This window comes from Arvicanthis niloticus, chromosome X (genome assembly GCF_011762505.2).
Source record: "Arvicanthis niloticus isolate mArvNil1 chromosome X, mArvNil1.pat.X, whole genome shotgun sequence".
Taxonomy (NCBI): domain Eukaryota; kingdom Metazoa; phylum Chordata; class Mammalia; order Rodentia; family Muridae; genus Arvicanthis; species Arvicanthis niloticus.
The window spans coordinates 2662307-2734395 of record NC_047679.1 but is presented as its reverse complement, the minus strand read 5'-3'; the positions used below and the strand labels follow the sequence as shown (position 1 = coordinate 2734395).

The 72089-nt window shown below is 39.5% G+C and overlaps 2 pseudogenes; both read left to right on the top strand.

The window, feature by feature from the left end:
* The first annotated feature begins 24922 nt into the window (after positions 1 to 24922).
* Positions 24923 to 25589, top strand: LOC117694242 (PRELI domain-containing protein 1, mitochondrial-like; annotated as a pseudogene).
* Positions 25590 to 27461: 1872 nt separating this feature from the next.
* On the top strand, positions 27462 to 28082 carry LOC117694728 (large ribosomal subunit protein uL16-like; annotated as a pseudogene).
* The last annotated feature ends 44007 nt before the right edge of the window (positions 28083 to 72089 follow it).

Below are 72089 nucleotides of genomic sequence, written 5' to 3'. Positions count from 1 at the left end.
GTCGCCGCGTCAGTCACTCTGGCAGCCAAAATGGATTGTCTTCCCCCTGTGGAAACACACAGACCGCTCCCCGGGATCTTATTAAAATAGGATCCGGGCCTTTCCATTGACCAGTCAAAACATCTTTCCATTTTATCATTTCTTTTGGCCTAGTTGGTTCCAGGCAATGGCGATCAGCCACTGTATTCCCCTGACTGTCCAAATTCAAAAAGTTGAGGGTAAAAAGTGCCAGAGAAACAGTAGCTCGTGGCACCGTGGGCAGAGCTTCCTCAACTTCTCCTTTTTGTTTTATCAAATAAGTTTTAAGGGTACGATGAGCATGCTCAATGATGCCCTGTCCCTGAGGGTTGTAAGGAAGACCTGTCAGGTGTGTCACCTCCATATGGCAACAAAATTGTTGAAATTTTTGAGAAGTGTAGGCTGGTCCATTGTCAGTTTTAAGGATTTTAGGCTTTCCCCAGGCACTCCAAGCCTTGAGGCAATGTTGAATAACATGGGCCACCTTTTCTCCGGTCAATGGAGAGGCGAACATAACTCCAGAACAGGTATCAATAGAGACATGCAAATATTGTAATTTACCAAAGGATGGGATGTGAGTAACATTCCATTTGCCAGATTTGTAATGGCCTAATTCCCCGAGGGTTAATTCTGGTATGGGGAACAGGTAGGAATTGACAGCAGTTTTGGCATTGAGTCACAATATCTCTGGCCTCCCTTCTAGAGATGTTAAATCGACATCGTAATGTCTCAGCTGTCACATGAAACCTTTTGTGAAAGGCTTTAGCCAAATCCAATTTTGGCGAAAGGGCAATTGCAATCAACCTTGTGGCTCGATCTGCCAGGTCATTTCCACGGGACATAGGTCCCGGTAAGCCTGAGTGAGCCCTAATATGAGTTATAAAGACAGGGAATCTTCGCTTAGCCAGGGTAAGCTGAATCTTTTGAAAAACTTCTACAAGTCTGCTAGATGTCTTAATTAACCCAGCAACTTCTAATGCTTTTACTGCATTAACCACATAGAAGGAATCTGAAACAATATTTAAGGGACCTGGAAAGATTTCCAGAACCTCTGACACCACTAAGCATTCCACAATTTGAGGTGAGGTTTCATGATATTGTTTGGATGTAACCTTATCATTAACCACATAGGCACCTACTCCTGTTTTTGACCCATCCGTATAAACTACCATTCCATCTGGGAGTGGCTCCTGAGACACAATATGTGGAAATATGATAGCTTGAGTTAAGGCAAATTGTAAGATGGGATGCTTAGGATAATGATTATCTATTTGACCATTGAAGGAAGTAACCAGCACTGCCCAAACATCAGAGGTCGCCGTTAATATTTGGACTTGATGGGCAGTATAAGGCACTATCAAAACCTTAGGCTCCCTTCCAAAATGAGTAATGGCTGCTTTTAGTCCAAGAAGGGCAAGTTGGGCAACTGCATCTGGATACCTTTCAATGATCTTTGCGGGAGAAGCATTGGGATGAACCCATAACAAGGGCCCCTCCTGCCATAATACAGCAGTTGGTAAGTGTCTAGTTTTAAAAACACATAAGTCAAAGGTTTTGGTTTCATCTATGCGTTTCAACTGGGCATCTTGTAAAGCGTTTTCTACTACTTGCAGAGCACGGCTCACAGCTGGTGTTAAGGCCCTCGGTGAGGAAATATGAGCATCCCCTTCCAAAATATCAAATAAAGGTTTCACCTCGGCAGAGGGAATTTTTAAAAATGGTCTTAACCAATTTATATCACCTAATAATTTCTGAAAATCATTTAAAGTATGTAAATGGTCTCTACGAATCTCCAATTTCTGAGGAATTATCTTTTCTGGATAGATAACTGTCCCTAAAAAGGAACCAATTTCTGAAAATTGAACTTTCTCAGTAGCAACATGTAGACCCCACTGTTCCAAGGTGTTTAATAATAAGGGGTATGAGGTCTGTAAAGTACTTAAATCCTTATGACACATAATAATATCATCTGTGTAATGCGCCAGCAGCAGCGAAGGAAATTATTTCTTAATTGGCTCAAGGGCCATTTGCACATACAGCTGACATATAGTGGTGCTGTTGGCCATGCCCTGAGGCAGAACTTTCCACTGATATCTCTTATCAGGTTCAAAATGATTAATAGTAGGTAGTGTAAATGCAAATCTTGGTCTATCTTGTGGACACAAAGGAATAGAGAAAAAACAATCTTTAATATCTATAATTATAATTCTCCACTGCTTAGGCAAGGCAGAGAGTAAAGGCAAGCCTCGTTGCACAGAGCCAAATAGTCTCATCTGTGCATTGATGGCTCTTAAATCATGTAAAAGCCTCCACTTTCCAGATTTCTTTTTAATGACAAATATGGGTGTATTCCAGGGAGAGGTAGAAGGTTCTAAATGACCGAGCTGCACTTGTTCTTTAATTAGTTTTGTAGCAGCTTTCAATTTTTCAGAGGATAGGGGCCACTGAGGAACCCACACGGCTTCGTCTGTGAGCCAGGGTATGGGCATAGAACCCTCAGTGGCAACTAGGAAAAACCCAGGCCTTGTCTTCCTGTGTTTGATTCTTGTGAGACAGGATCTAACCTTCCTTGTTCGTTCCTGCCAAGACCCTTCCCTTCTTTAAATCCCATGCTCTTCATAATGTTTATAGCTTGTGGGGAGTATTCACTAGTCAGAACTAGCCCTAGGCCTTGTAAAATATCTCTTCCCCAGAGATTGACAGGGAGAGGAAGCACATAAGGTGTAAAACTTCCTGTTTGACCCTCTGGTGCCTGCCAAGTCAACGAGCGAGAGTTGACTGCGGGACTGGCCTCGTATCCCAATCCTTGTAGGGAGTGGGACGCTCTCTTTACAGGCCATGCCTTAGGCCACCAATTAGAAGAAATAATACTTTTATCCGCTCCTGAGTCCAGAATTCCAGTAAAGTTCTTCCCCTCTATTGCTAACTGTAAGGTGGGTCTAGTTTTAAAATCAACCACCAGATGAGCGAAGTCAGTTCCTGAGGAACCAAGCCCTTGAGTACCTCTAAGCTTCTCGGTGGATGGAAAACAATCAGGTAAGCTTGGAAGAACAACCAATTGAGCAATCCTGTCTCCAGGGGAGATGGAGAATACACCTTGTGGGCTAGAACAGAGAACTTGAAGTTCTCCGGTATAATCCTGATCTATTACACCGGGGTGTACCACAAGCCCTTTTAAGGTAAGAGAGGAGCGGCCTAAAATAAGGCGGACACTTCTCTCTGGCAGGGGGCCTCTATAATCAACCGGGATCGGCTGCATCCCCATGTGTGGCATTAGTAAGACTCGGGAGGTGGAGCGGAGGTCCACTCCTGTGAAACCCCTTGTGGCTCTGCAGCGAAAAGAGTCCCCTGAGTGTTCAGCAGTGTTCCATATCTTTTGGGGCCCTGGGATCTTGGGCCCGCATATCCGTTTTTTGAAAAATTTTCTTCCTTAATGGCTGAGGGATTTGGAGGGAGGATCTGACCTCTTATATCTCTAACAGAGCGGCAATCCTGAGCCAGATGATAGCCCTTTCCACACCTAGTGCACAGCTTTGATGGTATTTGATTATTTGGGCACTCTTTCTTCATATGTCCTGCCTTCCCACAGGCATAGCATCGGGCCATATGTTTTGAAGGGAATTTTCTACGATTCTGACCCTTAAGCAGGACTGCCGCCATTTCTAAATTAGCCGCTGCGAGTCCAGCATTAGTAAGGGGACCTCCCAAGCCACGGCAGATTCTTAACCAATCTTGTAGCCCCTTGGCTCTCCGAGGAGCAATGGCTGCACGACATTCAGCTGTGGCATTTTCAAAGATCATCTGTTCTATCAATGGCATCGCCTGCTCTGGTTCCCCAAAGATTCTACCAGCTGCCTCGGTCATTTGAGCCACAAAGTCAGAGAAAGACTCATTAGATGTCTGAATTATCTTGGACAAATAAAGGTTACTGCCTTCCTTCCTAGGGAGGGACTTCCATGCCTTTACTGCAGCTGATGCTATCTGTGCGTAGACCTGCCAAGGATGAGCGGTCTGGTCATTCGCGTGTACTCCAACTCCCGCCAGCATAAAGTCCATAATTGTTGTCCCTCAGTATTTGCATTAATCCTGGCTTGTGCTTGCAATGCCTCATGCCACAAGGCCTTCCACTCTAGGTATTGGCCCATATTGTTAAGTACCGCCTTCACTGTGTCCTGCCAGTCTCCTGGCTTCATAGCAGCTGTACTTAACCTCTCCACTTGGGCTATAATAAAATTAGCTCCAATTCCATATGCACGCATTGCCTCAGCTAATTCTTTGACCTGTCTATAGTCTACGGGGGCATGAACGTGGGCGCCTTCTGCCGCTTCAAAGACCGGAAATGCAAGCTGTAGCTGTCTCCGATCTCCTGGGCTGAGAAATGAATTAGGGGCACTGCCTGAGGCATAGGCTGGAGGCAAGGGCGGAGCCGAGGAATTCAAGGTCTTTCTTAGTCTTATCTCAGAACCGCTACCCTTTGTATAGGCAGCTGCTTCCTGCCCCAGGCTCTCTTCCTCTCCTTGCATTAGGTCTTCCTCGGAGCTGCTAAGGTTTATAGAAGCAGGCTCCTTAATGGGGTGCAGGGGGCTCCCCCCGACCTCCTGTCTCTCTTCACCAGCCAGTGAAGGTTCCTTAGCTTTAATAGGCCCTGCAGTGGCCCCTATTCCTCTTGAATACTCTTTCCTATAACCAGGCTCCTTGGCCTGCCTCTGTTGTCCAGACTTTCTTGCCTGTTTCTCCTTTCCAAGCTCTTTGGCTTGATGCCGGCTAACACATTCTGGTTCTGATAGCCTGGAGCAGACCTGTTTTGAAACCTCTTGACTTGCCCTACTAGCTGTGCTTCGGGCTGGATCCTCACAACACAAGTAGGCTAAAAGCGAAAACCACACGAGCAAGAGGCCAGCTACTGCAGCAGCGGCAGTGAATGAAAATTCGCTCACAACGAAGGTTTTCACCCCAAGCATACCTTCCAGAGATGTACCTCAACTCCTTCAGTCTTTTAACCCGCCCCAAAACTTGGGTGGTCTTCCGCGGCACCTTGAAATTCCCGGGTTCTCGGCACCATATGTTCCGAGCACCTCCCAAGTCCCTTTTTGCCCGTGAAGAAGAACACGGAGGCAATAATCGGGTATCACTACAGACGAGGCTTTACTTCTTGAAACAGCAAAAGTGGAAAGACGGAAAAAGCCGGAAGAGGCACTGCTTAAATACGCCCTAGAGTGACGTGTTCACTTCTGATTGACTGTTCACTCATCACCCAATATTACGCCTCGGGATTGGCCAGTGACTTTGGCGGGCTTTCTGCCTTTGCAGCTGCGCAGTTAATTGTTTACTAGTGGGAAGACACAAGGCCAGTGCCATCTTGGAATGGCGAACGTATAACCATTGACCATGGCTTCCTACACTATGGACTTGGCCAATTGGTAAAAGCCTTGCTGTTTCTTCTGAATCGACCTGCCATTGCTGATTCTTGAATGGTGTTAGCAAGTGGATCAAGCTATAATTGCTGATTCATGTGAACTGAACTGATGATATCCTGACAATAAAGACTGGCTTTGCCCCACAGAACTATTTCTAAATAGGTCCACATCTCCCTTTGCCCTATTAACCTTTCTTTTCTACTACTTCGGATGTATGGTGAGCTAGAAGTGAGGTTAAAATATTTAAGAACCCCAATTAAAGTAGGTTTTGAAAAATACAAGCCTAAAAGCTTGCCAGCATTCATTCTGTTTATATACAATTTGAATAGTTAAAGAAAAAAGTTTAAAGACACTTTCAGGGTATTTGATATAATTCTAACACATCTCTGGATGTTTTAACTTTGGGTAGTGAGATTATGAACTTAAAGAATGCTGCTATACTGAGTGTTAATGTGACAGATACTGCTGATAAGATTACCCATGATCTGAGGTTGAGAATATCATCCTGAGTGAGGTAACCCAATCATAAAAGAACATACATGGCATGCACTCACTGATAAGTGGATATTAGCCCAAAAGCTCACAATACCTAAGACACAATGCATAGACACATGTGGGTGCTTTGGTTTTATTTTAGAAGGAGTAGCAAAATACTCAACCAGAGCTCTCAGGGGCTAAATCTTCAGCTTGAGAACAGAAAGGGAGGGACTCATGGCTCCACTTGTATAGGTAACTGAGGGTGGCCTTGTTAGGCAACAGTGGAAGTGGAGGGCCATGATCCCCAAAAGTTTGGATCCCTAGTGTTGGGGAATGTGAGAGCAGGGAGGCAGGATTGGGAGAATGATGGGAGCACACCCTCATAAAAATTGGAAGAGGGGGTATGAGATAAAGGGTTTTGGGGTGGGGGAGAAAAGAAGAGGAGATAACAGTGAAAGGTAAATACATAAAATATCCGATTTAAAAAAAAAAACAGATAATGGGTCTGGCAAAAAAAAAAAAAGATAGTTTACTTACTTCAAACGATTTTCAAAAGTTTCCAGGAGATGCTTATTGGCTAAGATCTTATTTTAAGCTCTTCACAAAAGAATTTATGTCTCTGTTTTATATTCTTAAGAGAGATGCAAATCTTAATTTCCCTCAACAATTAATTGACAAAAGAGGAGTAATTTTACAAAAGTAGAAGAAGCTCTCACTAATTGATATATTATATAGATTGATTAATTTTTGGCTGTTTTATAATAGTCCTTTGATAAAAGAGATTATTAATAAAGAACTATATTTCTTTAAATAGTGTCTTTATGACTCTCTGAGGGTGGAAGGAGCATGCCTTGTTTACTCTTAACTTTCTAAAACTGAAAGCTCATGGCAAATCTGCCTCTGATTGCCTCTGGCATTGCTGAGACCAATAAAAACTATGCCACAACTATGTGGAAGGACCCTCTTACCCTTAAATGGAATGGCCAGGATATATGGGGCCAAGGATTGATATGACTGTTTGATACCACAGAAAGCACAACTAAATGGCTGCCAAAAAGGCTAATGAATTAAATAGATACCTCCACAAACCAGGCCCAATTATAAGTAAGATGAATAACAACTGACATCCAGGGAAGAGAAATTTCCCTGAGAATTCCTTTCTTCTTTTTCTTTCAGGTAAAAATTAATCACCCGTGATGTCTGCTATTAGGAGTTCTAATCCTGATGCTGGCCTCTGAACTTATACTACTCAGACATCCGATGGGCCTTTGACAAGGACATCAAACAGCTGTAGATTGACATCACTAATCTGAAGAAATCCCTCGTTTCTCTGTCTGATGTGATCCCCCAAAATTGCAAAGGACTTTATTGGACCTGTTTTTCTCTTTTACAATAGAAAAGACTGTGTACAGCTCTAGACTCTGTACAGCCCTTAAAGAAGAATGTTGCTTTTACATAGACAAAACAGAGATGGTTAAAGAGGGCATGAAAAGGTCAGAGAAGGTCTTGAGAAAAGACAGAGACAGAAAGAGAAAAATGAGAGCTTGTACAAGAATTGGTCTTCAACTTCTCCATGATTGTTAACCCTACTTTCTTCCATCTTGGGATCATTAATTGGGTTATTTTTGCTTATTTCCTTTGGTCCCTGGGCCTTAAGTAGGCTAACTTTGTGAAACAAGAGATAGATAATCTGATAGCAAAATCTATTCAGATACATTATCATATGTTAACTATGGAGGACCACAAGACTCTAGATGAGGATGTTACTCTACCCAGGGTGTTCCCAAGTCCCATCTCCACCCAACCTAAAAGAGGGGACTTCCGCCCCTAGACCAAGCAGAGAGGGGCCACCCAGAACCCCCTCTGTCTGGAGATCTGAATTCTTGTGTAGGCTGCGAGGTTAAGCACTGCAAGGGAATATAAATAAAAGTTAAAAATATGTTTCTGGGTTCCCTGAGGGACAAGCCTGACTGCATAGGGGTTGATGTCAAAAGTATCCCCTTTCCAGGAAAAAGACATCGGGACAGGTATGGCCCTCATGCCTCACTGAACAACAGGAGGACTGGCGCCATTACAAGGTCCCCTTTAATTACTGGAGGTCAGGCCTCTATCCCCACCTTGGCAAGATTAGAATCACCACAGCCCTTCTATGCTTGGAGAAGGGAGGAGATGTCAAGGGCAGCCCTGCTTATACACTGAAGGCCTAAAATCAGCCATAAGCCTAAAATCAGCAGTAGGCATGACTTACATGCCTGCTAACACAAAGTCTTGGGTCTCTATGGAAAAAACACTGAAACAGAGGGCTATAAACTATTGTAAACAGGCAGCTTTTGTTGAAATCTACCAGCCTGAGTAGTCATAGACCTTGTAAATAGGCAGCATTTGGCAGATAGTATCAAATTAGATAAGGACAAGTGAATCATAGGCAGAGTCATAGTGACCTAACCCCTGAACCTTCACCCAGTTGATACCCTGTTTTGAAAGATATCTGTACTCCCCCTGAACACCTATGCTCCTGTGTCATCCCCTTCCCCACATCTTGCATTTTTGTGTTTATAACCCCCATGTTAAAAAGTAAAAATTATGATTTGATAAAGAAAAAAAAAACACACAGTGTACTCCTGGTTCTGCTGACTTAGCTCCTGACAATCTATTTTCTTGTTCTCAGAAATACTTTGAATTATAAAACGTTATTGTGGTTTTTGTTAGTATGCTGGGTAGAATGATTTTTATTGATCTCATTTTAAACTTCAAAGTTTGTAGTGAGTTAAAATGTCCTTTAACATAATTATAGGTCATATTTATTTTCATATTGTAAAATGCTAGTTGATCTGTTGAACATTTTAAAAAACTGGATTCCTTTTTGAGAATTTCATATATTAACACTGTATTTGCATAATTTTCCCCTTTCTCTTCTTCCTCCCACTTTTCCCAACTCCTCATATTTTTTAAATACATCTTATTATTTAATTATTGTTTATATATGTATACATGTATAAGTATATATGTTTATACAAATATTGATAAATAAAAGTGTTTTGAAAAAAAAGATTACCCATGACCTGCGTTTAGCATTTTTATTTTGGTCAAGCTTCAAGAATGGCACATATAGCTTGAGCATGTTATCCCTTTTTGTCCTGAGAATACTTTTATTCCTGCCTATCGTGTTTGTCTTTAACAACATCAACATGTTGGCAGCCAAAGTACATGGCTTGAACCTGATAATGGACCCCCAGAGAGAGTTACTAACAGGCTGGCAAGCCAAGGACAGGTAAGATTCTACACAGAGCCTTATCAACCTAACACAGAAGTACTTTGCTTTTGATAATGCATATACCATGATGGGTAAGGAAGGCATTCTTGTCAGAGTGACCTAAGACAGGCTCAGTCTTGTTTATCTAATAAACAATGGGGAGATGTGTAGAGCTTTTGGGGCTGCCTGGCAGAAATCTGACATTGGCCAAGGACAAGGAAATGGGCTTCAGGCAGGAATCTGACATTAGGCTAGAACAAAGAAATAATTTCAGGCAGGTATATAAATCTTAGGCTAGAACAAAGAAGTAGGCTTCAGGCATGAAAATGACATTGGGTTAGGACAGGGAAGTAGGCTCAGATATTTTGGTCATCCTGATAAGCCCTTAGAAATAGTGATTGCAGGAGTGATCATGAGACTCTGTTTACTCTCTTGCTTGTTCCTTGACTATTTGCATCTATTTAATTGCTAGTTCCTCAACTTAGAACTGAACTTAATACTTGCATGAAATTAAAATGGCATAAAAGCAAAAAGAAGGAGGAGGGATGGGAGAGGGGGTTTATGGTGTGAGGGGAAATGGGGAAAGGAGAAAACATCTGAAATGTAAATAAATAAAATATGCAATAAAAAAGAAGGATTGGTTGTAGATTTTTTGAAAGCATAGTGGCATTCTGCTGATAATACATTTGTTTAGTTGGAAGGCTTTTTAATTACTGCTTCAGTCTCCTTATTAGTTATGTCTGTTTAGGTTGTTGATTTCTTCACTTAAGTTTGTTGGTTTGGCTGAATCTAGAGATTTGTTGAATTTTTTTCTAGTTTTTTTTCTACTTTATGGAGTAATGATTTCTTTAAAAAGTATTCCCTTTAAACATTCTGAATTTTTTTGGTGTCTGTTGTAACGTTTTCCTGTTCATTTCTGATCCTACTTACTTGTGCCCTCTCTTTCTTTCTTTTGTTGAGTTGGGTCAAAGGTCTTTCAATCTTTTTATGTTATCAAAGAACCAGCTCTTACATGTATTATTTCTCTATTGTTTTTTTTGTTTCTATTTCATTAATTTCTATTCTGATTTTCATTATTTCTTGCCACTGGTGGTTTGGATCTGGTTTGTTCTTGTTTTTCCAAATTTTTGTGTTATATCAGTATAATTTACTTGCACTCTTTCTGATTTTTAAAAATATAGGCACTTAGAGCTATAAATTTATCTTGTAGGGTTGCTTTAATATGTTCCAGAAGTTTTGCTGTGTTGTGTTTTTATTTTCATTTTATTCCAGTAAGTCTTCCTTCCTTCCTTCCTTCCTTCCTTCCTTCCTTCCTTTCTTTCTTTTTTTCTTTCTTTCTTTTGTGACCCATTTTTCTTTCAGTATTGAATTGTTTATTTTGATTGAGTTTGTGTATTTACTAGAGATTTGTATCTTTTAACTTTAAATTGTATTGTGCTGTGTTCATATAGGATGAACAGAGTTATCTTTAAAGCTAAGATGTGTTTCTTATAGACAGTAGATAGATGGATTTTGCCTCTTGATCCATTCAGCCAGCTTGTATCTCTTGATTACAGAATTGAGGCCATTAATAGTTAAACTTATTACTGAAAAGTGAGTGTTTATTTCAGCCATTGTGTTGTTGACTTTGGTATTGTTAATATGTGTTCTCAACTGCATTTTGTGTTTTAGTAACTACACTTCCATGTCTTTTCAGTCTCTTGACTATGCTCATTTCACTTTGGAACATGCAGTATTGCTTTATGTGTTTTCTTTAGATTTATTTTGCTGAGTATATATACACATACATACATATATATGCTGTTCAGATTGTATAAACCTTTTTCTTTGTCTTTCAACTGTGGTGGAGAGTTTTTCCAGGTAGTAGTCTAGGTTGGCCATAGTGGTATTTTATAGTTTGGGATGTATTGCTCCAGGTTTTTCTGGCTTTCAAAGTTTCTATTGAAAGATTAGGATTATTATTAGGGTTATTAGATTGTTATTCTGCTAGGTTTTCCTTTATATATGATTTGTGTTTTTTTCTTTTGTAGCTTTCTATATATTTTCTTTGTTCGATATACCTAGTGTTTTATATGATATGGCTGGGGGATTTTCTTTTCTGGTCTTGTCTACTTGGTGGTCTTGTATTTGTACAAATGTGTCTTTCTTTAGTTTGGGGAAATTTTCTTCTATGATCTTGTTGAAGATCTGGTCTATGCATTGGCTTCAGATCCTTCTCCATCATCTATGCCATTCAAAGATTTGGTCTTTTCATGATGTCTCATATTTCATGATGCTCCTTTCCTGTGTTTAATGCTCTGTTATATGCTTGATTCATTCTGTTTGTAATACTTTCCTTTGAGTTTTCTAGTTGAGTTATTGGGTTTTTCAATTCCATCTTTATTTCAGTCTGAGTGCTCAATGTTTTTATTTCTTCATTGAATTCCATTTTCAAATCCTGAATTGTCTTGGTCTTTTTCAACAGACTTATGTTTGTGGTTTTTTTGAGCATCAATCTGACATTTATTCTCTTTAAGTTCATTCTCTTTATGTTCATTGAGCTGGTGTGTGTGTGTGTGTGTGTGTGTGTGTGTGTGTGTGTGTACATGTTCTTTAAACTCCTTTAATTCCTTGTTGAGGTTTATGATTGTTCTTTTAAATATTGTGTTCTCTGGTTCATGTATGTAATTGTCATTGGTAAACATATGTGGGGATATGGTTTTACTTTTTCATATTTATTGTTTTGCAATGTTATTTGGGCATATGGACTTGTTATGTTAGCCCTGTATCTAGTTAGATTCTGAAAAATAATGTGCAGGGTCTAGCTGGGTAGAGAGTTTCTAACTTTCTTTAAAAAATATGTTTAGGGCAACTGGTTGCAGCCTTTCACTTGTAAGCTTGCCTTCTTTTCTGAGTTCTAACTAAAAAAAGTGTACCTTTCTGCTGCTTCCCTTTCTATCTTTTCTTTGGAAACAAGCCATGCTTGCTATGACACTATAGGAAATCACACATTTCTTTGAAGACTTATCTTGCCCTTCAATACAGTTGCTTGCTGACCTCTATGGTTGAACCTGTCTGCTCTCTCAGACCCTAACTCATATAACATGGCTATCTCGCTTTTTTATATCCATCCCTTTTCTACCAGCTGCCAAAATTTACAGCTCCTCTTCTCTGTTACCATTTTATATCAACTCCTTTGAACTAGTCTTCAAAAATACAAATATATATATATATATATATATATATATATATATATCACATTTTTATCATTTTAATGACAAAGTCTATTGTATTTGAGTATAATTACTTTCTATCATTTTTGTCCCCATCCCCTGGTGATGGATATTAAACCAAGGGCTGTGTGTGAGCTAATCAAGTCCTCTACTACTGAGCTAAATTCTCAGCATTAAACAGAATCTTTTATTTCTGGAAGTCTGCTTCATTCAATAGCCCTTATAAGCTTCTTACCACAATGAGTATAGTATATATGTATGTTTTTAATAAATATTTCAGCTTTAGGGTTTCATCATGATATTTTCATACATATGTGTTATTTTGCTTTGTTGTTATTCATTTCTTTCTCCCACTATTTTACCTCATGCTCATTGTGTCTTTAAGCTGTTTCCAGTAGTATATTCCATTACCCAATCTATTTCCTTTAAGATCACTTCTTTCTCTCTCTTTATTGTCTTTTGGTTCCATAACTTACAAACATGCATATATAAATACACCCATACCTATATGATATACATGTATTACATGTATGTATTCTTACAATTTTAAATCTATATTTTGCATATGAGAGAAAACATGCAGTATTTGTCTTTCTGGGATTGGCTTATTTCACTTAATATAATAATTTACAGTTGTATTCATCTTCTTGAAAATCTCATGGTTTAATTTTTTCTTTATAGTGACATAAAATTCCATTATGTATATGTACCAGATTTTTATATTTTTTTTATTTGTTGATAGGCATCTTGGCTAGTTGAATTTCCTGTCTATTATAAGTAGTGCAGCATGAAACATGGTTGTGTAAATATCTCTGGGGTGCATTAACTGAGATTCCTTTGGGTATATACTCAAGAATGGTATAGCTGTGTCACATGGTAATTTATTTTCATTGATTTTGAGTAATCTCCATACAGACAGATTACTACAGTAGTTATACAATTTTACATTTCCATCATCAGTGAATAAAGACTTCTCTGGTTCCAAGTCATTGTCACCATTTGCTTCTCTCTCTCTCTCTCTCTCTCTCTCTCTCTCTCTCTCTCTCTCTCTTCCTTCCTCCCTTCTTTTCTTTCTTCTTTCTTTTTTGGATGACAATCATTCTGCAAATAGACTGAATACTTTAAAAAATATTTATTGGCCATTTGTATTTCCTCCTTTGATAATTAGATCATTTATGAATTGAATGATCTTTGATGTTTAATTTTTTCAGATCTTTATACACTTAAGATATTAGTCCCCTGTATGGTGTGTAGTTGATATAATTTTTTCAGTCCTGTGGATTTCTCATTACTCTGGTGAGTGTTTCATTTGAGAAACTTCTTATTTTCAAGTAGTACCATTTGCTAATCTTCAGTTTTGTTTCCTGAGCTATTGGAGTACTCTTCAGAAATTCATTGCCTATGCCTGTATCTTGAAAGGTTTGACTTGTTTTCCTCTAGCAATTTCAAAATGTCAAACTTTACCTTAAGGTCTTTGATCTATTTTGTATTGATCTTTGTACACGTGTATTCTCCTGAAAAAAAAAAAATGGGACTACAGTCAAATCATTGGATCTGTTACTCCAATTGCCTGCCCCATAAAGAGTAAAGGGGGAAACAAAATCAAGTAAAGAAAACTCACAAGGAAGGATCACATGAGATTTAATAAACCAACAGGAAGAGTGGTAAGAAGTGAAAAATAAAAACTGAAGACATATATATCCAAATATATGTGTCCAATACAGCAACGAAACAAGCAGATCAACAAAGATCACTTTTATCTATAAAAAAGATTTATTTTGTTTTTAATTATGTGTATATATTTGTGTGTGGGGTTAGTATGTGCACATGACTGCAAATCTCATGGAGGTCAGGAGAGGGTGCTAGAGTCCCTGGACCTGAAGCTTCTGCTATTAGTGCTGGGAAATAAGCTTGGGGTCCCTGAAAGATAAGTGTGTGCTCTTAAGGCTGAGCTGTCTCTCCAGTTCTCTTATTTTCACCTTTAAATATATTCACATATTTAATTTTCTATATTCTATATATAGAATAAATATATTAAATATATTCTATATTATTAAATATATATATTAATTATATTATTAATATATTAAATATATTAAATATATTCTATATTTAATATATTAAATATATTCTATATTTAAGTTTCTATATTCCTTTTGACTACATAGACTCGGTAAGAATTATACCTTCTACTGTATGATTCTGTAGAAACAATAATATGGTAATATGCTTTTTGAGTTTCTAGGAAGGTAACAGATGTACAATATTTCCTACAAATTTTATCCTAGTAACTTTTTGTGCCATACTTAATCATGTTTTACATGTTAGCACCAGAGATTGGGGAAACATTAATTCAGAATATTGACTTCTCAGATAACAAAAAGTGATATGTTAATTTTATGTTATGAACTCAGGTTAAGCTGTAGCTAGCTTAAAAATCTTTAATTACTGCACTGTGTAATAGAACATCCAAACTTATTTCTAACTGTAACTTTGGATTAATCATTTCCTTACTTTTCTCCTCCCCTCCACAGTCTCTGGTATTTACTGTTTTACTCTTAACTTCTATGGAAATATTTTTTTAGATGTGAAATATTTGTAAGATCATGTGTTACTGTCTTTCTATGCTTAACATATGCCACTTGGTGTTGGGGTACACTGTGACAAATTGTGTCTCTGCCCTTCCCCACCTACCTAAGGAATTTTCTGATTGGCTTTAATAAACAATCTGTTGGTCAATTGGTTGGGCAGGAAGTGAAAGGGGAAGTCTTCATGGGAGGGAGAAAAGAATTCTAAGGGAAAGGAGAAAAAGCCTTCTCACCAGGAGACATCAGAGGCCATTACAGGCCTAGAAGGTGTAAGCTAGCTAATCACATGGCTGGATGGGGCTAGGTGGTCGAGTTAACTTAGATGAGCTTAGATAAGAATCTGCCCAGTTAAATCCTAAGACTTTGAAATATTGAAAGGTCTCTGTGTGATTATTTGGGGGAAACACTGGTAAGAGAATAACTGCTGCCATATTAATTTCCAGTATTAATTTATATATATATATATATATATATATATATATATATATATAATATTATTAATTTTCTTAAATTTGCAGCTTGGCAAAATGATCTTCAGTACAATCTACATTGTTAAAAATGACAGGATTCCTTTATTTTTAAGGCTGGATAGTATTCTCTTGTGTAGAGGTACCACATTTTCTCCACTTATTCAGCAAAGTGATGGGCATTATGTTGATCCCATATCTTTGCTGCTAACCTATTGATTCCATTTTTTGTTGTGCCCATAACATATTGTATATTTCAACATACCTAAAAAAGGCTTTTGAATGTGACCACAAAGAAATGATAAATGTTTGATGTGACAGATATTCTAATCCGTGGGGAGCCGACAGTAGATGGCTATCATCCTTGCAGCCATCTTGAGCCATATACCCTGAAAAGAGACTTGATTACAATAGCCTACAACAGCTGAGCACACTCTGATAACATCTTGTTTTAGAAACCCAGGATTTTCCCTTGGGTGTGTGAGACTTAAAGGTGTGTGACTTAAGGGCGTGACGTAGAGATCAGATTTAGAGACAAAACCTAAGGGCATGACTTAAAGGTGTGACTTAGAGGCGTGGCTTAGAAGTGAGACATATAAAAGGCAGGAGGCAGACAGAAGAAAAGATTATTAAGTATTAGGTACTTGGAGTAGGGACTTGAGACTCGAGACAGAAACTAGGAATTAGACACTTGTACTTGGATGAGACTTGAGACTAGAACTTGGAACTTGGAACTTGGAACTTGGAGGTACTAGGGACTAGGAACTAGGGACTAGGAACTCAAGACTTGGGACTTGGACTAGGAAGAGAGATTGAAGAATAAATGGGATTGAATCATACTCTGTCTGGTCTCCATTCTTCAAGTCCATCCTCACTCTCTCTCTTGCTGAACCCTGACTGGAGCATCTTGGGGTAGTACGGGCTCTAACAACTTAGCCCTCAAGGCTTTTGGCAGTGTGGGTTCCAACATTGACAGAGTGTTCCCTAACATTTTTGGTGCCCAATGTGGGGCAGCTTGGGCCGCAACAACTAATCACTCTAATTTAATTATTATATAATGTATGTCTGTATTGATATATCATACTTTACCATATAAAGATGTGTACTTATTATATATCAATTAAAATAATACAAAAAATGAAAAAGATGAAAGACTGATATAGAAACAGGCTCAATAGTGTTCCAGATTTCCATGTATACTTGTTCTCTTGTGATCTGAGATGAAAAGCTGCATTAAATTCATTTCTCCAGAGTTTTGCCTCATTTATCAAAGAACATTTGAATGTTGTGATTCAATGTTCATAAAAATCATGTTGTCTGAACTTGGTTATGTTTTTATTCTATTTTATATACATGCAGGTTTCTTTAGTGAAACAATTGTTTCTTTTATATGTATGCTTTGTGATGTAAACCAGCTTGATTTCACAAAGCCATGGCTGAACAAGTCAGAAAACAGTCCCAGGATAGTTAGCTGAAAAGTATCATAGACAGCTGTGAGGATGAAAAGAGATGAGGCAGGTGTCAGGAATCCACCACATCCAGCTGCTGTTAAGGGTGGCTACAGAATTTTCCATGCTCAGTGGAAACTGAAAAAAAGCAGGGCCCCTTGTTCAAAGGACAGGAGACAAGTGTTTTCCCCCTGTGGCCTTCCTCTCCTTGTGTTTTGTTGGTTGTATTTGCTATTTAATGTTGTCTTTCCTTGGATGTTCTGAGTTAAATGCAACACTCCTTCACCACTCACCCAACTCAGGTACCTGAGAACTTGGCCCTGGCACTGGGACTCTATCAGCTGCCAGACTGATTTGTAGTATGGCAATGTTGGGAAAATCTGTTCAAGTATTTCCTCTTTCAGTGGATTCACTGTGCCCCACACCAGATGAGGGTATCCTTATGTATTTAGACTTGCTCTGTATCTAGATGGGGTTGGGGAGCACTTGGCCTCCAGAGAGTTAGGTATTGAATGTTCAGGTAGAACATTGAAGCTGTTGCCCTCACCCAGAAATGTCCTGCTCTTGGCCAACTTTAGGAGTGATTCTGGAAAGTGTGTGGGGCAGCAGAAACTATCCAGGAAGGAAAGGTAAGCACTTCCAAGACTCTCAAGCATGATCTGTGGTCATATTTTGAGACAGGATTTTGCTATTAAGTCATTCTCCTGCTCCAGGGTAGGTCACAACACCAGGTGATAACAGTCTTATCTGATGTCGAGTACAAAGCTCAAAGATAAAATGAAGTATGCCAAGTTGATAACTCTAGAGCAGGAAGTGCTAGTTTGAAGCCAAGTTGGGATTCAAGTGTTTTGTTTAAGCAATAGGGATGGAATCCAGGGTCTCCTGCATGCTAGACAGGTGCTAACCTACAGAGCTATATTCCTATCCATAATGTTTTCCTTTCTAATCTTCTCTTGTTCTTTCTCCTCTTGATTTTCTTTCTTCTTATTGGTGTGTGTGTGTGTGTGTGTGTGTGTGTGTGTGTGTGTGTGTTTGTGTGTGTATATGTCAGAAGATAACATTATAAAGTTGTTTCTTTCCTTCTACCTTTATGAAGGTTCTGGGAGTAAAACTCAGGATGCCAGGCTTGCATGGCAAGCATTTTTAGTCACTATGTTATCCAGGATAGATCTGAATCCAAAATCATAAGACTCTGTCTTTCAAGGAGCTGAGATTACAGGAATATGCCACTGTACTGAACTAAAATAGATTCAGATATGTTCTTTGCTGCAGTGTTGTGAATTGAACCCATAGCCTTGTTTGTGCCAGGCAAGTGCTCTATCACTGAGTACATCTCCAGCCTGGCCACCTCTAGGTCTGATGATTCACTAAGAGACATCAGAGCCATGCTGTGAATGTAGCCACAATTTACTACAGTCAAAGGTAATGGATAAATCAGATGAAGTCTAACAACAGCTATTTCCAAGAGTTCTCCCTTAGCAGAGTCACAAACAAGTTGGGACAACACGTTCATAATGCTGCCAAACATAGTAATTCATAACCTGGGTTTTTTTTTGGGGGGGGGTTTGATAGGTCCACCCCTGTTTGGCACTTGTTCAAACTTCTAGGAAAGCAGGTGTTCAGAATAAACCAAGCTGATGATATAAACACCATTGGCACACTGAACAGTCTTATCAGTGAGGAAAGGGAGGGAAACTTCCCTAAATCCAAGTTCTCAGACACTAGGGCCCCCTTAGAGGCAGACTAAACAATGAGCCCAGCTCTATGAGCTTCTCACAGGACAGACCATTTTGTGGTGAGGAGGCTATGTGACACTGCACTGAATCCATATTAGTGATGTGGTCCTGGCCATTGCCCTTGAACACAGTGTTGCAAAGATTCAGCCTTGTTATGGGAAAGTGTTCAAGGAAGCAGAGAATACAGGTGGTATTCAAATGGCCATGGTCACAGAAAAGAGCCTAAGATTAAGTAGGCATTGATATTTGATACAGACAGCCTTTGTTACTTCTTTTTAATAAGAAATTCATCTAGATTTTGAAAGTAGTGAAAAGCTGAGATGATATGTGTTCTAGTTAGCTATGGATAGCAAAGCACTCCAAATGATAGTGGCTGAATATACAATTCCTCTAAGAAGAATATGGGACAGTAATTTGAATCTGGGCTGAACTCAACAGAACAGTTCTATTAGTTTCAGTTAGACCTACTAATACATTGGCTTTACATTAACTAGTATGCACTCATTTCCTGCCATTTAAAACATTCTGACCTGACCTGGAGGAAGAAGGAGGCTCCCAAGACTTAGGTTTATAAGCCTCAGAAATTATACAACATTTCAAGATTCATGAGCCCTCTTCCCAAGGTAATACAGACATCAAACAATTGCTAGAGAAGAGGAGACTCTTTGCTAGAATTTCCTACAAGTTGGGTGTCTTAGTTAGGATTTCATTGCTGTGAAGAGACTCTATGATCAAGGCAACACTAATAAAGGGAACATTTAATTGGGGTTGGTTTAGTTTCAGAGGTTCAGTCCATTATCATCATGGCAGAAAGCATGGTGGCATGCAGGCAGACATGGTGCTGGGGAAAGAGCTGAGAATTTTATACCTTTATCTGAAGGTAACGAGAAGGAAACTTTGTTCTGCAGGCAGCCATGAAAAGGCTATTTTCTACTTTGGGTAGAGCGTGGGCACAGAGCCTCAAAACCCACCCCCATATGACACACTTCCTCCAACAAGACTATACCTACTTTTAAAAGGCCACATTGCCTAATAGTGCCACTACCTGGACCAAGCATACTCAAACCACCACATTGGGCAACAGAGGTCCCAAAATGAAGCTTTTTAAGTGATCACTCATGCTGGCATCGACTTTTTGGTGCTATAGATGAGTCAGCCATGCTTTTTAAATATACTCAATTATTCACCAACCCAGATTAGAGCGGGATTTTTCAATTGTTGTTTCTCTGTCTGAGGTGAGCAGATGCTTGCTCATGTACTCCCAGGAAAAAAGTTAAGCAACGGTTAACAATTTTGCTTCTGAGGAATGGCTTGCAGTGGCTGTGGTGTCCCTCAGGCCAGATCTTATTCACATAAGTACAGGCACATTTTCAAAAGAAGCTTTAATCTGTAAAAATGTTTTGAGTCTTCTACCTTTAATTCAACAGATTAGGGGAGGCAACCAAGAGTCAATGGGTGTCCTTAGCTGTGACTCACAGCATTGGGGATATGAAGCCTGAGGAGGCTGCCTCCTATGGTTAGGCAGCAGCTTCAGTGGAGTTAGAAGGGATACAACCCACCCACAAAACTTTTAACCCAAAATATTTCCTGTGTACAAGAAATGCAGGGATTGGGGATGGAGCAGAGACTGAGGGAATGGTCAACCAATAATCGACCCAACTTGAGACCCATCCCAAGGCCAAGCACCAATCCCTGACACTATTAATGATACTCTGCCATGCTTTCAGACAGGAGTCTAGCATGGCTGTCTTCTGAGAAACCTGACCCACCAACTTACTCAGTCAGAGACATACAACCTCAGCCAAATTGTGGAGGGAGTTTGGGGATTTTTATGGAAAAAGAGAAGGAAAGATTTCAGCCCCTAAGGAACCCCACAACTAACCTGGACCCTTAAGGCTCTCAGAGACTGAAGCACCACCCAAAGAGAATACATGAGTTGGACCTAGGCCTCCCTGCACATATGTAGGAGACGTGCAGTTTGGTCTTCATGTGGGTCCTGAACAACTGGAGCAGGGGCTATCCGGAAAGCTGTTGCCTGTAGTTGGGATATGTTCTTCTAGCTGGGCTGCCTTGTCTGGCCTCAGTGGGAGAGGATGAGCCTAGCCTCACAGAGACTTGATGTGCTAGGATAGGGAAATAACCAGAGGACCCCACCCACTCAGAGAAGAATGGGAGGGAGGATGGGGGATTATGAGAGAGGGTGACTGGGAGGGGGGCAGTGAGTGAGATATAAATGAATAAGTAAAAATAAATAAATAAGCCGGGCAGTGGTGGCGCATGCCTTTAATCCCAGCACTTGGGAGGCAGAGGCAGGTGGATTTCTGAGTTCGAGGCCAGCCTGGTCTACAGAGTGAGTTCCAGGACAGCCAGGGCTATACAGAGAAACCCTGTCTCAAAAATAAATAAATAAATAAACAAATAAATAAATAAGATCCTAGTCCTGAAGCAATAGTTTACAGCATAATATTCAGGCATGTATAGGATGAAAGAGGGGAAATTTGCATTCATCTTTCAAGTGACTATCCTGTTAGCTCACTGGGAAATTCTCATTATAGGAATCAAAAGTAAACAATATCTAGTCTTACCTTTAAACAAGACTCTAATGCCACTGCAGGGTTTGGTGCTTATTCCTTTGGGAAAACATTTTCATTTATTTTATTTTATTCTCCTTAAAAATGATTTATTTATTTCTATTTTATGTGCATTGGCATTTTGCCTGCATGTATGTCTGTGTGAGGGTGCAGACAATTGTAAGCTGCAGGTGGGGGCTGAGAATTGAACCTGGGTCCTCTGGAAGAGCAGGCAGTCTCTTAACCACTGAGCCACCTCTCCAACCCCCTAATTTTATTCATTTATCTTGATAATAACTAGTTTGTCTCCACATAGCTCTGGCTGTCCTGGAACTCAATATATAGACTAAGCTCCCATTAAACTCAGAGATCTGGTTCCTCTACCTCCTAATTACTGGAATTAGAAGTGTGTGTCACCATGTCTGCCCAAGCTTTGGTATTTTAATGAGGTCTGAATCAAATATAAGAAGAGCAAGCAGTTCATATACAGGCAAGACAGCCTGATAAAAATAAAATATATACTCACAACTATTGAGTCACTTTTGAGTCAAGAAAAATCATGGACTAGAAAATCACACTGGAACTCTTATCTCCGGAGTACTCTGAATTGCAGAAATCATCAACAAGACTTGCTTTTTAGTTCCGGGTCACTTTCTTTTAGTTTCTATTCTCATACTACATTGTGGGGTGCAGTCTCCTTCACTGCTCAGACATGAAATAAAGAGCAAAGGGTGCACTTTTTAAAAAATAGCTTTAAGAGAGAAATCAATGTCACAAGGTATGCCCTGTGTGTGTCATCTCCAGATTCTTTTACTCCTACTGAAAACACTAATTTTGAAAAATGGGGAAAAGGTGATAGGCTGATACCTGCAGAAAGGAACTCAAACTATGAAGAAAGTGACTCTCTGTCACTTTGCAGATTAAGGAAGGGTAAACTGGGCCCTGAGCAGACCTTGGGCGCTGGATCCACACCCAGTCCCACAACACCAAGAGGAAGCTCGACTCTCAGGAACTCTTACACAACAGGATGCCAGGAGCTTGGTCACACCAGTATTTCAGGATTCCAGAAGCAGCTAGACTCCCAGGGGCTCTGACACACCCAGGATCTCAGGATCACAGGATACCAAAATCACAGGAACACAGAGACCAGACTCTGAGGAGTTCTAACACAACCAGAATCATAGGAGTGAGAGGCTCCAGTCAGAGACAGCAAGGGCAGGTAGCACTACAGATAACAAGATGGTGAGAAGCAAGCACAAGAACATAATCAAGGCTACTTGGCATCATGAGAACCCAGTTTTCCCACCACAGCAAGTCCTGGATACCCCAACACACTGGAAAAGCAAGATTCGGATTTAAAATCACTTCTCTTGATAATGATAGAGGACTTTAAGAAGGACATAAATAACTCCCTTAAAGAAATACAAAAGAACACAGGTAAACAGGTAGAAGCCCTTAAAGAGGAAACAAACAAACAAAAAAATCCCGTAAAGAATTACAGGAAAACACAACCAAACAGGTGAAGGAATTGAACAAAACCATCCAGGATCTACAAATGGAAATAGAAACAAAGAAATCACAAAGGGAGACAGCCCTGGAGATAGAAAACCTAGGTAAGAGATCACGAATCATAGATGCAAACATCACCAACAGAAGACAAGAGACAGAAGAATCTCAGGTGCAAAAGATATCATAGAAATATGGGCACAACAAAGTAAATGTAACATGCAAAAAGCTCCTAACCCAAAACATCCAGGAACTCAGGACACAATCAGAAGACCAAACCTAAGGATGATGGATATAGAAGCAAGGGAAGATTCCCAACTTAAAGGGCTGGTAAATATCTTCAACAAAATTATAGAAAAAAATTTCCTAACCTAAAGAAAGAGATGCCCATGAACATACTAGAAGCCTACAGAACTCCAAATAGATTGGACCAGAAAAGAAATTCCTCCCATCACCTAATAATCAAACATTAATACACAAAACAAAGAAAGAATATTAAAAGCAGTTAGGGAAAAAGGTCAAGTAACATATAAAAGCAGACCTATCACAATTACACCAGACTTCTCAACAGAGACTATGAAAGCTAGAAGATCCTGGACAGAGGTCATGCAGACCCTAAGAGAACACAAATGCCAGCCCAGGCTACTATACTCAGTAAAACTTTCAATTACCATAGATGAAGAAACCAAAATATTCCATGACAAAACCAAATGTACACAATATCTATTCACAAATCCATCCCTACCAAGGATAATAGATGGAAAACTCCAAAACAAGAAGAAAAACTACACCCTAGAAAAAGCAAGAAAATAATCTTTCAGTAAACCCAAAAGAAGATAGCCACACAAACATAAAAATAACATCAACAAATAACAGGAAGCAACAGTCACTATTCCTTAATATCTCTTAACATCAATGGACTCAATTCCCCAATAAAAAGACATAGAATAACAGACTGGATACATAAATAGGACCCAACATTTTGCTGCATACAGGAAAGGCACTTCAGTGACAAAGACAGATACTACTTCAGAGTGAAAGGCTGGAAAACAATTTTCCAAGCAAATGGTCCCAAGAAACAAGTTGGAGTAGCCATTCTAATATCAAATAAATTTGACTTTCAACCAAAAGTTATCAAAAAGATAAAGAAGGACACTTCATACTCATCAAAGGAAAAATGTACCAGGAAGAACTCTCAATTCTGAACATCTATGCCCCAAATGCAAGGGCACCCACATTCATAAAAGAAACTTTACTAAAGCTCAAAACACACATTGCACCTCACACAATAATAGTGGGAGATTTCAATACTCCACTCTCAACAATGGACAGATCATGGAAACAAAAACTAAACAGAGACACAGAGAAACTAACAAAAGTTATGAACCAAATGGATTTAACAGATATCTATAGAACATTTCATCCTAAAACAAAAGAATATACTTTTTTCTCAGCAACTCATGGTACCTTCTCCAAAATTGACAATATAATTGGTCACAAAAGAGGCCTCAACAGATACAAGAAGATTGAAATAATCCTATGCATCCTATAAGATCACTATGGACTAAGGCTGGTCTTCAATAACAACAAAAACAATGGAAAGCCCACATACACATGGAAGCTGAACAATGCTCTACTCAATAATAACTTGGTCAAAAAAGAGATAAAGAAAGAAATTAAAGACTTCTTAGAATTTAATGAAAATGATGGCACAATATAGCAAAACTTATGGGACACAATGAAAGCAGTGCTAAGAGGAAAACTCATAGCTCGGAGTGCCTCCAAAAAAAAAAAAAAAAAAAAAACTGGAGAGAGCATACACAAGCAGCTAGACAGGTGAAAGTGGGTGGGTAGGGGAACACCATCATAGAAGCAGGGGAGGGGGGATAGGATAGTGGGTTTTGGGGGGGACTGGGAAAGGGGATACTCTTTGAAATGTAAATAAAGAAAATATCCAATGAAAAATAAAATAAAATAAATAAAAAGAAACTGGAGAGAGCATACACTATCAGCATGACAGCACATCTGAAAGCTCTAGAACAAAAAGAAACAAATACACCCAGGAGGCAGTCCTATAGTCCCTCATAGCAGAGGTAGGGACCTGGGCAAGGTGCCTTGGTAATTGAGCTTCAAGCCTGGTGGGTGTGAGACTAGCCACATGCCCCCACAAAACCCCCCGGCCTCTTTACCCTGATGCTGCACAGGTGCTGAGCCAGCCCGAGTCTGGATGATGGAGAAATATTTCCTGAGTCAGAGAGTGCTCCGAAGTTCCTGGGACCAAGTGTTTGCTGCCTTCTGGCAATGGTACTGAAATCCCTATAGCAAAGACATAGTACACCTGGAGGTAACTTCTGTCCAGAAGCTTCTATTCCACAGACTCCTGACCAAGACCAACAGGATGCCACGTTGGGCAGAGTGACTGTTTCCTGCCAATGTTGCTCACTTGGTGTACATCCTGGAGGACTCGATTGTGGACCCACAGAACCAGACCGTGACTGCCTTCACCTGGAACCTCAATCATGCCTGGCTGATGGTGGTGGAGGAATGATGTGCTTACTGTGTGAACTCTGACAATAGCAGCTGGACCAAAATTCGTTGGGAAGCCTGGGTCTCTTCTAGCTTATTAGACATCTTCAGAGCTGTCTAGTTTTGCCCGGTTCAAAAGCAATGTGACCAAGACAGTGAAGGGCTTTGAATACATCCTGGCTAAGCTACAAGGTGAGGCTCCTTCCAAAACACTTGTTGAGACAGCCAAAGAAGCCAAAAAAGAAAGCAAAATACTGGCAACTACAGAGAAGGCCAAGGACCTGACCAACAAGGCAGCCACCAAGTAGCAGTAGCAGCAGCTTTGTATAATCTACTTCCTCTCCCTTCTCCCCCATGTACTTAATTATTAAAGATCAAACTGCAACTCTCTGCTGTTGGGGTGGTGGGTGAGGACACTGTCCTGGTCAGCAACTGCATCACACCCAACTCTGTCTACTGGACAGAGGGGTGCAGTGACTTGCCCAAGGTCACAGAAATCCTCAGGTGATAGACTGTATGCTCAACAAGGGCAGGCCTCCCTGTTTTATTCTCTGCTGTGTCCCAAGTACCCTGAACAATATTTAGCACAAAACAGGCACTCAATAAACACATGATTTGATTAGTCCCTCCAAAAAATGAAAACAAAAAACAAACAAACAAAAACAAAAAACAAGCAGAAACAAAAACAAAACAAAAATACCAAATACACTCAAGAGATGGCAGAAAATAATCAAACTCAGGGCTGAAGTCAACCAAGTTGAAACAAAAAGAACTATACAAAATATCAACAAAACCAGGAGCTGGTTCTTTGAGAAAATCAACAAGATAGATAAACCCTTAGCCAGACTAACCAGTGGGCACAGAGACAGTATCCAAATTAACAAAATCAGAACTGAAAATGGAGACATAACAACTGAAACTGAGGAAATTGGAAAAAAAACCTATCAGATCCTACCTACTACAAAAGCCTATACTCTACAAAACTGGAAAATCTGGAAGAAATGGACAATTTTGTAGACAGATACCAGGTACCAAAATTAAAGCAGGATCAGATAAATCATCTAAACAGTTGCATAACCCCTAAAGAAATAGCAGCAGTCATTAAAAGTCTCCCCCCCACTAAAACCAGATGGTTTTAGTGCAAGATTCTATTAGACCTTCAAGGAAGACCTAATACCAGTTCTCTTCAAACTATTCCACAAAATAGAAACAGAAGGAACACTACCCACTTTGTTCTATGAAGCCACAGTTACACTTATACCTAAACCACACAAAGACCCAACAAAGAAAGAAAACTTCAGAAGAATTTCTCTTATGAATATCGACACAAAAGTACTCAATAAAATTCTCACAACCAAATCCAAGAACACATCAAAACGATCATTCACCATGATCAAGTAAGTAGGCTTCAGCCCAGGGATACAGGGATGGTTCAATATACAGAAATCTATCATTGTAACCTACTATATAAGCAAACCACATGATCATCTCACTAGATGCTGAGAAAGCATTTGACAAAATTTAACACCCCTTCCATGGTAAAAGTCTTAGAAAGATCAGAAATTCAAGGCCCATATCTAAACATAGTAAAAGCAATATACAGCAAACCAGTAGCCAACATCAAACTAAATGGAGAGAAACTTGAAGCAATCCCACTAAGATCAGGGACTAGACAAGGCTGCCCACTCTCACCCTACCTATTCAATATAGTACTGGAAGTCTTAGCCAGAGCAATTTGACAACACAAGGAGGTCAAAAGGATACAAATTGGAAAGGAAGAAGTGAAAATTTCACTATTTGCAGATGATATGATAGTATACTTAAGTGACCCTAAAACTTCCACCAGAGAACTCCTAAACCTGATAAACAACTTCAGCAAAGTGGCTGGATATTAAATTAACTCAGACAAACCAGTAGCCTTCCTCTTCGCAAAGTATAAACAGTCTGAGAAAGAAATTAGGGAAACAACACCCTTCACAATAGTCACAAATAATATAAAATACTTTGGTGTAACTCTAACCAAACAAGTGAAAGATCTCTATGACAAGAACTTCAAGTCTCTGAAGAAAGTAATTGAAGAAGATCTCAGAAGATGGAAAGATCTCCCATCCTCGTGGATTGGCAGGACTGATATAGTAATAATGGCCATCTTGCTAAAAGCAAACTACAGATTCTATGTAATCCCCATCAGAATCCCAACTCATCTTTTCTTCTGGTGCACCACTGACGATCCTACTGTCATCATGGGCCACCGACCCGCCCGGTGTTACCAGTATTGTAAGAACAAGTCATACCCAAAATCTCGTTTCTGCCATGGTGTCCCTAATGCTAAGATCTGCATCTTTGACTTGGGATGGAAGAAAGTGAAAGTTGATGAATTCCCACTTTGTGGCCACATGGTGTCAGATGAATATGAACAACGCTCACCTGAAGCCCTGGAGGCTGCCCGTATTTGTGCCAACAAATACATGGTAAAATGAGTTGTTGCAAGGATGGCTTTCATATCCAAATGAGGCTCCACCCTTTCCATGTCATCTGTATCAACAAGATGTTATCCTGTGCTGGGGCTGACAGGAAGTCCCTGGGCACAGTGGCCAGGGTTCACATTGGCCATGTCATCATGTCTATCTGCACCAAGCTGCAGAATAAGGGGCACGTGATTGAAGCTCTGTGCAGAGCCAAGTTCAAATTCCCTGGCTGCCAGAAGATCCACATCTCAAAGAAGTGGGGCTTCACCAAGTTTAATGCAGATGAATTTGAAGACATGGTTGCTGAGAAGCTGCTCATTCCTGATGGCTGTGGTGTCAAATATATCCCCAGTCGTGGTCCTCTAGACAAGTGGAGAGCCCTGCATTCCTGAAGGCTTCCACAGGGCTCTCCTGTACCCTACTAAATCATGTTCTATAAGAAATCTTGAATCAAAAAAAATTCCAACTCAATTCTTCATAGAGTTTGAAAGAGAAATTCTCAAATTCATTTGGAATAACAAAAAACCTAGGATAGCAAAAACTAAACAATAGAAGAACAATTCTGGGGGAATCACCATTCCTGACCTCAAGTTGTATTATAGAATAATAGTGATAAAAACTGTATGGTATTGGTACAGAGACAGGCAGGTAGATCAATGAAATAGAATTGAAGACCCAGAAATGAACACACACACACCTATGGTCATTTGATCTTTGACAAAGGAGCTAAAACCATCCAATGGAAAAAAAGACAATATTTTCAACAACTGGTGCTGGTTCAACTGGAGGTCAGCATGTAGAAGAATGTATATTGACCCATTCTTATCTCCTGTAGGAAGCTCAAGTCCAAGTGGATCAAGGACCTCCATATAAAACTAGATATACTGAAACTAGTAGAAGAGAAAGTGGGGAAAATCTTCAAACACATGGGCACAGGAGAAATTTTCCTGAACAGAACACCAATGGCTTATGCTCTAAGATCAAGAATTGACAAATGGGACTTCATAAAATTGCAAAGCTTCTGTAAGGCAAAGGACACTGTCAATAGGACAAAATGACAACCAACAGATTGGGAAAAGATCTTTACCAACCCTACATCTGATAGAGGGCTAATATCCAATATATACAAAGAACTCAAGAAATTAGACTCCAGACAACCAAATAACCCTATTAAAAATTGGGTAAAGAGCTAAACAAAGAATTCTCAACTGAAGAAACTCGAATAATTGGAAAGCATCTAAAGAAATGTTCAACATCCTTAGTCATCAGGGAAATGCAAATCAAAACACTCCTGAGATTCCACCTCTTACCAATCAGAATGGCTAAGGTAAAAAACTCAGGTGACAGCAGATGCTGGCGAGGATGTGGAGAAAGAGGAACACTCTTCCATTGTTGGTGGGATTGCAAGATGGTGCAACCACTGTGGAAATCAGTCTTGCTGTTCCTCAGAAAATTGGACATAGTATTACCTGAAGACCCAGCTATACCACTCCTGGGCGTATACCAAAAGGTTTCCCAACATATAACAAGGACACATGCTCCACTATGTTCATAGCAGCCTTATTTATAATAGCCAGGACCTGGAAAGAACCCAGATGTTCTTCAACAGAGGAATAGATACAGAAAATGTGATACATTTACACAATGGAGTACTACTGAGCTATTAAAAACAATGAATTCATGAAATTCTTAGGCAAATGGATGGAACTAGAAAATATCATCCCGAGTGAAGTAACCCAATCACAAAAGAACACACATGGTATGCACTCACTGATAAGTGAATATTAGCCCAAAACTTGCAATACCCAAGATAAAATTCATAGACTACATGAAGCTCAAGAAGGAAGGCCAAATTGTGGATGCTTCAGTCCTTCTTAGAAGGAGGAACAAAATACTCAAAGGAGCAAATATAGAGACAAAGTGTGGAGCAGAGACTGAAGGAAAGGCATCCAGAGACTGCCCCACCTGGGGATCTATCCCATATACAGACACCAAACCCAGACACTATTTCGGATACCAAGAAGTGCTTGCTGACAGGAGCCTAATATAGCTGTCTCCTGAGAGGCTCTGCCAGAGCCTGAGAAATAGAGATGGATGCTTGTAGTCAATCATTGGACTGAGCACAGGATCCCCAGTGGAAGAGTTAGAGAAAAGACTGAAGGAGCTGAAGGGGTTTGCAACCCCATAGAAAGAACATCAATACCAACCAAACAGAACCCCCAGAGCTTCCAGGGACTAAACCACCAACCAAAGAGCTTTCACAGGACCTCTCCTCCCTTTGATCCCCAACTAGGCCATCCTCTGCTACATATGCTGCTGGAGCCATGGGTCTCTCCATGTGTACTCTCTGGTTATGAGTACTCTTTGAGTTATGTCTTGGCTTTTGTGCTAATATCCACTTATCAGTGAGTGCATACCATGTGTGTTCTCTTGTGATTGGGTTACCTCAGTCAGGATGATATTTTCTAGTTCCATCCATTTGCCTAAGAATTTCATGAAGTCATTGTTTTTATAGCTAAGTAATACTTCATTGTGTAAATGTACCACATTTTCTGTATCCATTCCTCTGTTGAAGAACATCTGGGTTCTTTTCAGCTCCTAGAAAATAAGGCTGGTATGAATATAGTGCAACTTGTGCCCTTGTTATATGTTGGAGCATCTTTTGGTTATATGCCCAGGAGTGGTATAGCTGAGCAGATGGCCCATTTTGAGATAAGATATTTCCCCATTTTTGTGATTATCCCCAGGCTGTTCTTTGGGAGGGGGTTTTATGATTTTGTTCTGGATTTTATGGTCTGTTCCTAGAGCTGTTAGTTTCTGTGATTTATGTTTTATTCTTGAAGCTGGTACCTTATGACCTTTTTTGAAGTCAGGGCTGGTCCTTAAATGGAGAAAAATAGGGTTTATATTGTCTTTTCTCAGTATGACAAAAAAGGATGAGAAAGCAGTAAATATGGTGAAGGAAAATGAGGAGAAAGAAGAGAGGGAAGGGAAAAGGAGGAGCAAGAGGAAGGAAAGAGACTGGGTGTGTCAGTGCACACCTTTAATCCCAGAAACAGAGGCAGGACGATCACTGAATTTGAGGCCAGCCTGGACTATGGCGTGCGTTCCAGGACAGCCAGGTCTACATAGAGAAATGCTATCTCAAAAAACAAACCAAGTCTACCAACCAACCAAATAAAAAGATGCAGCAGTTCATGCAGTCCATGAGAGCTGAAAGTCAAGCCTTTCCAGGAGGTCACTATCAGTGCCACAGATATGGTTCGTAGTTGCTGGAAGTTTGTCAGATATACAAAATGTGTATTTATTTTTTTCAAATTCAAAAGCAGTTCTTAAACAAGAACAAGAACAGCAACAACAATATCAATAACTGTTCTTACTCTAGCAGGGCTTGGTAGTGCATTCTTTTAATCTCAGCTCTCCAGAGACAGGCAAGTGGTTCGCTATGAGTTCAAGGCCGTCCTAGTTTACATATAGACTTTTAGAACAGCCAAGGTTACATAAAAACCCTTTCTCAAAAAAGCACACAAAACCAAACTAACTAACCAACTAACCAACTAACCAAGCATACACCTCCTGCAACTTTCTTACTTTGTAGTGATGGAGAATGAAGGGTTTTGAGGGTGTATTTACCTGTGTGTCAAGGGGAATGATTATCACAGGACAAGACTCATTCTCTGTTGCCATGTGTCAGTGTTTAGTCATTTGTTTCACATGGAATCTTAAAGGGGACACCAAAAGGCTTCAATAAAAGTATATACAATACTTTTGTTGGGACTGACATTGAACTCAGGACCTTGGACACACTAGGCAAGAACCTTTACCTCTGAACTATATTTCTAGACCTTTATGTTTTACTTTGAGATAGAGGCCTGCTGAGATGTTCAGATCATCCTTGAACACACCCCTGCCTTCAGCTTCTTGAGTAGCTGGGATTGCAGGCCAGTATAACAATGCCATAAAGACATGGTGTTTCAGTGTGATTCTTTTTTTTTTTTTTTTCTTTTTTCGTTTCTTTTTTTGTAGTGCTAGAGACTGGATCTAAGGATTCACACATACTAGGAAAGTGCTCCACTACTGAGCTTCAGTCTAAGCCCCTAACAGCATTTTATTTTCAGAATGTCACTAAGTTGCCTAGGCTTGTCTGGAATTTATAGTCTTCCCACCCCAGTCTTCTGAGTAGCTGAAATTTCAGACATACACCATAAGTCTTGGCTAACCAATTCCTTAAAAAATTGACAAACTGTATTTTTTAATAACAAAAGTTCTAGCTTACAGTGAGGCAAGTGAGTCAGGAGAAGCCCTATGTTTGTTTAGCACATGTACATGTGTTACGGTATGATAGATAAAAATTTTGTGTCAGGCGAAAGCTTGCTGGTCTCTCATAACTCTGTGGATTTCAGGGATCAGACTCTGGTCTTCAAAGTTTGTGACAAGGACCTTTATCCACTGAGTCATCTTGCCAGCCCTGCTATATTTTTTTTTTTTTTTTTTTTTTAAATCAGGACTTTTTTTTCTGCACTGATTTTTTTTTTTAATTGTAAAATGTTGCACAAAGTTTGCTTAGAGATAGTGTTTTACTATGAAATTACGCCTGGTCTTAAAATTGTATTCCTTACACCTCAGCCCACTGAGTGCTGGGATGTACTGCCGTCTGCTGATGTGATTTACCTTTATTGCTTACCTTTTTTTTAAAAAAAAAAACAATTTATGTGTATAGGTCTTTTGCTGGCATCTATTTGTTGTGTGTCATTTGTGGTTCCTGCAGAGACCAGAAGAGGGCATCAGGTCCCCAGGAACTGTAGTTCCCTATGCTTGTGAGCTAGTATGTGAGTGATGGGAATGGCATGGAACCTAGCTCCTCTGGAAGAGCAGGGTTTGTATGTGTTGTATCATCTCTCCAGCCCTAGTTGCTGATTGCTGAAGACTTTGATGCTCCCTTATGTTTTTTTAATCGGAGGCAGATACTTCTTTTGCCTCATCCTGGTTTTAGCCCTGCTCCCTGAGCAAGACTTTAGGGAAGCTGATCACTTTCTGAAGGAAAAGTGTGGCAGGTGGAGAGGGTCGAGGGTTTGCTTTTCTTTTGCTTAGTACATGGCTTGGCAGTGTTTTAAAAAACCCTATTTCTTCAGCCCAATGGACATCACTAATGCATGCCTCATCATCTTTCAAATCTGCTTACCTGGTCCTGAGTTTCTAACCCTGCTATATATGGCTTCACATCTCTGGGGTGACCCTTAGTAAAGATAAAAAGGTGAAGAATGAAAAAAGCACACGTGTGCTGGTCCTCAGATCTTCCAAACTTTCAGGAGTACTGTTTGCTTTGAAGCTCCTTTGCATAACCAGCTGACACTTGCTTGAGTGTCACCTGAAGTCACACCCTTACATGGTTTCTTCCTCCACTCTTTTCCTGGTTTCTCTAGGAAATTCTTCCTTTGAAAATAAATCCTATGTATGTCCTCACTTCAGACACTATTTCCAGAAGAAGCTATTGCTGAGCAAAGCTTAAGAGCCCAAACTTAAGAAGCCCTGAGGCCTCTCTGGATTTTCTTTCATCATCCTCCTCCTCCACCTCTTCCTCTTCCTCCTTCTCTTCTTTTTAAAAACTAGTTCTGCCTGTAAAATCAGGTTTCCTTAGCAACTGTACTCATCACCATAGCAACTGTGAGATATGGTTACCAAGGCAAACTCAACTTTCTGAAAAGAGAGAACCTCACTCATCACTTGTCTTTGTGCCTTTTTGCTTCAGCCCCCAACTTTTTCATTCTGTGGCAGTTGTGTGTGGGTTGTTGGGTTTTTCACTTCTCTTAAAATGGCTGCATTCAGTGAGACTTGCAGAAAGCCAATAAGTCATGCTCTTCACTGCTGAGGAGGCTGAGCTCTTGGTACTCAAGCTAGAACCAAGGCCATGGCTATTAGCATTCTGTCTAAACTCCACCCCCACAGTTGAGTGGTAACAGCCAGGTATGCTCCTCCCCACAGTTACCTGGCCACTATAAAAGGGGCTGCTTGCCCCCTTCCTCTCTCTCTTGCTCTCTTAAACTCATGCTTTCTCAATTCGTCTGTCCCCTTGCCCCTTCTTTTCCCCCTCTCTCCGTGGTCATGGTCATGGTCATGGCCAGCCTCTACTTCTCTACTTTCTTTCCCTCTCTGCTTCTCTCTGCCTCTATTACCCTCTTAAATACCCTCCCCTTGCCCTGAACAAACTCTATTCTATACTATACCGGTGTGTGGGTGTGCGGCCGGTCCCTCAGGGGGAAGAGATGCCTTGGCATGGGCCCTCTGAGACATCCCCTTCCCCCATACCTCACCACACACCAACAGAACATATTCTCTTTCTCTTTTTATAAACACATCAGTGGCATTCATAGATGATTTGACCTGTGTAATAAAGCCAATATGGAAAATGGAACTCCATTCCTCCTGGGCAAGTCATTCTGACCATGGCTCCCCAAAGTGCCCAGGAGAGGGGGAGGTAGTGGGCTGGCACAGTCATAGCCCCCTAACATATGATGCTTTACGGTAACTTCAAGATGTTTCTGTGGGAGATACAGCTTTCCTCCAAGACACTTGATTTTTCCACATATATGATATATTTTTGAGTCAAAAGAAGACATAAAAAGCAGCTAGGAACTTTACATAAGCTTTGCTCTTCTTACTGATGCCTGGTTTTGTTTCCTCCTGAGTTTCCATCTTTATCTTCAGATAGCTACTGGTTTGGCTGGTAGGGAGGCCTGGTGAGGGGGAGAGGTATCTTCTTGCCACTCTGCCCTGCACCCTACTGGCTTCTCTGAAGATCAGTGTTGGGGGTCAAGGCTGGAAGAATAGAAGTACCTTGCTGACTTTATTTTTAAAAAACAACTCACCACACAAAACCCTATATTATTCTAAAAAAAAAAAAAAAAAAAAAAAAAATTTCCATTCTGCTGTTTCCATGGAAATGGAGTAAGTCACCACCCTTTAAGTCAATGGCTCTAACAGTTGGATGCTGCTTTTTGTTCTTTTGTGTACAGAAGGAAAATGCCTTGATTTCTACTTGTCATCTTTGTTAATGGACAAGGTACTGTCATTGTGAAGGCTCCCCAGTCAGACACCTGTCATGAATGGATCCAGTAGAGAGAAATACATATGTTTTCAAAAGAAGACCATTTTCTTCACTGTTACTGAGCCTATGAATTGGTGCCTCTGGGGAGCAGCAGGAGTTGGGTGAGGCAGAGCAGATCCATGTATCCTACTCTACAGTGTAGCCTGGAGGCTCAGAAATGGAGATATCCCCCTGCTCCACATTAAACTTTGTTTGTTCTCTCAGGGAAGAAGTAACTCAGGGTGGGCTCATATCCTAGCAAAGGAGATAGGTGAATGTGTTCTGGGTACTAGAGGTAAAAAGATTTACCACTATTATTGCTTGAGGGGCTCAATCTCATTCCTTTAAAATGATAATTTCTGTTCTAGTATGTAACATCTCCATTCCAGATAACTCTCCTCCTTTCCACGTGTGTATGGTGAGGGTCTGACATCTGAGGCTCTGTTGTTCTTGTAATCTGTTGATGGCCATTTAGGATTTTGATTCACTTTTCCAATGTCAGCCTCAAAAGGAAATGAGATAGGTTGAGTAGAGAGGCAACCAATAAATGAAGGCAGAAACATCATATTTTTATTCTACTTTTATCTAACTCATGTTACTTTTCTGTTGCTGTGATGAAATACTATGGCCAAGACAACTTACAAAAGAAAGGGTTTGTTTGGCTTATAGTTTGAGAGGGATAAGACTCCATCCCAGCAGAAAAATGTGGCAACATGTGTCAGGTCTAACAGCTGGAGCAGGCTGGAGCAGCAGCTCAAATTCTCAACCACCAGAATGAAACAGTATAAGTGGGAGTGGCTCAAAGCTCTAAACTCCAGTGACTACTTCTGGCAGCAAGACTATCCTTTCTAAACCTCCTCAAACAGCACTACCAACTGGACACAAAGTGTTCAAATGCCTGTGCCTAAAGGGGGTCATTTCTCATTCAAACTACCACAGGGCCCAAATGAGGAGCCAATTATTTTTTAGCAAAAGCACCTCCTAATGTCTGTTATTAAGATAGCATCTGGAAGGAAGGAGTGCTGCACAGAGCCTGAGGAGAATCTGAATAAACAAATAAAAAGCCTCTGGGCATGTGTCTTAGTTGTGGTTTCTAGTTCTGTGGTAAAATTCTGTGACCAAAAGTAACTAGGAGGAGGAAAAGGTTTATTTCATCTTATAGCTATAGTCCACCATGCAGGGAAGTCAGGCCAGAAACCTGGGGCCATGGGGAATTCTGCTTACTTGATTGTTCCTCATAGCTCATTCAGCCTGTTTTCTTATGCTAAGGACCACCCAGGGGTGGTGCCATCCTTGTGGTATGGGCTTACCCACATTAATCATCAGCCAGGAAAATGTACCACAGATTTGCTGTTGGTCAGTCCGGGGGAGAGATGGTCATTTTATCAATTGAGGTTCTTTCTTCCAAAATGACTTCTAGCCTGTGATAAGTTGTCATTAAAAACTGGTCAGCACAGGATGCATATAAAGGATTATCTAGAGTAAGTTAACTGATGTGGGGAGATCTAGCCTAAGTGTGGATGGCATCATGCCATGTACTGACTGCATAAAATAAAAGAAGGGTAACCAAACATCAACATTCATCCCTATCTGTATCCTGACTGAATACAATGTAACTGGCCACCTCCTGCTCTTCTACTGTTTTTCTTTTCATGATGGACTTTATCCCCTGGAACTGTAAGCCAAATAAACACTTCCTTAAATTGCTCTTGCTGGATATTTTGTCACCACAATGAGACAAGTGAGTAATACACTGTATTTCCTCTCTTGGTCTATTGCTGTTAGAGCATCCTTTAGGTTTGATTATATTTCTAGACAGCTAGCTACTCATGCTTCATCAAACTTGAGCAGAAAAATGGGTAGTCAAGTTTGGGTCTTTAGATCTGCAATCTGAATAGTTCTATCTTATGCAAACTTCCATAAAATCAACTTGTTACATTTTCCTATACATTTTGTTATAGGGGTGTCTGCCCTTTATGATATTCAGGGAAGAACTTATCTTCCTTTCTTACTCCTATAAGAGCACTGGGATGTTGGTATATCTTTAACAATTGACTCCCTAAAAATTCTCTTAACATTCTGGTTTGCGATATGACCATTTTGGTGTAAATACATCCACTGTGGCTGATTGTTAAGCTACCAATGTGATATTACTAAATTCTTAGTTTGGAATAATGACAAACTGGCTATTCAGAAGGCCTGAGACTTATATTCCAATTCTTACCATAACAAGGCAGATAAGCAATGACATAGCTATGAGAATACAAAAGCTAGCTCACTTGTCCCGCAAATCAGCTGTACAACATATCTCTTTGGGGGATGAGGATGACCCTGAGGCTTCACATGAAATTATACTGTCACCTGGATTCCTTCTCATTCCTCTTCCTCTTTGCAGTTGTTCATTTAATTTTTATTACATTCCTTCTTCCCGTTCTTGTTCTCCTTTCTGCATTACCTTATTAACTTTTTGAGTTAGCACTTTCATAAGAAGCAATTTACCCATAATTCATATATCTCAATCTGCTTCTAGGGCAAACGGACTTAAGGTAGCTGGCTCTATGTATACTCTCATGGGCAGACAGATCCTACTTTTCATTTTTTCCCATAAGGTGTACACAATGATCTACTCTTGTTGTTTCACTAAATGGACATGTCAAACTGCCTTCTAAATATTGGCATTTGTACCTACAGATTAGTTCTCATATTAGCTTTGGTCAGAGCATGTCCTTTTAGCAGTGGGTGATGATGAATGCAGAAATTATAACTGGTCAAACTTATGAGAATATATAACTTTTGAGTGCTAATTCCTAAACAGGATACCTATTTTACCAAATACAGTTCCAGAAATAATATAAGAGACAGAGAATGGGAGAGATGCTATGCAATGCTGTTTTCTAGATAAGATATGGCTACTGGAACCATGAACATATAACACCTATGTTTGCTTGCACAAGAACTGCAAAAGACTGGGGCCATCAATCACAGATGGGGAAAGGTTTCATGAGGCCCTGCTTGTAAATGAAAAAAAAAAAAACTTGGCACTATGTGGTAGCTGGGGGAGAGGTGAGGTATTCATTTTATTCAGTGGTAAAGATTGTAAATAATGCTGTATCCATGGTCATACAAGAAATCTTAATTACCTTCAGTGGGTCCCAAAAAGGACATGAAAATGGGAAGGTGACTATTTGGAATGAAAGATGAGAATCATCAGGAATGGGAAGAGGTGAATAGAGGGTGTCTTACAATTTTACTGCTATGAGCAGACACCATGATCAAGGAAAGTCACCAATCTAGATCAAGAATCCATAATGAAGGACAACATTTAATTGGGGCTTGCTTATAGGTTCAGAGGTTCAGTCCAGCATCATCATGGGAGTGTCCAGATAGGCATGGTGTAGGTAGAGCTTAGAGTTCTACATCTTCATCTGCAGGTGGCTAGTGGAAGACTGACCTCCAGGCAGCTAGGATGAGGGTCTTAAGGAACACACCCACAGTGACACGCCTTCTCCAACAGGGCTACACCTTCTAGTAGTGTCACTCCCTGAACTGAGCATATACAAACCATCACATTCCACTCCCTGGACTCCATAGGCTTGTTCAAACATATGAGTCTATGGGGGCCATACCTAAACATAGCATAATGCAAAATACATTTACTCCAACTTTCAAAGTCCCATAGTCTATTGCAGTCTCAACAATGTTAAAACTCCAAAAGTCAAAGTCTCTTCTGAGATTCATCCAATCACTTAGCTATAATCCCCAAAGCAAGACAGGAAACCAGCTGGGCAAATTGCAAACTCTGCATTTTCATGTCTGATGTCAAAGCAGTTTTCAGATCTCAATTCCTTTTTCATCTTTGTTGACTTGTAACAAATTTCTTTCTTCTGGGCTTGTTCCACTCCCTGTTAGCAGCTTTCCTCAGCAGATAGCCCACATCTCTGGCATCTCAAACATCTTGGAATCTCCTAGGCAACTTCAATGTTACAGCTTCTTGTTTCAATTTTTGGGATCCACACTTGATTTTCTGGGATTGACCAAAGGGCTGGTGTCACTTCTCCAGCTCTGCCCTCTGTAGCACTCTAAGCTGAGGTTGATCTACTCTTCTGCCACTGCTGTTCTTGGTGACCATCCTGTGGTACTGGCATCTCCAATACACTGGGGTCTTGTGCTGCAACTAGGCTTCACCAATAGCCTCTCATAGTCTCTTTTCATGGTGCCAGGCCTCAGTTTCTTTGCATGACCTTTTCAGTCCTGAACCATCAACTACAACTGAAGCTGAACCTTCACCAATAGCCTCCCATGGCCTTTCACTGTGCCAAGACTCAACTGCTCTCCATGACCCCTTAATGCCTTCAAAACCAGTACCACCGGAGTGATTCTTATACATTACCAAGTTCAGTTGCTGCATGAGGTACAACTTTGGCTGCCTCTGGAACACAGCTTCTTTGTGCTCTCAGAAAACACTTCCCAGAAGATTTCACCTCAGTGATGCTGGTCTCTTCTTAATCATTGCTAGTTTCTTAGCTCCAGCTAACTAGCACCAATTGTCTCAGTAGTCTTCTCTTCTTGACTATATAGCCAGAACCATTTGGCCAAAGTTCTGTTGCTTTCTGGGACCTAGAACATGGCCCCCTTGTTCCATTACATTATCATCAGCTTTCTGTTTTCCAACTCCTACTCTGCCTAAGCTTGGCTGTCCTGGAACTTGTTCTGTAAACTGACTTTTAACTCAGAGGTTTGTATGCCTATCTCCTAAACACTGGGATTAAAGATGTGGTCCACTGGGCCTGGATTTAAGTTTTTCTTCACCTAGAACTTTCTCTGTTCTAGGCTGGCCTTGAACTCAAGAGATCTGCTTGTCTTTGCCTCCTGGGATTAAAGACTTGTACTACTATACGTGGACCTAAACTGATCTGGGTGGGATCTTGCTCCAAAGTCACTACTCCCTTCATTCAATTTAATATCCTTGAACACAGGATTCACCGTCATATCCACTTCCTGGTAACCCTTTAATATTCAAACCATATATTTTATACTTTTCCTTTCTAAGCTTGCTACACTTGTTCAAAATATTTTTCATGAGACTTCATGAGATTTCTCTGCTGGGCTTTTCTGAGACTTCCTTTGTCAATGCAATTAATATAAATCTCTGTACCTTAGCCTCAGGTAGACTCCTCAGACAAGGGCAAAAAGCAGCCACATTCTTCACCAAAATACCACAGAAACAGTCTCTTGGCCACATATTAAAATTCTTCTCCTCTGAAACCCCTAGAGCCAGGCTTCCACACTTTAAATCAACCTCAGCAACAAAGTATTCCACATTCCTACTAGGATGGCCCATTAAACCCCATGTAAAGCATTCCACTGCTTTCCAAATCCAAAGTCCCCAAATCCACATTCTTCCAAAACAAAAACATGGCCAGGCAATACCCTAGTCCCTGGTACCAACTTCTGTCTTAGTAAGGTTTTACTGCTGTGAACAGACACTATGACCAATGCAAGGACAACATTTAATTGAGGCTGGCTTACAGGTTCAGAGGTTCAGTCCATTATTATCAAGGTGGAAGCATGGCAGCATCTAGGGAGGCATGGTACAGGCAGAGCTGAGAGTTCTCCATTTTCATCTGAAGGCTACTAGTGGGAGACTGATTTCCAGGCAGCTAGAACTAGGGTATTAAAGCCCACACTCACAGTGATACACCTTCTCCAACAGGGTCACACCTTCTAATAGTGCCAGTCCCTGGGCCGGGCATATAGAAACCATCACAGAGAGTAATGGGAAGTAAACATCATAATGTCATATATTCATAATATTAATAATATGTCATAATATGTTCACATCAACTAATATTATTATAATATATTATATATGTGTGTGAAATTATAAAAAAATAAGTTAGTTTTAAAAACCTTTGTAGTGATGGGCAGGACATTCCAGTAACTGTTGAGACTTACATTGAGTAAATTTTAGGGTTTTGTATATTAGGAATTTGAAAATATATAGAAGAAGAAAATAATAATAATCTTTTTTGATTATTTTTTGAATGAATCCTCATCTTTTAAAGGAATTAATTTTTTATATTTATTGAGATATAACTGATAAATAAAAATTTATATATTTAAAATATACAATGTGGGTCTCTGTGTTACTCACCATCTACTGCCAATAAAAGATTCACAGATAAGGGTTGACAGATGCATTGATTTTTACGGGTATCCCAAGTGAAACACACACATCTGAAAATTTAAAGATAACATCACAGCTTCTGCATATGGCTCAGAGAACATCACAAAAGCAGGACTGGGGAAGACTGTAAGAGACAGAATATCAGGAAGCTTTTTGGAAAGCAGTCTTGCCTAGAAATGGCTGCATAGGCAAAACTGGAAGAATAGCAATAGCAAAATTCACAGACATGCTAACATAGAAGGGGAAATTTAGTGGGATTCCCATCCCGAGACAAAGAGTTACATACAATATTAACAACTGTGAGAAAGCGAATTAGTTATCTTAATGGCTGTCTAATGCAGAGAGGTCAGCCCTGAAACTGTTTACACACAAACAACAAAAATTGTTTCAGCAAGTTCTAATATATATATATATATATATATATATATATATATATATATATATATATATACATACATACAGATACACATACATATACATATATACATACACACTAGAACCTGCTGAATTTATATAATATATAGTATATATTACATATATAGTATATATATTATATGTGTGTGTTTGTGTATGTGTGCTTACATAAACACCCATACATATGTGTAACAAATATAATCAAAGAAAGAAGCTATCAAGTTGAAAGTAGCAGAGACTTTAGGGGTTCAAGGGAAGATAATGGAGAGGTGCTGGAGGGAGGAAAGGGATAAGGGGAAGTGATGTGATTCTATTTCAATGTAAACTGGTAATATCCACACGGGGAGTAAAGAAGTGACTGAAAAATGCTCAGGCCTAAATGGAACCTATATTAATTTCACTTTTCCTCCCAAGGCTCAGGAGTCATTGCAGATGTGGAAAGAAGAAAGAGTCTAAGAGCTAGAGATGGTTGATGACTCCAAGGAAACAGTGTCTTCTGGACACAACAGGGTAGCTGCACATATGAATTTACAGAGGCTGCAACTGCATGCACAAAACCTATACAAGCCCAAACCAGACCAGATCCCAGCATAAATATGGGTATTGAATACCAACCCAGCCCCAGCTGTAAAGCTACTGGCAATTGTTAGCTGCTGAGAGATGGAGAGAGCTTGCTCTACTATAGTCCCTTGATAAGACTACCATGCTCTTGTGAAATACCACACATCCAAGAACATTTGTGCAGCACACATTGGTCTTGATGACTTAAAAAAAAAGAACATGAAGCTGAGTGGATAGGGTCATCCTTCCCTGTTCCCAGTACTCTTTTTCCACTCTGCAAATAGTTCCCCTCCTACTTTTATGTGCATTTCTGTGTGTTTCACCTAAGAGGAAAATATGGTATTTTTCTTTGAGTTTGGATCGGGAGTTTGGGATGTGAATATGTTCAAAACATATATGAGACTCCTAAAGAACTAATAAAATTGTAAAATAATATTTTATATACATATTCATTGTGAATTGATTTATATTATTAAGTTAATATATCTACCATCTCACAAAATTATCATTATTTATATTGTGGACTTATTTCTGTGCTATTCATACTGTTCCATAGGTGTATCTGTTTTCACGACAGTACCAAACTAATTTGCTGGCTGCAACTTTGAAAAATGTTTTGAAATTAGAAAGTATGATATGTCCAGGTATAAGGATAAGGTGGCATTTGCACATAGAGATAGATAAGGAGAAAAGGTAATTGAGAGTGATCCATGTGGCTATCTGAAGGAATAGTAAGTGTAGAGACAGGGTCATCCTTGGTAGGCACCAAGAGTATTAAAGATGCTTATGTTTCTAGAGTAGAACAAATAAAATCAGAGTAGTAGAAGACATCAGAAAAGCAGCAAATGGAGAGGTCCTATAGGTCTTGACATAGACTTTTGCAAGTCTTTGGTTTTAATGCCTAGTGAGCCAGGGTCCATTAGAAGCCTCTAAACAAATAATGGTACTGATGAGACCCATGAGTTAAGAAAGATACCTCTGACTGTTTTTTATTTGATATTTTATTTATTTACATTTCAAATGTTATCCCTTTTCCCAGTTTCCACTCTGCAAACTCCCTATCCCATTCCCCCTCCCCCTGCTTCTATGAGAGTGCTGTCACCCACCCACCCACTCCTACCTCACAGCCCTGGCATTCCCTTATACTGGGGCATTGAGCCTTCACTGGACCAAGTGCCTCTCCTCCCACTGATGCCAGATAAGGCCACCTTGTGCTATATATGCACCTGGAGCCATGGGTCCCTCCATGTGTGCTTTTTGGTTGGTGGTTTAGTCTCTGAGAGTTCTGAGATGTCTGGTTGGTTGATATTGTTGTTCTTCCTATGGGGTTGCAACCCCTTCAGCTCCTTCAATCCATTCCCTAACTCTTCCTTTGAGGTCCCTGCGCTCAGTCCAATGGTTGGATTCAAGCATCTGCATCTGTATTGGCAGGATCTGGCAGAGCCTCTCAGGAGACAGCTATACCAGGCTCCTGTCAGCAAACACTTCTTGGCATCAGCAGTAGTGTCTGGGTTTGGTGTCTGTATAAAGGATGGATCCCCAGGTGGGGCAGTCTCAGGATGGCTTTTTCTTCAGTTTTTGCTCCACACTTTGTTCCTGTATTTCCTTTAGACAGGAGCAATTTTGGGTTAAAAAATTTGGAGATGAGCGGGTGGCCTCATTCCCTAACCGGGGGCCTTCCCTAACCTCTGGATATGGTCTCCCATCCATTTGTTGTGCATTTCAACTAATCCCATTCCTTTTGGGTCCTGAGAACCTCTTACTTTCCTGACATCTGGGACTTTCTGGTGGCTAGCCACAGTTTTCCATCCCGCATTTCTACACAGTTTTCTGTTCAGTTTTCTAACCCTCTGTATATCATCTTTGTCTCCTCTCATACTTGATCCTGCCTCCCTTTTCCCCTCTCCTTTCTCTCTTCCTCCCACATCCCTCCCACCCTCTACCTCGTGTGAGTATTTGGTTCCCTCTTCTAAAAGGGAGAGAAAAAACTTAGTATAAAGACCAAGAATCTAGATGACAGGTGGGGCTAGCTTGGCCAGAATGAGAGCTGGGAAAGTGAAAGGAAGTAGGTGAACTCTGGGCTCTATTTGAAGACAGAGATAGCATCTGCTCAATTAATTGTTTGAGCAGCATGAGAAAATGAGACTAACTGTGAGTTTTAGAAAAAGTAAGAAAAGAAATAACACACAGTGTCCCCCTGGCTCTGCTGACTTAGCTTCTGACAATCCATTTTCTTATTCTCAGAAATACTTTGAATTATAAAATGTTATTGTGGTTTTTGTTAGTATGCTGGGTAAAATAATTTTTATTGATTTCATTTTAAATTTCAAAGTTTGTAGTGAGTTAAAATGTCCTTCAACATAATTATAGGTCATATTTATTTTCATATTGTAAAATGCAAATTAATCTGTTGAACATTTTTTAAAAAATGGATTCCTTTTTGAGAATTTTATATATGAGCATTGTATTTACATAATTTTTTTTCTTTCTCTCCTTCCTCCCATTCTTCCCAACCCCCAATACTTTTCAAATATATCTTATTTAATTATTGTTCATATATGTATGTATATATGTGTACATGTATAAGTATGTATGTATATACAAATACTGATAAATAAAGTGTTTGGGGAAAAAAAAAAAGAAAAAGAAAAAAAGAAAAATTAAGCCAACGCAGAGGAAAGTTAACAAACTCTCCCAGAGAGTTGGTAGGGCATAGTGAGGTGCATACTAGTTTTGTCTCATAGCATCAGCAGTGACCTTTGCTACAGGCTTCCCATCCCCTTTATTTTATCCTACTGCCTAATGCTAGGAACATGGCCAGTGTGCAAAGGATCCTGTAATGGGTGCCATGCTGCCTCCTCTCTGCAAAGACATGTCCATTTTATAACTTTTAGAACATGCAAATATGATCTTATTTGGAAAATAGGGTTTTAGCTGATATAATTGTGGATCTTAATATGGGCAGATTATCTTGAATTCTATGAGTTGGCCCTAAATCTAGTGGTGAGTGCCCTAATAAGAGGCAAGAAAAGACACAAAGACAGAAGAGAATGATATAAGAAGACAGAGGGCAAAGATTGGAGTACTGTTACCATAGGCCAAATAGTAGCTGTGGCAATGAGAGACCAGAATCAGATTCTCACCTAGAACCTTCAGAAGGAGATGTCTCCTGTACTGGATGGATTTGTGTGTCAACTTGACACAAGCTGGAATTATCACAAAGAAAGGAGTCTTTCTTGAAGAAATGTCTCCATGAAATCCCAGCTATAAGGCATTTTCTCAATTATTTATCAAGGGTGTAAGGGTCCATTGTGGGTGGCGCCATCCCTGGGCTGGTAGTCTTGGGTTCTATAAGAAAGCAAGCTGAGCAAGCCAGGGGAAGCAAGCCAGTAAGTAACATCCCTCCATGGCCTCCACATCAGTTCCTGCTTCCTGACCTGCTTGAGTTCCAGTCCTGACTTCCTTTGGTGATGAACAGCAACATGGAAGTATAAATTGAATAAACCTTTTCCTCTCTAACTTGCTTCTTTTTTTTTAACCTTTTCATGAAACTGGAAGCTTCCCACCCCCCCTCAACTTGCTTCTTAATGATGATGTTTTGTGTAGGAATAGAAACCCTAACTAAGAGAGCTCCATAACACACTTTGCTTTCAGACTTCTGGTATTTAGGACTGTGGGATTATTTTAAGTTGCCCACTTTGTGGCAGTTCATTAGGACAGTTCCAGTGTGCTGAAAAGAAAGTCAGACAAGAACCAAAATCCTCCTCAGCTCCACCAGAATAAGCTGGGGGCAAATAGACTCAATGAAACTCCTGGAACCACATCTCCTCATCTCTACATCACAGGGGAACAAGTCATTTACTGTTGGGCCAGGGGAAGATTCATTTCCCTAAAGGGGCTGGTGAGATGACTTAGTGGGAAAAAGGTGCTTCTGTCTAGCTTGAGGACCAGAGTTTAATCCCCAGAATCCATATGGTGGAGGAGAGAATCAACACTGGAAGTTCTCATCTGCCCTCAACATATGTGCCATGGCATGCATGCTCTCCTTCCTTGCCAAAATATAAATAAATGAAGATATGTGGAAAATATTAAATTCTGCATTACTTGAAGTGTTTGCAGGGCTGAAGGACATAGCATACAGCTCTGTCAGCCTAGGCTGGGGACAGATGGATATCCTCAGAAGGAAACACAAATCCAATGGAATTAACGTCAAAGGAGTCTTTCTGAGGATATTTCAATCTCAAGTTGTTACCCAGTCTCTTTAAGCTTCTTGTTTCTGGAATACACGTGAATAACATATATTACTCCGTTTAACTATTCTTGCTGAGTTTAAGCAGATTAGTTTACATTTAAATGAAAAGGGTTTTTTTTTCTTTTAAAAAACTTTTATCTGCGTGATATTTGAGCTGAGCACCATTCATGTGAACCTGGTGTGGCTGTGACTTTCGTGAGGGGAAAGTCCCAGATTTCCTATGTTGTGCTGAATCTTAAACTCATACAAAGTGCTGATATCTCACTACTTAAAAGGTTTCTGAAGGATGCTGTACTTTAGTTTGGCTGACTAGTTGGGAGGAACTCGGGTTTTCAGTTAAGATGCCATCATGAGACAGATTTCTCCAGCCTTCTGCCACTTGTGAAGGAGTGAGCACTATGAGACTGAGCAAGGGGCAGTGTGATGGCTTGAAAACATGTCTGAAAATTCTTCAACTTTCCTGCTGTTGAGAGCAGGCCATGTCCTGCTTTAAGGGTAAGTACATTTTAGCATTTGGCTCCATTTTGCATGCATAGGCATAGAGAGAGAAACTCTGCACCTTGTGTGCATGTAGACACACCACATGCCCAACACTACTAGCACAGACTGATAAATAACATTTCTAAAACAGAAAAAGTACCACAGTATGAACAAATGGCAGTCGACTGGTACCTCATGAACACAGAAATTTATCAAGCATAGCAGACTGGGTAAGGGTGTGACATCCTTATCTGGACCCTATAAAGAGGCAGACATCTAATATTGTGATGGCAATAACCCCCATGAACTTGTCATCTGACTACTCTGTATGTGTAGGGACCAATAGTCAGAGAACTCTTGCTTATTCTGGGGACTTAGCTCAGCTCTTTAATCTTTTAGTCCTTTATGAATTGCTTTTTATCCATCCATCTGTTTACCCGGACTTGGCCCTATTCCTCATCTCTATGGTCCTGAGGTCAAACACATCACTGTCATAGTTTCCATGGTTCTATAACTTGCCCCTGCTGTTCCATTCAACCCAGTGACCTGAAGCTTGACCCTGAAGTGTCATTAGTAGCTTTCTAACTAGGTCCACTCCTAGCTAAGCATTGTAATGACTCTGGATCCCTGTCAACTCTCCTGCCACAGTAAGTCCTCTTTGAACTCCTTGGACTCTTCTTCTGTGGCATTTCCCTTCATTCATAGCCATTCTGTGGGGAGAGAGAGGGGGCTAGGGAGAGGGAGAGATTAATTTTCTTCCTCTGGGATAAAGGTAGGTATTTGTTATTTTGTTATACAGAATAGGATAGTATTACTTTCTAATCTAAGTCATAAAAATCTATACATCTCCTTGTTTTTTTTTTCTCTTTGAACATGCACTTAGTAGGATCTCTGAGCAATTATGTAAGAAGTTAAGGTCCTCTGGAGCTACTATGTTGGATCGACCACATAGACATATGGAGAGATTCTGGAGAAGACCCAATTATTTTGGGCCCCATATGTAGGAGTCTCTGATACCTGTCCCAAGCTTCATGAGAGATCTTGATTGAGAAACCACTAAGCTAAGCTCAGTTATTCTTCAAACAGGAAGACAAGACATAACAAATGATTGTAGCGACTCCATACAACTCTATTAAGGGTAGTTTGACAACTGCAGTTGATGAGTAGATTTATTTGGCAATGGGGACAGTGGAAGGGGAAGGAAAATGGAATGAAGGGTATAGGGATTGTGGCACTCCACTACTCTTTTAGTAGAAAGTAGTAGTGGTGCTTTTTCGAAAGCTGAGAATTTTGGTTGACTGATATAAACCACATTTTATACTAATTCCTTTTTTTAAACCATATTTATTTAGACCTTACTTCATTGGATACTGATGTTGCAGGATATTTAATCACACTGTGAAGCCCAAGATTGTGTCATTTACTGAAAAACTGTTTCTAGTTTGACGTGCCTCAGCCCTTAGCACACACCTTTAATCCCTCTGACTGAAATATAGACAGGCCCTAAGAACACATTTTAATCCAAACAATGAAGGTAAAGTTAGTTTGTAGAAGGAAGGACCCATGTTTGAAAGAGTGTCAGACAAAGTGACAAAACAGAGAAAGATTTGACAGAATAGGATTTACACAACTCACAAAAGAAGAGATGCTACTTAATAGGGAGCAGTGCAGAAAAAAGGAGGCAGTTTTACAGGACAGGTGTACAGAGACAGGTTGAAGAGAGAACAAGCTAGATGTAGGTGAAAATAGAAGGAGCCAGAGAATGAGAAGGAGCCAGAAGATTAAAACCTATCACCAAAGTTAGTATGAGGCCAAGCAGAGCAAAAAGTTAGAGGCTGAGAGAGAAGCCAGATTGAATCAGTCATCTTGGAGAGGAGTTTTGAGCCAGAACAGCTGAGTTGAACCAGCCAGTTAGAGCTAAGAAATAAGTAGAAAGGGTGAACTTATTCAGCAGTAAGTCTCACAGGCTGATAACATTCTAGGTCTAGATTAGATTGTATGGAGGCTAGAAGCTTTCAGGACTACGCCTAGGTTAGCAGACTCAGTAAGCTTTTGAGAAGACAGCTACAGGAGAATAAAAGTTACATTTACATACTGATGATATGGAAAGAAACAAACCTACCTATAAAAAGTTTATAATCTAGTAAATTAAGTCAGTGTAAAAATTACACCATTCCAAAACTTACATAGTTATGCTTCACTTCCTCCCCATATTAGGTAGTGTTAGCATGGATGCTGGGATTTTGAAAATACAACTAGGAAAATATTGAGATGGGATTACATTTAGTTTGAGGTTAGGAACGTCCACTCTGTATAATTATGCCATTTTGGGGGCAGGCAGGGAAGAGTGTGTGCTTCAGTAGATTACTATGCATTGTCTAGGAGGTAAAAGTCTGGATTCTCAGTTTCTGATGTATGAGGTAAATTGTAGGTAACTGAAATCCATGTAAAATAATTTTTGTCTAAAGCTACAAATTCTGTCCTGTCTGGGAGAAGCTCAGCTGACTTCCTTAACTACTGTAGATAAAACAGTTTTGCTGATATTTGCATATACTTGTCAGCATTCTTTAACTCCACATAAATTTGAGCTGTTGTACTTTTTTCTTCCAATAAGTTATAACATCTGCCTGGATGCCTGATTGAGTGAGAGAAAGTATCTAACTTATGCTTATCTTTATATTCACAGGAGGAGATCAAATTGGAGCAAGTTTTACTTATTCTGTGAAAATTGTTTTTGACTGTTTTAGAAGTCTATCAAGATACCTGATGGCATTTTATTTTACTGGCTATTAATTTTATGTTTGGTTTTGAGAAGATAACTTATTCCTAGTTGCTAGAAGTAAATATTTTGGGAACTGATTTTTATGGCACAACCATTTGGAAAGCTTTTTAAGTGGGTCTGTGGTTCATTGGAGTTCACCGGCTTTATTGAGTGGAATACACAGAGAAATTGGTGTGTCTGATTTGTTTTGTTTGTCTGTTTTGAGTTCAGATCAGTTAAGAAATACATGTCCTAGGGAAGGAGAACAATTCCATAGCATTTGAATCACTGAACTTTTGTATTTCTCATTTTCCTCTTGACCCATGGCTGAAATGGTAGGATTGAAGCTATAAGCGTTCTATGCATCTGCATATTTGTAGTTCAAAAAGTTCTTTCTCTTGCTTTGAGTGAATGTTTGCTTTCCTACCTCCAACTAGTTTTAATATTAAATTATGAAATTTGTACTAAAGCCTCAGTTCCATTTAATTTATAAACATTTATGTAAACTGAATATTCCTCTCAAATTCCAAGAATACTAAAGAAATTGGACTTATATGTGTGAGAATAAAAATTGTATAGAATATAACTTTAAAAATATTAGAGATATAATTACTAGCCAGGCATTATGACACATGACAGTAATTGTAGAACTTGAGAGATAGGGACAAGAAGATCATTAGTTTGAAATCAGTCTGAACTATGGAGTGAGAGATATTGTCTCAAAACTACAATTTCTTTCTTTAAGAAAAAGATTTATTTTTATTTAAGCATTTTTGCCACACATGTGTAAGCTCCAAAAGAGGTCAAAATAGAGTATCAGATACCTTGCAGGAGGAGTTTCAGGCAGTCACGAACTGCTTGACATGGGTGCTGGGAACCAAATGTAGGTCCCCTGGGACAACAAAAGTGTTCTAAAGTGCTGAAGCATCTCTCCAGCTCCCAACTGATTAATTTAAACAAATAAATAAATGCATTCATTCTTTTGATGTAATAACTCAGCTACATAGTATTTTATTTATCAGTGTTACATACAAACATATATTTTATTTTACTTAGCTATTATTATGATTAATGTTTATTATCAATTTATCTGAATTTGAAATCACTTAGAACAAACACTTCTGGGTCATTGAGAGTTTCCACAAAGGTGTAAGTGAAGAATCCAGGTGGCACTTACCCATGAGCTAGGTATCAAGCTAAATAAATACGGAAACAGTGAGACACGATCATTAGCATTCTGTCTCTTCCTGACTGCAGTCACGACGTAACCAGCCACCCCATGTTTCCATTTCCATGTCTTTCTGCTAAGATAAAGGAGTGTATTCCTTCATAAACTATGAGCCCAAATCATTTTTTCCTTAAGTCTCTTATGTCTGATATTTTGACACAGCGATGAGAAAAGTAACTAACACAGAAAATTGGTACCAAGAAGCAGAGTCATTGCTGTGACATACTTGATCATGTGAATGGTGGCAGGTCTGTGAAAATGGTTCTCAAGAGGCATATGGAAGAGTTCAAAGTTGTGAGTTAGAGAGCCCTATAGTCCAAAAAGCCAAGCTTAGTGGGATACTCTGGTAGTTGTTCAGAAGATCAGGAATCTGCTGAGAATACATACCATAAAGCCTGGGCTCATGTTTTAGAAGGAAACAAGGGAAACGGGGTAGAGATTATTCATATTACATTCTGAAAAAAAAAAAAACCCCTCTGGCTGCATTCCAACTATGTCCTGAAGGACTGAATGAGGATAAGCTCAAACCCAATGAACAAAATTGTTTGGCAGAGGAAATTTTATGGTAGTATGATTTACAGGCTGAAGAATGGTTATCACTCACTTCAATGTCTCAGATTATCCTGAGAGAGGGGAGGAAGTAGAACAAAGAAAGGAAAAAAGCTTGAACTCAGGTAATGTTAAGGACAGTGCTGGTGTAGAAAAATGGCTATAATTATTAAAAGGATTAGTGCCATTAAGAAGAAACTCCACTTTGAATCAAGACAAAGAAAAGGCTCATTGAGGTCAAGAAACCACCTATTAATGGTTCAGTTTGTAAAAGTGCAAATTTAGTTTAAGAGAGAGAGAGATGGATCTAAACATTCTACTGAAGGTTTCCTTTCTCAAAACATTCCAGGGAAGTATTTTCTCAATTTCGGCTATCTTTGCTAGTGGTTTGGGTTATTGTTCTTTGGTGAAGAATCACCATGACCAAGGCATCTTATAAGAGAAAGCATTTAATTGGGTCTTGCTTACAATTTCAGAGGGTGAGTTTATGATTATCATGGTAGGCAACAGGACATGGTGCTTGAGTAATAGCTAAGAGCTTACATCTGATCTAGAAGCCTGAGTCAGAGATGGAGGGAATGTAAAAGGCAGGGAGGAAGAGAGGAAGAAAGAGAGAAACATAGACAGACATAACACACACACACACGCACACACACTGGGGGACCACCCCCAGTGACATATTTTTTCCAAGTCGTTCACACCTCCTTATTTTTCCCAAACTTGCTTTACAAATTAGGGACCAGGGGTTCAAATAAATGAGCTTATGGGAGCCATTCTCATTCAAACCACAAGTAGAAAGAGACCAGAATATATTTCAAGGGGGAATTAGAGCTTCCTCTCTCTCTGACACTGATCTTTCAGGTATGTGAAATTCAAGTCATGGAGGTTGCATCCAGGTTTTAGAAAGTTGCTGAGACCAGGCAATGTATGGCAGGATCAGATTACCTGTAAACAGCACCCCCACAAGAGTATTGAATGAAGCTGTGAAGGTGAAACTAAGTTGAAATGGAGAACACTGAGTGCTGGAGATGCCAGGACCATGGAACATCTGCTAAGGATGGCTATGCATACATACATACATACATACATACATACATACATAAATACATACATACATACTAGAACCAACCAAAGAAAGGGTTTAAGTGTGCTTTAGGAGGCAGAAGCAAAGGGTTAGGCTTCCTGAGGATTTAGGAGCTGGAATTATCCCATCATGAAGCTCAGATGAGAGATACTGTTTTCCTTGTTGGGTTTGCTGTGCTCATTCATCAGTATTCTTCCACTCTTCCATTTTGGAATATGAATGTTTACTCTGTATTGTATATTAGAAGTATATAACTATGATTTTATTTTATATGTGTTCACAGTTAAAAAATTATATGAGAAGTCTCAATAGACACTTTAGACTTAGAGTTTTGAACAGTGAGTTAAACTTGTTGACTGTAAGTTAAATTTGGTGATTCAGAGATGCACTAAATGAACTTTGTGCAATGAGGTAAACACAAGGCTTTAGGTTTATAGAAGTAGAAGGTTACGATTTATAGTGATATTTTTAAGTGCCAAGTTGATTGAGAGGACACATATGATTAGTTTTCATTGTCAATATGACTAGATTTCAGATCCCCCAAGAAACACACTTGTGTGGATTTTATTTTTGAGGATGCTTCCACAGAACTTTCACCAAAACAAGAGCCACCCTAAATGTGGGTGGCATGATTTCATGATTTTGAGTTCTGAACTGAGTGAAAAGGAAAGCCCTGAAAACCGTCTGAATATCAGCTTTCATCTGTCTGTGCTTCCTGACTCCAGACAATTTGACCAGCTGCTTCACACTCTTGCTGCCATGCCTTCCTGTGATGATTGACTGTTTTCTTCAACCATGAGCCAAAATAAATCTTTCCTCCCTTCAGTTGCTTATATTAGGTATTTTTGTCATAGAAAAAGAAAAGTAACTCACACAGCTATGCCCTTCCTTCCCTCCTCCCTTCTAGAGAATTACTGACCCCAAAAGCCAGCACTACTTCTATTAAATATTAAGATTATGGAGAATATAAAGTTGGATTTAACTAAACTGAATCACTGTTCTAACGGTTTTTAATGTAACAGTAATTATACTTGAGATTTTCTAAGACTTTTAGGATATTCAAATTTTATATTGCCTATACATTAACTAACGGATACTTGTTAGATACTTAGGTAATATGTAAGTAAGTAAAAATACTGACACACTGATCATGAAACATACTTTAAAATTTGTAGGCTTTTGTTTCTTATTTCTATGTGCTACTGGCAGGTCTTATCTTTGGGTCTGGGAATGAATGTGCTCATTTTTGCTACTTTGTAACTTTGTATAAGGAATATGTATGGTCCTGGAAATCTGTCTTCTATGTATGCCAGGGTTTCATAATTCCGAGAAAATGCTGATATGTGACATATAGTTCTTAATGATCTCTTCCTCTATTTTCTTCTGAGAAATATGGTACTTTGGTCAATAGTTGCAGTGAAATTTTATGTTCACTGAAGGCTGTGTCTGGGAGTAATTATGGCAGAGAAACATACTTGTGGCATGTTTCTGTGTTTAAAGAAATGCATAGTTTTCTTTTAAAAGCAAAACTCTAGTATAGTTATGTTCTTTTGTTTAGATCTCCAAGGTTTTTCACATTATTCATACTTATTGAAAATTATAGAAAAAGTTATTTGTTGTTATTTATTTGGATTGTAGTTATTGTTCTTTATCATTTTGAAATTAAAACAATATGAATATGTATTGATTCATTTGAAGACAGCAATGATAAACATATTTTGTATGTTAATAGCACTTATATAGTATAATAAAAATAGTTGTGACCTTGTAGGAGACTTGCCCTAAAATGTCATTCTTTCCAGGATAGGAGCAAACTTGAAAAGTGAAATGTAGCTGCTTTGATTTATAATACTTGAGCTTGAAAATCTGTGAAATATGTTGAAAGCTTAGCAAAGTTCTCTTAGTTCTGATGGGTGACATCTTTGATTTATTCTTTGCCTTCACCTACAGTACAGATGCTTTCTTTCCCTCTGGCTTAGACGACAATTTTCCATGCTAAACAGTTTTATCATGTTTCTGAATATTTAAGAAGATGAACAGAAGTTTCTCGTTTTTTTTTATTGTTTGACTTTTTACTGGATATTTTATTTACATTTCAGATGTTATTCCCTTTTCCCATTACTCCCCCATGAACCCCATATCCCATCCCCCTCTTCCTTTTTGCTTTTATACTATTTTAATTACATGCAGTTTCTCAGTTTCTGAAGAGTTAAAATTCGTTACAATGCTTAAACCTATATATTTAAAATGTTTTGATTGTCAGCATTACAGTTTGGATGCAGAATGTCTTCCAAAGATACATGTTGAAGATTTCTTCCTGTCTTAGTGGTCCCATCAGGAGAGGGTAGGAACTCAGAAAATAAAGTGGGTCTAGTTGAGAAATTAAATCACTGACCGACCTCCCAAGTTATAGAGCTATACTAACAAAAGCAATGTAGTATGGCACAAAATCAGACATATAAACTAATGAAACAAAATCTAAGACCTAAATATGTTAATTTCAGGCACTTACTGTTTGACAAAGACACCATAAATATAAGGTAAACAACAGAAAGCATCTTCAACAAATGGTGCTACAAAAACTGGATGTCTATATGCATAAGAATGAAATTAGACTCACATCTATCACCTTGCACAAAACCAACTCCAAATACATCAAAGATCTGAACAAGAAACCTGAGACTGCTAGATGAAAACAGAAGCAGTACCCTACAGGACAGAGGTGGAGGGGCAGACATTTCGAATAGAGTACTCCATTTGCCTAAGAGTTAAGATCAACAATTGACAAGTGGGACCTCTTGTAAACTAGTAAACTAGTAAAACTTCTGTATAGCTAGGATAAGAAATCAATTAGTGAAGAGAAAAAGAAGCCCATAGAATGGAGAGAATTTTTTTCAACTATACAACTGAAAAAAGAATAACGCCCAGGATATACAAAGAACTTAGAAATAGAGTCACAAAATAGATGATCTAATTAAAAACAGGCTGGAGATTAGATCTGAACAGAGGTTCTCAATAGAAGAAACAAAAATGACTAAGAAATATCCCCTAAACTGTTTACCATCCTAAGAAATTGGAGAAACATAAATTAAAACTACTTTGAGATTTTTATCTCATGCCAGTTAGAATGGCTATGATTGACAAAATAGCAGACAGCAATGCTGGAGAAGATGTGGAGAAACAAACTAAATTTTTACACATGCCATCTCTCTCTCTCTCTCTCTCTCTCTCTCTCTCTCTCTCTCTCTCTCTCTCTCTCTCTCTCTCTCTCTCATACACACATACACACCATGGAAGAAGAAGGGAGAGTGACATATACTTCATTAATATCTTAGGTCCTTGTACTTTAAAATTATCTTCCAAACATGGCTCATGTTCATCTTCTAATGCAAACTGCTCTCAGCCAATTTGCAAGAGTCTTCATATGTTTAACAGTTAAAACATTGTGAAAAATCTGAGTTCAAAATTTCCTCTGAGACTTAAGGTAAACCTCTTGTGAAATAAAAAGCAAATGCACAAACTTCCACTACACAATGGCAGAATAAACATTCTCATCTTAAAAAGAAGGAATAAGACCATAGTGAGGAACGAGCTAACTGAAGGAATACTGAAAGGCAACAGGGCAAACATTAAACCCTATAGTGTCCAGAACCTGGAAGTCACTGTGCCATAATGTGATCTGCAAGGGATACAGGTAGCAGAGCCCACAGGGTTTTTCTCCTGGATTCAATCTACCTATTTTCTGTGGCTTTCCACTACTGATACTTCATAGTCCTGGCATCTCCAGGACCCTAGGATTTCCACTACAACTTAAGCTTATCCTCACTGCTTTTTGCATTAGCCTCTGTAGTGACTCCGATACTGTTACATGTCACCTGTTATAATGGTGGAAGTCATGTCTGTCAAGAGCTTGAGGTGGCTAGTCATATCTGAAGGCAGGAAGCAGAATAACAAATGCTAGTGCTGAGCCCTCTCCCCCTCCCCCTCCCCCCTCCTCTCCCCTCCCCCTCCCCCCTCCCCCTCCCCCTCTCTAATTCCGTCTGTGACTCCAGCTCATGGGATGCTGCCATCAGCTGCTAAGGTGGATGTTTCCACCCCAATTAACCTAATCTAGATAAACTTATACAGATTTTTTTCCAGAGACTTCTCTAATGTAGTTCCAGATGCTGTCAAGTTTATAGTATTACCATCACACCTCCACAGCCTCATATCTTTTGCTTTTAGCATACCTGAAAACCCAAAATATTTTGGATGATGTTAAGGAACTAAATTTTTTTTTTTTTGGTTCAGACTCCATTTTAGAAAACCTGAACTAAGTTTAAACTCAAGTAAATGATCAGGCTGGTACCTAGCTTCAGTTTTCAAGTCTGCCTTCCCCCCCTCCCCCCTCCCCCCCACACAACAAAACCTGAGGCTAAGCCTAGCTCCAGTTTCTAGGCTACCCCTAACAAGACCTGCATCTTCAGGTTATTCTCCCCCAACAAATCCAGCTTTAGTACCAGTTTCCAAGTTAATTCCTAACAACCTCCCTTGTAACCTCCAGGTTACAAGCCCATCCCCTGTCTAGCAACCACCAATTAGGAGGAAATCAGAAGTTAAGTTTGGCTCCCAGCACCACAGTAGAGCCCCAATTAGATGCTTGCCAGGCTAGAAACGCTCACCTCTTGCTTGTTGCTTTCCATAAAATCTTGGCCTGACAAGTGTTCGGTGCTTTTTCTCCACTGGAACGGTCCTGTGGGTCAGCGGTGAGTTAAGCCCAAGCTAGCTCGAATAAAGACCCTGGTGAGAATGCATCAGATTTAGCTCCTGACTGGTCTTTTGGAGTTTTGGCACAACAATGTCAAGACCTGGAAAGCTCAAGCAATAGTTGTATTTCCTTGAACTTGGATACACTAGACTGTGTGTGCCTAGGTAGGAAAGCATGAGGAGACACTTCCCCAGGTTTCTCTCTGTAACCAACATGCTCCAGAGCTCTCTTCTTAAAGCAGTCTTTGTTTTTCTTTGTTTCTTTTGAGATAGACTTAAAAAACAGCCCAGGCTGGACTATCACTTAAGGTCTTTCCTCCTCAGCCTTCCATGGATCGTGATTTCAGGTATACATCTGATGCAAAGCACAAATTTATCAATGCTTTGAAACATTTATACTCTGAAGCCTGTAATGAGTATTGTCTGGTGAGGTACCAAGATGGCCTCAGGATATCTTTACTATTATCTGATGCAATTTACTTAGCTTCTTCTTTTTAAAAAATCTTTTTATTGATTCTTTGAGAATTTCACATCAAGTATCCCAATCCCATTCATCTCCCCATCCCTTCAAATCTGCCCTCTGCCTTTTCAACTCTCCCCAAAACAATCTCACTGTGGAAGGTGTAGTGTGCCACAGTGTGTCCAACAGAAGAATTTTTTGCTTACACTTTTTACATGCAAATGTTCACTTGCAATGAGTCATTGGTCTGATTTGAGCATCTGGCTTCTGCTGCACTGTCAGTACTAGATCCACATCAGAACTCTTCTCAGTTATCTTATTGTTGCCGTGTGTCTTGGAACTTTAGATCTGTATATGTTGGGATGGGCCAACTCAAAGTCCTGGATCTGGGCCTGGCTGACAGTTGATCTTGTCATCTTGACAGCTCTCCAATACTCACACTTCCAGGGTGAGCGATCCAGCACTGCTTAGGCTAGCTCACTCAATTCAGCAGCCAGCAGGGGACAGGGTCAACTTTCCCTGCTCTTCAAATGTTTAAAAAATTATCATTGCCTTATAGTGGTAGAAAAGTGTGACACTTTTCTTAGTGTCACAATTCTTTTTTTAATTGGATATTTTACTTATTTACATTTCAGATGTTATCCCATTTCCCCATTCCTTCCCCCATTAGCCCCCTATTCCATCCCTCCTCCTCCAATAAACAATAAACCCAGATAGTCAAAGAACAAGCAGGACAATAAACAGAGTCCTGTGATCACTCCCATGATCACTATTTCTAAAGGCTTATCAGGATGACCAAAGTATCTGAGCCTACTTCCCTGTCCTAGCCCAAAGTCATTTTCATGTCTGAAACCTACTTTTTTGTTCTAGTCTAAAATTTAGATTCCTGCCTGAAATTACTTCTTTGTTCTAGCCTAATGTCAGATTCCTGCCTGCAGTCCATTTCCTTTTCCTTGGCTGATGTCAGATATTGTCATAATTCTTGATCCACATTCCAAAAACAAAAAACAGGTATATTGTAAAGATAGATACATAGAAAATTCTTAAAGCCTCATGTGCTATGAGCCTCATGAAAGCTCAGAGAAACAAGTCAGGCTTTAATGCTTAGATTCTATGAAGAATAGATAGCTTCTAGAAATGGAATAAGGAATGACCCTATGGGATTCACTGAGAGAAGGAAATTCAGTCTTCTTGTATAGCATTTTTATACTGCCACATAAGGATCTTCGAGAGAAAAGGGAGAAAGACAGTGATCTTTTACAGGTTTTATAGCTAGCATCCAGGGAGAGGAATTCTAATTTCCTTGGCTCACCTTAAGGAAGAAAGTACTGTTTCCCAAGCCTTATTATGCCTGGGGTGGGGGTGGGGGGCAGAGGTGGGGGATGGGAGCTGAGAGAGACTTTTCTTCTGAGGATTTGTAAATCTCCTTCAGTTCAAAATATCTAGCACATTAAGAGATCACACTTTGAGAGGCTTGATATTATGTTAAATGTTATTCCCCTAGCTTTTCCCTCTATTTAGGATTTGTTCATTGACTTTATAAATCAGCTGTAATGGTCATTATATTCCTTGAAAGCATGTTTAGTCATTATACTTTATAAATATTTTGTCTAAAACTGTTGGGTTAAGTTCATTTTCTTGCTTTTCACACCACAGAAATAAACAAATCTCCTTGTCAGTTACATTATTCTTATTTTGAACTCTTGTCAGTTTTTTCACTTTTGAAAATTCTCAGTAGCAAATTAAACACAGCTACTTTAAGTTACTGTCATCTACAGATATTCTTATGCTTTGTTGAAGGTTTTCCAGTCAGCAAAGGTCAAACCTCTTGTTTCAAAGAAGATAAAATGTCTCCGAGCCCCATGGATAAAGGACTGCATTGCATATGTCAAAGAATAGACTCTTCATTAAGTCTTAATCAAAGTTTTGTCAGGTTCCTCTAAATCTTTTTTTCCAACAAATCCTTGACTCTGGACTTTCTTTTCTGTGTCTGTACTGCACAATTTTAATAAGAATCCTGCAACTTAGTCTGTTAGTTACTTTTATATTACCATGACCAAAACGTTTGACAGCATGGTTGACAGCAACAAGTTAAGGAGCAGGGAGGTTTACTTTGGTTCATAGTTTCAGAATTTGTCTATTATCATTTGAAAACTGTGATAGACTGGTTTGGAGAGATGGCTCAGGTGGTAAAAACACTTGCTAAAGAAACATGAGAACCTGAGTTCTCATCCCTGGAATCTGAGTAAAAGCAGTACCCCTATTTAGAGAAGGGATGCAGAGAGAGAAGAACCCCTGGAAGCTTGGGGGATAGCAAACCTGGTGTATGCAGAAAAACCAACAACTGCAAATGGACTCTGTGTCCAACAAGGTAGAATGGAGGAACAACATCCAAAGCTGTTCTCTGATTGCCATACTCACGTTGTAGCACACATGTGCCCATATTTGCATACCCCAATGCACATGAACACACCATACACATATCACACACATACACCACTACAAAAGAAAAGCCATAGTACAGCGACTTAGTCCATGGCAGAAAAGGTTGTGATGATTAGTGTTGTCAGTTTGATATAATCCAGGTGGGTCTATGGACATGACTATGAGGAATTATCTTTAATTTACTAATTAAGGTATATAAAACCACCACTGTGTGTGGACTCATTCCTTGCCTGGTATAAGTGGAGAAAAGGAACTGAGCAGCAGCATGCATTCAGCACTCTCTGCTTCCTGATTGTGGATACAATGTAATTAACTGCCTTTCTCTAGTTCCTTGTGGCTCTGATTTTTCTCACCATGATGGACTGTAAACTCAAACTGGTCCAAAAAAACCCCTTTCTTCCAGAGATTGCTTTTGTGGAGTATTTCATCATAGCCACAGAAAAATAAACCAAGGCAAGGTATAAAAAATAAACCAAGACAGGCTGTTTACATGGTGGTTCATCGGGAAGCAGAGAATGCAAAGCCAGATAGAACCAGGGCCTGGCATAGAGCCCTCAAATCCCTGCCCCTAGTGACCTGCTTCTGCTAGTCAGGAAGATTACACAGCATCCTAAAATAGTGTCATAAACTGGGGAGCAAGCATTCAAAATATGAGCATGTGTGTGATGGTTTCTGATTTAAGATGTAACAGTTTTCTAAGAGTTTCCCACATTCAATAGCTGAACACCTTTGACATTTTATAAAATTCCCCCTAACAAAACTCTAGGGATGTCTGATTACTTCCACATGCCTTCAAGTAAGAATCCTGTCAAGTAAGTTTGCTAGAATCTTCCTTTATTCCCAATGTTTCTTCTTGAGTTTATTCTATACTGATTTATGTTTTCTTCTTTTGGATTTAAAATTGAATCTAGAACTAATTCTAATACTGAATTTTCTTTTTAAAAAGTTATTATTTAATACATATACAGCAATCTGCCTGTACAAATGCCTGCAGGCCAGAAGAGGGTGCTGCATCCCATTATAGATGGTTTTGAGCCACCATGTGGTTGCTGGGAATTGAACTCAGGACCTCTGCAAGAGAAGCCAGCACTCTTAATCTCCGAGCCATCTCTCCAGCTCTGATCCTTAATTTTAAAAAATTCTAGTTTTTCCTCAGCAATTGGAAAATAATCTTAGGATATCATTTAGAAAAAAAAATTCGGATTATACGAATTGGCAAAATCAGCTGAGAGGTAGATCTGAAGAATAATAATTAATTATATAGGATTAAAGATACCAATAAAGGGTGATGATAGTTTTGTTCAGATTATCAAGAACTATATTTTAATGATTTATTTTATATTTATAAGAATTACTTTTCTGTTTTTCCATTTCTGGAGTGGTGGGTATTGAGCCTGAAGCCTTATGCATGCATAGTAGACAAGTGCTAAGCTATATCTCCAGCTTTTCTCTCTCTTAAAAGTTCCTGAGACAAGTTCTCACCCTATAGCTTAGGCTGGCTTTGAATTTTTAGCAAATGCCCCATCATAGCCCTCCAAGTGCTAAGATTACAGGCACTGTAATAAGATTCTCTAAAGAAACAGAATTTATAAAATCAACCAATCAATTTCTCTCTCTCTCTCTCTCTCTCTCTTTCTCTCTCTCTCTCTCTCTCTCTCACACACACACACACACACACACATACACACACACACACACACATACACACACAGCCGAATACAGGGAATTTATTGGAATGACTTATAGGTTGTGATCCAGCTAATCTAACAATGAATAGCTATGAAAGAAAAGTTCAACAATCTAGAAGTTGCTCAATCCACAAGGCTGGGTGTCTTGGTTGGTTGTCAGTATATTCAGGAATCCTGAAGAAGTAGGCTCTAATGCCAGTGAAGGACTTGTCAGAGAGAGCAAAAACAAGCAAGAAAAGAGCCAAAAGCTTCCTTCCCCATGAAGGTATCTTACTGCCTAAAGATCAAAAGCAAGTATCTTCCTACGTCAAAGGTCCAGACTTTTTTTTTCCCTCTTCAAACCAAGCCAACAATATCTCACGATGTGCTCTCTATTTCTGGACTATAGTTAATTCTAGATGTAGTCAAATTGACAATCAAGAATAGCCATCACATCCACCCACCACACTCAATTTTCTCTTTCTTTTCAAGCCAACTTTAACCTAGTAACAATTAATTTCAAAGTGCTTTTAGTAACTGATATGTGAAACATAAATTATGTATAAATTATAAATTCTCTGCATGACCTTGCTATAGACTTCAGAGTTAGGACAGATTGTGAAATGCCCATTAACATATTCCTGTTATTTTTGTACTATGTGTTATAAAAGATAATAGAATGAGGGGGGTACTTGTTGGGCCTATGCCAAGGTAGGCCCCTGAGAAATTATGTCATGCAACAGATCTGGTATAAAGGGGCTTTACTGGGGGCAGGAAAAGGAGTGAGGACCTGGTAACGTGTAGAGACTGATGAGTATTAGGCAAATAAGTACAGATAGACATGTAGACAGGCAGAAAGACAGGCCAGAGCCATGAGGGCAGAGAAGAGGGGTGGGTGCAGAGAAGGACAGAAAGGGGGAGCAAGAGAATACCGAACACGGGGAACAGAGAGAGACAGAGAGAGCTGGGCTGGTAGGCAGTCGTTTTATACACAGTCTACACTTGGTGCACTTGGCTGTGTGGTGGCAGGTGATGGCAGCAGGTGATGACACAAGCAGTTGCTTGGTCCCTGGGAGGAGCCTAAGGCTAACATCATATATTTATGCGAAGTACCATTCTCGGCATTAAAAATTGTCAAGTATTGATCAACTCTGAAAAACTGAAGCCAAATAGCCAAAATTTCTTTATCAAAAAATGATAAAGCATTGCCATCTCATTAGTATGCAAGCTTGCTTTCATCTTTAACAAATGTAACATTATATGTGTAGCAAAGAATTGCTTTGAAATAAATTTCTTTATGACTATCAGTAAATGTTTTGGTTTGTGTTGGCATCCAAAAATCCAAAACAACCCATGCAGGCAGAAGAATCCAGCAAAGCAAAATCTTTATTTGAATTAGGCAGCAAAAATTGATCAATCAGGAACAACAGTGCAGACTTGGGAGATGACTTTTGAATCTTCATCTTAGCAAGGATTAAAGCAGACAACAACAATTTTTTTGTACCCAAGTTGCTACTGTAGACAGACTGGGGAACTAAACTGCAATCCTAAGCTAGAAAGTTAGAGTTTTAAAGCTCCAAAACCATGAACATCATGTCAAATTATTCCATCAATTAGGATTTAGGAGTGGGTGACTTTCTTAGGAACATGTGTTTATGGTACACTTACCCTGTTCCCATTGATTGGATTATTCAACTGTGGCAGGGTGACTCGCCTAGCATTCATGTCTCAACTTGCCAACCAGGATGTCAGTTACACAGGGAGGTTTTAGGAATGTAAATGTTATTTGACCCTTTTTCAAAATGGAAGTTTTATTCAAAATGGCCTCAGGTTGATTCCTTCTTACATTTTTATATCAGTTTTATGTACATGCCTGGGGAGAGGGGTAAAAACAAGAAATCCACCTTTTTGGGGGGATGGTAATGCCTCTGGGTAGAGAAGTTAGTGATATAATGAACAAAGTTTACTCCAGTTTCCTAAAAAGTGTGAGTCCTTTGTAAGTTGTTTGAGTGCCTTAACCAAACAGCAGCAGCAACAACAGCATTCTCAGCCACTTCAAGGCAGCGTTTTCATCACTCACAAGCCTACATAATTGTTCATAAAAGTACACTATCTCTGAGCTATACCAACTCCAGTTCCCATGTTCTTCAATTTCTTATAAAAGACCCAAATGCATAAGTCTCAGAATTCCTATTATTAGAATCTCTAAAGCCACCCCAGAGTAATTTTAAGTTGAGTTTAATCATTTTGTTCCTTTAATGGGTCTTCCCTGTCTTAATTCCCCGTGTGTCTAGTAGTATCAGAGTTGCTTCAGGTAGTATTAGGAATCAGGCTAAGGGAAAGCTGAGTTGGGAACATAATTTGTGTCTAGCGACATATAATTATGTGTTTCTTGGACACCTTTGTCAATAAAAACAAATCTGGACTTACCAAACTAGAATTTTACTAGAAAGGAATTATTATTGCTAGTTGGATAAGGGCATATTGTAGTACGGAGAAATCCTAATGGTTAATTAAACAAAACAGGTGTTCGTCTCCACCCGACCCCCGTGGGAAAATAAACAAGGCTGGAAAAAATGCATTGAAAAATAGCGTAAAACATGCTTTGAAATGACATAGATCAAAGAGTGTTTTAGCCTAATGTGAGCTTATTGTAATGAGAGATTGTTGACTGTGGGTCAAAGTTCAGAGGGCTGGAGGAGAGATGCTTAACTCAAATTTTGGTTTAAAATCTTTTCCCCTGTACAACTCCTCCCTTGGTTGAAGCAGTTCAGCTAATCATCTAGGAAGCAAATAATAGAACTTGGAACTGTTGGGCCTTGGACGAGGTAACTCCATTTAATCTGCAACCTTCAATCACGTAGCACAGGTAGAGGTCTCCACCTCCAGAGATTTAAATATTAATGAGTTATCTAAAGGCCAGGGGCGTAGCTAATTAAGTTATTCCCTCCCCCTTTCCTCCTCCCTATAAAATTAGGCTTCCCTGGCCTTTGGCGGGAAACGCATACCACCTACATCCATTTACCATGCCATGAACAATAAAAGCCTTGGAAAACTGGACTCCACGTGTCGCCTGTTCTGCCACCGCCAAGTTCCCAGCCTTTGGAAACTTGAGCCGCCCACTGCCAGCCCGCGGTGGCTGTACCAATGCTGGCGGTGTGGGAAGCCCGCCTGGGACCCTGATGCCAGACCACCGTGGGACCCGGCTGCCGGACTCCCTCTTCCCCCGCCCTCGAGATTTCTTCCCCACATGGAACAACCTATGTTTAACTTGGTCTGAGTCTCATCCAAGTCACAGAAGCAAGGGTGGTAATTGGTAGGGTAATTGGTTTCCCCTGAAGGCAAAAAGACCTTAACATTTCTTAATTATCACTAGTCCAGAAGAGCATAGGGCTCTGGTAAAATTCAACGTTGTTCTCTCAAATGTTTAGACTCCTTTCAGTATCCACAGAAGACTGGTTCCAGGACTCTGTAGATACCAGAACACAAAATCTGAGGATGCTCAAGTACCTCCTATAATAGAACTATTTCTACCTTCTCATAAACTTTAAAGCAGCTATAGAGTGCTTCTGATACTCAATAAAGAGAAAATGCCATGTTAGTAGCTATAAGACTATGTTGTTTGGGGACTAATGACAAGAAAATATCTACATGTGTTTAGTTCAATACACACACACACACACACACACACACACACACACACTGTACCAAACACACTTGTTCTTTGGCTAATTGAATTTGTGGATGCAGATATTGGAGTGGGGAGAAACTTTAGTAATAAGTAGCTCTCTTATAGTAAAGAATAACTTCAAGGACTAATTCTTCCATGCACAGTACTGACCTGTGAGATGTTATAAAATAAAATTCAGGGCCACACTTTTGTGTGGCAGAGATGAATTATTAAGATGAAAGCTGTGAATAGTATCCCTGATTATGTAATTCAATCAGCAAAGAGGAGAAGCAGTTGAATGAGTATATTTGAAATTCTCTTGAAGGAAACTTGATACAGGGTCTGAAGAGATGGCTTACTGGTTGAGAGCACTTACTGCATGATCAAGAGAATTGGAATTTGAATCCTAGCATGCAGATAACAAGCCTGCCTTCATGCAAATACCTGTAACTTCAGCTCAGAGGAATCTGATGCTGCTTTTGTCCTTGATGCATATCCAGGTCTGCACATCTATATGCACATGTATGCATATGCTCACACAGACACACACCTACATGTATGTTAATAAAATAAATCTAAAAATTAAACGTATTTTTAAAAGGAACTGGATGGGAATTTTGTCAATTTTGGTGACTGTCCTAAAATTTGCTATATTACTTGGAACTGTGAAACTGAAAACAATATTTCTATGTTATTAATAACAAAAAGTTAAATCTTGATGACTTAGACTAAAAGAACAGTTATTCTTTATTGTTTATATTAAAATTATATCATCACATCACTGTTGTAGAACACAATGAAGGAACAATAGAGAAACAATCAAAGAGCATCACAGCAGAGTTTTTAAATTTTAATTGAATTTTTTACTTATTCACTTTACAACCAGCTCAGTGCTGTCCTCCTAGTCACCCCCTCCTACAATCCTTCTCCCATCACCCCTTCCCTTCTCCTCTGAGTGGGTGGGTCCCCCTGGCACTTTAAGTCTCTGCTGGCTAGCTGCATCCTCTCCCACTGAGGCCAGACAAGGCAGCCAAGCTAGAAGAACATATCCCACAGACAATCAACAGCTTTTGGGATAGCCCCCACTCCAGTTGTTCGGGATCCACACAAAGGCCAAGCTGTACATCATCACAACAGATTTTTAGAACAACAACGCCCACAACATCACATCTTTCTATCTTAGCAAAGTGACATTGCAGCTCTGCTAAAAGGTGGCTTCCGTTTTCCTAACTCACTGTATCATCATTAGCTTTGGAATTTGTTTTTGTAAATGGAATGTAATGAATGTGACTCTGCTTTGCATCTTCATAGGATGCCCTTTCCAAGGTATAGAAGAACAGGCTAAGTGGTAGGAAACTATTTGGAGAAAAACACTCAACCTACAACTAGCATTGAGGCTCTATAGACACGGATGAGGTTATCTTGGTCCATGGTCCATTTACCCTTTCCAGCTACTATACCACCTCAACTGACTATATCTTCTTAGATGAAAATCACAAGAAAGGCACCAATCTGAGTTTGGACAGTAAATGTTCCTACAAAGACCACAGATTGAAGGTTTGTTCATCAGCCTACATGCTGTTGGTAGAGGAACACCTAAGAGTCTTGGCCACATAAAAAGATGTTAGGTCTTTGGGGAGTGTGGTATTGAAGGGGAGAACATGGTAGTGGGGAGTGAATGGGATAGTAAAGACACTCACCTCCAGGAGGCCTGGAAACCTAATGGGGGAACCAGGAAAATGCAGTTCCAAAATCCTCTTCAACTCTGAAATTGTGAGACAAAAACAATCATTCCTTTTGATAAGTCAATTATCTCTGGAATTTTTTCATTTTGTAATAGTAACAAAATGTGGTGAACACACAATTAAATTGTAGAATCCTGAGAGAAAATAAATCATTACTTTAAGCTGTGCTGTCTTAGGGTTGTCTACTTCCTTGTAATAGATATCTGATAGAAATAGTTTTGTAATTATGAGCAGATCTTGACTTTCCCTACTCAGGCCAACTCCTGACTCACCATGTCTTATTAAAACCTTTATTAGTCGCTTTGTTCATTGCTGTGATGAGTGTGGGAGGGAAGTGCTTATTTTATCTTATAGTTTGAAGTTACAGTCTATCGAGGAAGAGAAGAGATGGTGGCAAGAACATGAGGTGGCACGTCTCATTATGTCTGGAGTCAAAAAGTAGAGAGAAATAAATTTTAGTGCTCAGAGATCCTGCCTCTTTTTAAATTCAGGGGAGTGCAGACCATGAGCTAGTACTGTTCACATTCAGAATGGATCCTCCCTCCTTGGTTACACCTTTATGGAAATAACCTCCATATACACACTCATAGGTGTGTTTCCTTGGGGATTCTACAGCACTTCGAATTGACAATCAAGATTTTTCCATCAATCCGAAAAATAAAAAAGGTGTATAAGGATAGTATATGTTAACCTCCAAAAATAGGGCTGAGAAAGTCTAGATCACATCAAATTCCTTTGCCCAATAAGAAGTAACTTATTCAGCATGACTAAGACATAGGAGTGAGGCAATAATTTTTGACAAAGGAGAGTAAGCCATTATATTCATGAGTTGATAAGCATACACAGTACATAATGTTAGAGGCAGTGAGAAGAGGGAGGAACAGACTGGAGCCAGGAGTGCTTATGTGTAATTGAAAACACAAGTGGGCTTGATGCATGCTGGCTTCATCAGTATGATGTCAAACACCTGGAGTCTGGAACTATTCTTGGATTTCTCTTTCCACAGTCCTTAGAGAGACAATGGAGGTCTTTATGAAATATGATCACAGGGATCCTTTTAAGTTTTCCTTAGTAGAAGGAAATATGGAGAAAGTGGCCATGCAAATTTCACAGTGGATATTGGGCATTTGTGAGAATTGATAAGGTATATTATTTATGCCCCTAGGCAGGGTTTGCCACATGTACTCTAGACTCCTCAGGCACGCCTAGACTATAAACAAGGAAAGAAAGGGGCATGGTAACACATTACATTTGGCAGTTTGGGGTTGTAGTCGAACAGAGCAGAAAAGAAACCAAAGTGTTTTTTTTTTTTCCTATTCTTTCACTCAACAATCAGCACAAAAAATGTTTTGTGAGGAAGTAGGGATGTCTTCTCAATAACAATCTGGCAATTTTCAGTTGGTGCAGCTAGGTATCCTAAGTGAATGCTATGGTGACTCCTTTCTGACAGTTTGAAGCCAATTGGCAAGACCAGAACATACAAGAATGGAGAAAGCTTTATGACCTGCAGTACACAAGGACAGCACTGGAGTTCCTCCAGAACAATACTCTTTTTGAAAAAAGGAAACATAGGGATTTTATTTGTGGAGTCTATACAGTTTTATATAGGAAACCACTTTAGGGCACATGTTCTTGAGCATGCCCAGCTTTAGCAGTATTTTACTGAGCATGTTCTTAAGGTTATAATTCAAAAAGTACAGATGATTGACACAGTTTTGGGCATGCTTACATCAAGGTCATACAACTGATGTGCAAAATACTGAATGATTGACAGGAGCAGGTCTAAGCATCTTCAACTGTGTCACAAAGAGTGTAGAAAAGGATATCTTTGGACATAGTCATATTGCATCATAAAGGTGGCAGACAGGAATGCTTGTGGGCATGGTCAGTTTTCTCAAATATTTTTTAGATGAAACAGATATTTTACAGATGTATTAATGCAGACAGCTTCCTCCTGCAATGTGCTTGTTTTGTCTTATGAACAACAATTTCCCCTGTGACATTTCATCCCTTGTTTTTGGTGGATTTGGTCATAGAGGTTGTTCTGAACCTGCCTGTGGTTGGATTGGGGCATTGTATCATTTTAGGAGAGTGAAACAATAGTGAGATTGAAACTACACTGAGGTTGAAATGACAGTGAGCTTGGCCTTGGAATCCCAGTGGATTTGTAGTTGGTTTTCTACAACACCTAAAGGCATATCAAATTATGATCCAGACTGTAAATAAGACCAATAACATTGACATTTCTACTTCAAGTAACCCAGAGACAATAGACTTACTGTCCCAAGTAATTCAGGCTAAAACACAGTTGTTCACATAAGGAAACTAACAGAAAAGGGCAAAATAAATGATTACTGTTGAAGTTATATAACAGTTTCCTCTGAATGAAAACATTTGCTCCAGAAGGGAATGGAGAGCCTTGTGAGACTCAGAAGTAAACAAATTCCACATGTTTGAGAAAGCTGAGATTTGCAAGATTCACTAAGACACATCTGCAGAGATAAGAAAGCAGAAAACCACTGCTGTGCTTCAAGACTGATGGGCTAAGCTGCAGAAAGGGCAGCTTTTTAATTTTTCAGACCTGTTGCGATTCCTGAAAGTTGTACATAGAGCTCCAGCCTTCTCTGCAGCTTTCACAGGTTGTTACTCATGTTGGGAATGGGTCTTTTGGTGATGCAGCTGCATCATTGCCATTCCTAATCCTGTAAGTAACCTTTTATCCATGCTCCTGTTAGTAACCTCAATAAACTCTTTGGTTCACCAAGTTAGACTTTGGTACAACTGTTCCTTTGGTCTTTCATAGTTCCTATTCTGGGGTGGGCACACATGAGGTGTGTGTGTGTGATTGTGTGTGTGTGTGTGTGATTGTGTGTGTGTGTGTAGTATCATCTCAGGAAAAGTCTTTAATACAACAGCTGAACATAATTTGAAGGTCCTGGTAAGATACAAAAGAGATCTATCTGACAGAAGACTAAAGTTATTACAAATGAATAAAACAACTAGGAGAGTAGGGAAAAAGACTCTTATTGCTTGGCTGTACTTATTTGATCTTTTGTGAAAGATGACAAGAAGGCTCAGTGGGTAATTACAGGTAATTGTCACAAAGGCTTGGTGAGCTGAGTTTGATACCTGGAACTTCCATGCTTTACTTTGGTTTTCTGTTGCTGTGATAAGCACCAAGACCAAAAACAACTTGGAAGAAAAGTTTTATTTGGCTTATAGTTCTGGGTCATAATTGAGGGGAGTTTGGGTAGGAACTCAAGCGGGGAATGAAACAGAAATGATCGAGGAAGCCTTGTTCCTGGCTGACTCTTCCTAGCTTGCTCAACTACCTTTATTTTCAAGTCCTCTTGCCTAAGGATGGTAACTCTTATAGTGAGCTGACCTCTAATAAAAGTCTCACAGACATGACCATAGGCCAATTTGGTGGAGGCAGTCCCTCAACCAGGACTTCCTTGGATACCTCTGAGTTATGTCAAAGTGATGGGTGAATCTAAATAGGGCCCATGTAAAGGTAGAAGGAGAGAACTGGTCCCACAAGTTGTCCTCTGACCTCCACAGCCTGAATGCATGCATGACAATATACACATACTCATCATGTAAACACACATATAATATTAATAATGAATAAATAAAATAAAATAAACTAGAATGTAAGTCTTGGTCCCACGTCATAGAATCAGACATTTGTAGGAACATTTGAATCTTTTGGTTCTTGAACTTTTATAACACTAGAGTGATGAAGCCAGGGAGTTGTATTTTATAATTTAACAGAGGAGTGAGTCACTAGTAACATAAAACAAAGTTCTATGAAAATTGGACTATGCTGATTATGAATGTTCCCTAAATGCCATAGTTTATTTGTTTAATTTAAAATTTGGACTTTTAGGGGAGAGACATGAGCACAATGTATTTACATCACTTCACCTCTCCTCTTCCTGACAACTCCTTCCATCACCACCCTAACTCCCTCTGGAATTCTTGTCCTATTCTTCCATGTTTATTATTGTTACACACACACACACACACACACACACACACACACACACAAACAAAAGCATCTTACTTTAATGTTACTTGTATGTGCATGTGTGTAGGGCTCACTACTTGGGATCGAATAACCTGTTAGAGGGCTCATTTCTTCCTTTTTAAATTTTAATTTATTTTTTATTGGATATTTTATTTACATTTCAGATGCCATCCCCTTTCCCCATTTCCCCTCCCTAGAAAACCTCTAATCCCACGCCCCCTTCTTCTTTTGCTTTTTTATACATTTTAATGTTAATTAAAGGCTTTATAAATTTGGTAATGAATCAGAAGTATAACCCAATACCCAACCTAGATATATCAACTATCTTTGACTGGCAAAGACATGTGAACATCGGCCTCCATGTCCCCCCCTCCCCATTTGTCTCATCACCTAGCTCCTCCTCTCCTTCTCCTCCTCCTTTCCTTACTCCTCTAGAGGGCTCATTTCTGAGGAAACATGTACCACACTCCACTTAATAGGCACCTATTGCCTATAGTTCTTCCAGATGTAGGACCTTGTGAATTTTTTCTTATATCCATTGGCATATTGACTCTCATTTATGTAACCATATTGTTGAAATTTCACGCATGCAGCCTCCATGTGATGGGCATAAGGATATCTATCTATCTATTTATGATGTCTGTGAGTATTTTACCTGCTGGTATTTCTGAGCACCACCTTTGTGTCTTGTGCCTCTGGATATCAGAAAAGGGAGATGGATCTCCTGGAAGTGGAATTACAGATGGTGCTGAGCTGCCATGTGGGTGCTGGGAATTGAACCTAGGTCCTCTGGAAGAACAATCAGTGCTCTTAACCATTGAACATCTCTTCATCTCAAAGGATATGTATTAAGAATACAGTTAGATACTGTACTAGTTTAGTAATATGTTAGTAGTTTGGTTTTCCTTTCAGGTCTCTGACATCTCCAGTCATGTGTAGTTGGTTAGGTTTATAGTTCCAGACATTAATTTTCACTTATTGAGTGGACCTCAAATCCAATTAGACTACTGTTGGCTATCCCCAGGCTATAAATGCTTCTG